The 72,089-nt window shown below is 47.3% G+C and overlaps 2 protein-coding genes across 2 annotated transcripts; both read left to right on the forward strand.

The window, feature by feature from the left end:
- Positions 1–10,126: 10,126 nt before the first annotated feature.
- On the forward strand, positions 10,127–30,238 carry LOC144118449 (uncharacterized). The gene is made up of 6 exons (XM_077651391.1): positions 10,127–10,147; positions 12,729–12,876; positions 17,709–17,925; positions 18,391–18,445; positions 20,734–20,828; positions 29,941–30,238. Exons 1-6 carry the CDS (start codon positions 10,127–10,129, stop codon positions 30,236–30,238), a joined length of 834 nt encoding a protein of 277 aa, XP_077507517.1.
- Positions 30,239–30,320: 82 nt separating this feature from the next.
- LOC144118459 (uncharacterized) lies at positions 30,321–33,071 on the forward strand. Its single transcript, XM_077651399.1, has 3 exons — positions 30,321–30,380; positions 30,986–31,244; positions 32,721–33,071. The coding sequence occupies exons 1-3, from the start codon at positions 30,321–30,323 to the stop codon at positions 32,735–32,737; spliced, it is 336 nt and encodes a 111-aa protein (XP_077507525.1). The 3' UTR covers positions 32,738–33,071.
- Positions 33,072–72,089: the final 39,018 nt, after the last annotated feature.

Raw genomic sequence — 72,089 nt, forward strand, 5'->3', positions numbered from 1 at the left:
TCTTTAACTTGAAATTCACGGCCTCTAACAAACTAACAATTTTATGCTATTTGCTATCAAAAATTGATGGCCTTGCTCTGTTAGGCCGCGATATACGTAGCGAAAGCGCGCAGACTTCTGCATCGAAAGAGTGCATTAACTGGATGCGCCTTTATTCATGGTTAAAGCTTGAGCCGTCGTCGTGGAGTGGTAGCGTCTCCGCATAAAACTCCAAAGGCCCTGGTTCGATTCCAAGCCTCGGCACAAGTTTTTTTTTTTATTCAATGAGTGCGCGGGGGGTTTCAGTGGCTCCCATAGATGCCGCCACCGAATACGTTGGTTAGCGGTTAAGCGCAGGCTCTGTTAAGGCGCGTTTATACGAGGGCGTAACGGGCGCGCGCGCGCTGCACGGCGACGTCACGTCGGCCAATGCGAGAGCCTCTATAATCCAACTGCGCTTGGCCGCCGACGCGTTCGGCGGCTTCCGCGCTTTCTGACCGCACTGCGGAGACTTGGAGCACGAGACTATTTCGCGCCGAGTGCGGCCAGACCGCTTCGGCTCCGCGGCGATGCGCGCGTTGTGACGTGATGTGACTTATCGGAGCGTCGCCAGGGCGAAATCGAAAGTTCGCAGCCAGTAAAGCTTTCGCATTAAAACCTGGAAACCTGCATTGGCAGATTGAACACAAATCTGAGCACACAATGTTTAAGCGCATCATTTCCACGCATTTTCTGTTTTCGAATAGGACAACCAGGATGGGAGAAGGAAAATTGAAAATTGGTTTTTAGGAAAAGGAAATGGCACAGTATCTGTCTCACACCTCGGCGGACACCTGAACCGTGCCGTAAGGGAAGGAATAAAGGAGGGAATTAAAGAACAAAGGAAGCAAGAGGTGCCATAGTGGAGGGCTCCGGAATAATTTCGACCACCTGGGTATCTCTAACGGGCACTGACATCGCACAGCACACGGGAGCCTAAGCGTTTCGCACCCATCGAAACGCAGCCGCCGCGGTTCTATTCGAACCCGGGAAACCAATTTTCAATGTTTTTTCGTCGACTGGCCCAGGGAGCCAGTTATGATCCCCTTCCTTTGCTGAAAATCATAGTCTAGAACGTGGTCAACGCTAACGCCAATGAACACAATAAATGCCGACGGCCTATAGCTTTACTGCTGCGATTCTGCCACAACGTTGTTAATGCCAACGCATGCGGCGCACATTTGACGCTACTACTACGTAGCGCGACTGGGGTGTCTTATGCGTCTTTTCTGTGCTTTCGAAGCTTCCGCTCTTTATCGGTTTAAGCACAGCTGCGGCTCAGAGACGTCCCATGGTCCTCCTCGGTCGAAGCCCATCTGAAAAACAAGCCGAACAAGCTACGGAAGAGAGTAGTAAATCTTTCACTTTAGAAAGTTACCTGCGGTGTAACTACTCCTGAACCTTGTTAGAGAGCGAAAGCTGTGGTGCATCGGGCAAGTAGAAGCGGCTTGACGACTGCGTTGTTGAAAGCATTCCACACACTGGATAGGCAGCGCACCCACCCTGCCGCCCTGACGACTGGCACTTGAAAATTGAATTCTTTTTTTTTTGGTGGGGGCTATAAATGGTGCAGTGGTCTTTCTCAAAACTCGGCGGACACCTGAACCGCGTTGTAAGGAAGGGTATAGAGGAGGGAGTGAAAGAGCAAAGGAAGAAAGAGGTGCCGTAGTGGAGGGCTCCGGAATAATTTCGATCACCTGGGGACCTTAATGGGCACTGACATCGCACAGCACACGGGCGCCTTAGCATTTCGCCTGCATCGAAACGCAGACACCGCGGTCGGGTTCGAACCCGGAAAACCAATTTAGATTTTTTTCCTCCATTGAACCAGGGAGCCAGTTATGATCCACTCTATTTCCTGAAAATCATCGGTCTAGAACGTTCTCAACGCCAAAGAACACAATGAACGCCCATGACCTGTAGTTTCCGTGCCCCGTTTCTGCCACAGCGCTTTCGGTGGTGCCAACGCATGCGGCGCTCATTTTACACTACCGCCACGTAGCGCGACAAGTGTCTTATGCGTCTTTCCTATGCTTTCGAAGTTGCCGCTGTTTATCGGTTTCAGCACAGCTCCGGCTCGCCGACGTGGCGTGGTTCTCCTCGGTTCAAGGTCATATAAAACACACGCCGAGCAAGCTACGGAAGAGAAGTAAAGCTTTCAATTTAAACAGCTGGCAAGGCTTGTGGTGAGGCCAGAATTGTGACCAGCGCAACGCCGCCTTCGGCGACATCCATCGCCTGCATAGGATGTGGCGTGGCGGACGCCGCGTCGGCGGTAGGCTTGCCGCGGCGGCTGCCGCTTGGTATTTTCAAAGGATCGCTCCGAGCGGGAAAACGCTCCGATTATCGAAATATGGGCGTTGGTTGAAAGCTGAGAACTTGTCGGGAACGATTTTGAAGATATTTTGGGGCGATGGGCAAAATTTCCAGCCTGTTGGGGCAGATTAGACGGAGCTCTATGAGAGGCGGTCTTGCCGAGGTCATGGAACGCCGGAGAGATTTGTGGGCGCATTAAATTTTGCAAGGGATAGTGACTGCGGATGGCACAGCACAGGGTTAATTTCAGACAGTTGTTCTAGTACTAATAAAAGCGCCTTTCAGCCAATGGCCTTCAGGGTCATAAGGGAGAGGCCTTTGTCCTACATTGGGCATAGACAGGCTGCTGCTGCTGCTTCTAATGGTTTACCCGACCGCGGCGGCTGCGTTTCGATGGAGGCGAAACGCTTAAGCTCCTGTGTGCTGTGCGATGTCAGTGCTCGTTAAAGATCCCCAGGTGGTCGAAATATTCCGGAGCCCTCCACTAGGGTACCTTCTTTCACTGCTTTATCCATTTCCTTACGGCGCGGTTCAGGCGTCCAACGATATATGTGACAGATACTACGCCAATTACTTTCCACAAAAACCAATTTTCATTTTTTTTTGCTGATGGTTCCTTTCTTCTTTCTTTGCTTGAACAGAGAGAGAGCGGGGCAGAAACGCGCAGCGCAGTGTCGTCTGATAGGATCAGTCGGTGTCGTGTGGTCACGTGCATCGTTCGTGTGTGCGCCGTATTGGCTGTTCGCTCGTAGCTTCCGGCACGCGAGAGATGCTTGGGAGAGAGCGAAAGCTGGAAAAACCAATATAACAAGGCCACATTGGTTTTTTTTTCTTTCTGCAGTCTGTATTGCAGTACGCGTTGCAGTAGCTGTCTACAAAGAAGAGAGGCCACACCGTCGCAGAAGACATTGCAGTAACCGTGCGTCAAGGAGCGTCTGTGGAGGACGTGGTTCGTTGCGTTGCTCGCTGGTAAGTGGCGGCTTTTGATTCGTACGTGTTCGGTGCTTTGGTCCTGCTTTTAGGAACGCGCTGCACCATGTACGCACAGAGTGTGGCGCGTTTCTGCCTGGGAAGGCATGCAAGCGCGGGAGGGAGTCGATCCATCCATCCAGCATAGTAAATTCTTTGCCTTCGCGTGAGCAGCGCGTCATAGTCAAAAGACCTTGCTAGGCAGCGTCACGGGAACCTAGCAGACCATTCGTTTTTTTTTGAGAAATGCGTTTTTGAGGCGCACATCGCTCTGTCGGTGTACGCGTCGTGACAGAGCTGTAGAGGTTGCTGAAGGACCTCCCTAATCGGCTGTACCCTACTCAGGTCTAGGGTGCCTCGATGCAAGCGGTGCGCTACACCGAGGCACCTTACTTATCTAAAGCTGCTCAATAAACTAGTTTATAAGCTAGTTTATTGAGGGGCTTTAACTTACTGGGGCCTGTAGGGCAGCGCCCTTTGGGTATCGTGTGATCGTCCGAGTGTACAAGTAAAGGCACTTGTCCGATTTCAGTGCATATTAAAGATCCCCACGTGGTCGAAATTTTTCCGGAGACCTCCACTACGGGACCTCTTTCTTCTTTTCAATTCTTTCACTCCTATTCAGAAATGTGTGCGTACTTTTATTCAGGAATGTGTGCGTACTTTGCCGTGTTTCGTTGCCACGTATACACAGCGGGCAGTGTCACTACCAGCCTCTATGCACTGGTTGCGCTACTCTATTAGTATGCACTCGCGATGCAGCAGCGGTGGCCTATGACGCCTGCGTCGCTTCAACTGAAGTCCTCTCCGTCTTGGCGCCTGCATTTATTTTCATGTTCGTTTTCTCCGTCTTGGCGCCTGCATTTATTTTCATGTTCGTTTTCTATTCGGTCGTGTCAAGCACACCAGGTGAGGCCTGTCACAGCCACCAGGTGAGGCCTGTCACAAGCACAGCCATTTAATGCATGTGACGAACTGTGAGATCATGATGATGATGATGATATTAGCGCAAACTATACTTGCACCGCCGCGCGGTTGCTTTTGACGGTGGATATCCAGAACGACTGACCACGCCGGAAGCGTTTCGTTAGCGTTCCGAAGTGTTTCCTGGCGCCTGACGGCTGTGGTGGCTAGGGCGCTCGGCTACTGAGCCGGAGTTCCGAGTTTCGACTCGGGCGTGGCGGCCGCTTTTCGATGCAGGCGGAACGCAGAAATAAATTAATGTGGATTAGCTCAGCTAATCCAGGATATACAGAACGAAAGATGTCGGCGCTCACTGTGTTCATTGGCGTCGGCGTTGACAATGTTCCAGACGGCGATGTCTTTGAGCAAAGGAAGGGCGCATAAGTGGGTCCCTGGATATCCGGACACCTCATTTGTGCTTTTATACATGTCGAGGCGGTGAGAGAGAGATGTGGCCTGAATGCATTAGCGCTTACAGCGTTGAGGCTGACATGCGGAACTCCATCAATAGCTAGGCCGTAGCGTTGATATGGTGGTCAATCTCTCGCGATCAACAATTAACTGCATGCAACCTCCCAGGGTGGCAGGGAGGGCGCGCTGCCTATCCAGTGTGCGGAATGCAACCAAAGCATGCTTTTGCAGTTGGACACCAACGCCACGTACTACATGAAAGCGAAATTGAGGTCTCCACTGTCCCACGGAGCCGGTTGTGCACCTTTCCTTTCGTGAAAATGAACGGCCTTTGCAAAGTTGTCAACGCCAAAGAACTCTATGAACGCTGTCGGCTCACTTGTTTTGTTCGGTTTTTGAGGAAAGGAAATGGCACAGTAACCGTCTCACATATCTCGGTGGACACCCGAACCACGCCGTAAAGGAAGGGATAAATGAGGGAGTGAAAGAAAGACATACGCCGGCTCTCTCGAAGCGCGGTGTTGACTAGCGTACTGAAGCTTTCCGCTTCAAAAGTTACCTGCGGTTTAGTTACTCCTGAACCCGGTTGGAGAGCGAAAACTGTAGTGCATCGGGCAAGTAGACGCGGCTTGGCGTCTGTGTTGTTGAGTACATTCCACACACTGGATAGGCAGCGCGCCCAACCTTGCCGCCCTGGCCGGTGGCAGTTGAAGTGAGTGAAAAACTTTATTGAGCTCTAGATTCGCTGGTCTTCTACGGTCTTCAGATGGCTTCGTCCATCTCCTTGTAGAACGGTCGGTTGTCTTTAGTCCAAGGCTCCACTGGATGCTGCTGCCATTTGTGCTCGCCGAATCAGACCCTCTTGGTCGACCGGGCGATCCCTGGAGAGCACTCCTTCCCATTGCTCTGCACTCGGATTTGATATAACGGGTACCACGTCTATTTACTGGCACGCCCACGCTATGTGATACAGCGCGGGTGTTACGTGGCACCAGGGGCATTTGTAATTGTATTGTGTGGGATACATTTTGCTGAGTACGTTTAGGTTCGGGTACGAGCCCGTTTGTAGCTACCTCCACGCGACAGACTCCTCTCTGCTAAGGGAGTTGTGCGGTGGTGGATAGCGCTTTCTGCAGCCCTTGTAGTCATTTAGTATCGCCGAATAGTCTTGGGGAACAGGTTCGGCCCCCTCGAGGTCGCCTATGTTAGATGCTCAGTAATAAGTGTACCCTCGAGCTATCCTGTCCGCCTCTTGGTTCCCTGCTACTCCCGTGTCTCCCGGCGTCCATACTATCGTATGCCTAATTTGTTCTTCGTTTGGTTGTCGTGTTACGTTGTCTCCGAGGCGGAGTATGCGGAGCGCTCCGTGCCCTATTCTGCCGCGTAGGTAGTTGCGGCACGTCGTTTGTGAGTCTGTAAGGATTGTTAGAGACCGTTTAGACCACTAGCCCTCCGCTGCCGCTAGAGCGACGGCGTCTTCTTCAGCCTCGACTATCGTACAGTCTTGTAGTGATGCGCCGGTGATCTCGCGTAGGTTGGAATCAATCACTGTTGCTACCGCGTTGCTGTTTCTCTGTCCCGCTGCTCTGGCGTATGTGGCTGTGTCCACGTATACCGTCGTTTCTTGGGGTGCTAGTGTCTTTTGCAGGTATTCAGCCCTCGCCTCTCTGCGTGCTTTGTTTAGGTTGGGATCCATGTTCCTGATTATGGGTGCTACTTTTAGTGTGTTGCGATACTCGTCCGGAATTGTTTCGGTCCTCTGTATCTCGTGAAGTTGATCGGCGCAGCCTAGTTTCTTCAGGAGCTCCCTGCCAGATAAGGTCTGCTGTAGTCTGCGCAGTTGGGAGACTAGTTGCGCCTCTCTCAATTACTCGAAGGTGTTGTGTAGTCCTAAGGCTAGGAGCTTTTCGGTTCAGGTGTTGGGGGGTGGTCTATGCTTTGAAAATTGCAGTTGAAAATTCTAAGCAGTTGAATATTGTTTTTATCTGGGATGAGGGAGGGAGAGGAAATGGCGCAATATCTGTCTCGCATCTCGGCGGACACCTGAACCGCGTTGTAAGGGAAGGGATAAATGAGGAAATTAAAGAAGAAAGGAAGAAAGAGGTGCCGTAGTGGAGGGCTCCAGAATAATTTGGACCCCCTGGGGATCCTTAAGGTGCACTGACATCACACAGCACACGGGCGCCTTAGCGTTTCGCCTCCATCGAAAGAAACGCTTCCGCCTTGGTAGTGTTTGACCCTGGGTACTTGTGATCAGTAGCCGAGCGCCCTGCCCACAGGACCACTGCGGCGGGTACCAGTTAATGGTTGCTCGCGACAGATTGGCCACTCAATGAACGCTGCAGCCTGTTGCTGAAGTTCTGCGTGTCCACCACAACGTTGACAGCGCTAATGCATGAAGCCCTCATCTCTCTCTCTCATCGCCATGTACCTCAAAGCGCGATTCGTCCACTGACCCAGGGAGCCAATTATGAGTCCTTCCTTTTAAAATCATTGGCGTCTTCCCCTATCCTCTCTTATTTCCGCTTCTGCAGCTCAGAACTTCAGTATCGATGGCAGATGCCGGGGCTAGCAAAAATTTTATCCTTCCTTTTTATTATTATTTCAATAAACCACTACTACTTGGAGTCTAGAACATTGTGAATGGCAATGAGCACAATTAACACCGACGTCTTATAGCTTAATTGTCGCATTTCTGCCACAGCGTTGTCAACGTCAACGCGTGCAGCGCACCTCTGTCACTACCGCTACGTAGTTTTAAGCGCGATGAGGTGTCCACCGTCTGAACGGGGCCAGGTACCCAGTCTCCTTCTTCCGCGCAGATCTCGGAGAAGACGGCCCGACTTCATTCTCACTCATGGCCAAGCTCGCACTGACTAGAACAGCGCTGCGTTCCTGTTAGCCAGGCACACGGTGAGTCACGTGGTCAGGCGGTGAACAGCTGCGGAGAGCGCATGCGCCAAGCCAGCAGCGGTGCTAGCGTACGCGGCGGCGTCGTTGCGAAGGCTACGGCGCAGCTGCGGTAAAACGAATGCCAAACTGCAGCCCATGGTGAAACTCGGCTGAACTATCAGCATTGCAAAAGGCAGCATAGCGGTACAAGGAGACACCCTACATCCTGTGCACTATCTCTGAGTCACATTAAGGAACTCGCATGGGACTGCAGAAGAGGTTGGCAATTTCTATCTGTGCAGTTTTCAAGCATTCGTAACAGCGTCAGTAAGCATTTTTCCTGACAATCTGTTAATGAAAGCACACTAAATTGTTATCCAATGGCGCCTCATAGCATCACATAAGGCTTCTATAATTATGAAAATTGTTTTTTTGAGGAAAGGAAACGGCATGGTATCTGTCACATCTCGGTGGACACCTGAACGGCGTCGTAAAAAAGAATAAAGGAGGGACTGAGAGAAGAAAGGAAGAAAGATGTCGTAGTTGGGGCTCCAGAATGAAAATGAAAATAGTTTTTTGGGGAAAGGAAATGGCGCAGTATCTGTCTCAGATATTGGCGGAGACCTGAACCGCGCCGTAAGGGAAGGGATAAAGGAGGGGGTGAAAGAAGAAAGGAAGAAACAGGTGCCGTAGTGGAGGGCTCCGGAATAATTTCGACCACCTGGAGATTTTTAACGTGCACTGATATCGCACAGCACACGGCCGCCTTGACGTTTCGCCTCGAACGAAACCCAGCCGCCGAGGTCGAGTTCCAAACGGGGAACTCCGCACCACCTGGAGATCTCTAGCGTGGACTAAGATCGACTGAGATCGCACAGCACACGGGTACTTTTATGCGTTTTGCCTCCATCGAAACGCAAACGAAATGTTGGTTGTATACTGGACTCTATGAACATTTTCTTGGCAAACAGAGCTTGCATACACGAAGTACCTCCAGTACCCAAGAACATGTCCACCCACTCCCATTATTGCCGAAGGACATCCCAGAGTGAATTACATGAAGAAACGACAGGGAGGAGCGTTAGGGCAGTCGACGTAGACGGAGACCTATTTCCCTCTCCACATGAGAACACAGCGGTAGCTACCGTAGTAAAATCCAACTACCAACAACAACTCGTCACCCTTTTCATACAGAACTGTACCATACTAGAGGCATAAGTGACTGCGATAGCCCTGGCCATACAGCACGGTAATGCTACCGGCCGATCGTACCACATCGTGGCCGACTCACAAGCGGCTTGTCAGTTCCTCTTTGCAGGCAGAATACATTGCTCCCGCTATTCAAGTACAACTCCGAGTCAAATACATCCATCAAATATCAAATAACTTGGACCCCCGCATACTCAGGCTTGGAAGGAAATGAGGTCGTGGATGGCCTAGGTCGAGATTACACAAACTGAGCGGGCCTTAATCCGATCTCTCCCAACCATTCGCGAATCCAACCAATGTTCACAGCCTACAACACTAGACTCCACCATCAACGCCTGATGCGTCCATTTCTACCACCGCCTCAAAAACAACTGACTGCTGGAAGGGGGTCCTTTGAAAGGGAAAAGCCACTTCTCTCTTGAGTTGTATCCGACTGAGCTGTGTGACTAAAAAAGTCATTGAAGGTAAGAACCCGTAGCGGTCCTTCTATTCAAGCAGTAACAGATTGCTCATGCCCGCTTTTACCGGCCTCCGCCCCACCTTCAGCTCATTGTCAGCATATACCTGCCTATGTACGGGCATATAAATGGTCAGTGCACGCTCTGTCATGAAATGTGTGAGCAAGCAGCACGCGCCTGTTCGCCTCGCACGCGGGAGGCAGAGATAGAGCAAACTTTATCGCAACAGACTTTTGCCTTTGAATAGCATGACAGGTGACCAGTGGCGTAGGTTAGACGAGACGCATCAGCCTTTGAGGGTGAACTTCTTAATTCCGAAGCACAGCGCTAGCTGCTATCTCCCGCGCAGGGCGGATCAGAAGAAACTGGTGGCCGGGAGGGAAACGAACAGGGTTACCACGTTTTTCTCGCGGGGGGGGGGGAGGAAATGAATGATGCATGGGTAAGGGAAGTGAGGGCGAAGAGTTCCCGAGCATCGATTTGCCGTGTACTAAACGGTCGCCGGACCTGCGCACACTGATGCGACTAGCTTTGAACACCAAGAAAAGATCAAGTATTCGTTTTTAAGAAGCATTCGCCAAGCTCACCTGCCCTAAGACTCCACAAAACTGGAGTTTTCCTTGTGTTATAGAACAAGAACGGTACACTTTGGAGTCTGACTCTTACAGTTCCTGCTCCAAACACAGCGGATGCCTGTCGCGAGAAAACTTTTTTGTGAAAACACAAGCCGTCACATTTGCTCTGGCGCAGACCGAAAACGGAAAGCCAGCGGGGGTGGACGCATTGAAAAACAACAATCCCGGACGTGTGAATTCGAAATGCAAGATCCAGAGATGGCCGACTCGGATACCGTAACTACGGCTATGCATCACGAATCGGGGGCGGCGGATATGGAACCGCTTTCCGCCGAGGTGAGTACGACAGCGATTCCACCACGCGTCCGGGGACACTGCAATCCGTATGGGGAGCGCACCACTCCGCCGAGCCCTCACTGCTTCCCCGATGTTATTAGGCGCGGAGGCGGTCGAGGGTAAAGAACGGCAAACTTTCAGAAGTGGTGGCACTAAATGTATCGCTTCCAGCTAAAAATTACCAGGGCACTTGTCTCCTTACACGGAGGAATGCGAAAGCATGGAACTTAATAGAACGGGGATTTTTTCCACGAGGCCAGTGCCCGATCTATTTATATTTGTTATGTTTGATTTTATTACTTTCTGTTTCATTTTTATTTTTCCTGTATTTGTATTGTTTGTTTATTTTACTTATCACGTCCAAGTGCTATGTCGACGTCCATGGCTATTGTGTTGTCGAAGTTTAATTAATTAGGTAATTGCAATCCATCAACCAAATATTTTCTATACCAAGATCTCATCACGCACTATCTAACGCAGTCAAAGTTGTGCACATACATCTCCACAGAACGACGTAATCCTGCGGAGAATGTTTTCCTGACACGAAACACGCACGAAAACACGGGCTTTGTAAGGTAGAAGTGTAATTTTCATGTCTAATTAACTAATTAAAGTTAATCTACCGAATTTTCCGCATAGCCTGACCTCATAACGCACTATATAACACAATTAAGCTTTTGCACATGTATCTTTTTAGAACCACACAATCGTTCGGAGAAGCTATGTCGACGTCTGTGGCGATTGTAACGTCGAAGTGTAATTTTGGCGTTTAACTAATCTTGCTACATCCACCAAACCTTTGCCACAGCGAAATCTCATCACATACTATCTAACACAACTAAACGTTTGCACATTTATCGTCACAGAACGACGTAATCATGCGGAGAATGTTTTGCTCACACGAAACTCGGGACATAGCCATCTAATGCTAACGCCTTAAAAACAGCCAGTTTAACATGACACCTCGCTATGCAACTCACAGGTGGCACGTTTTAGAGTGAGAGTATTTCTCCTGGATATTATTCCATTGGAGCATCTGTAGCAGCTGAAGGATTTAGTTTTCATTGGCGGCATACCACGGACCCGACAGACGCGGATTCGATCCTGGCCGCAGCGGTCGCATTTCGATGGAGGCGAAATTCTAGGGGCCTCCTCCTCCTCCTCTAGGGAACGCCTCGCTTGCTTCTAGACTCCGCCATTTAAACGACTTGGTCATATTTTTGTCATATTTCGCAGAGGTGTTCTAAATGATTGCTGTTTTCGTCGTCTATGATGGCTTGCAAGCATCCTGAGAGCTTCATGTTAGAGCGCCAGATTGTAGTCTTGCACCACGCGCGTCCTTCCTTCTTGTTCCATCCTCCACGCTCCTCTCTTTTTTTAATGCAGTAGCATTAAAGTTATCATCACGCCATAACCCCGCTGACGACTAGCGTGACGAAGTTTTCTTATTGTTCGCTACGGTGATAACGGCACCTGATGTCGTGCGTCCACAAAGGACCATTCAAAGAGTGCCACCCACTGGAAGAAGATTCAAACCACTAAATGTTAAGTAGACTGTGGAGGATTGTGCGACAGCATTAGTGGGCTTGATTCTTGTGAAGAGCAGTTGGCCGTCCTGGTCGTGAAAAACTGGCATAAGTCTAGAGTAAGGTGATATTGAAAGAATGCGAAAGCATCCTTTGACCTTATGACATTTACCATAAAGACCCTTCACATAAAGGCCTTCAACCTAAAGTCTTTTACCCAGAAGGCCTTTACCCAGAATGCCTTCACCTTAAGTCTTTGACCTAAAGGACTTTACCAGAGGCCTATGACGTCACTATCACTGTGAACATGTTTCAGTGCATATACTCATCGACTAATTGCTTTTTTCTTGTTTCGTACGACTTGATGTCGAAGGAACTCCAAAGCTATAGCCTTGCATACAGGGAGAAAAAATTAGGATACCTGTGCAGTACACCTTAAAGCGCCCCTGCCTCCAGGAGTTCACGTTTACTCCAGACGGGCCAAGCAAAATGACATGACGACAAGGCTACGTGTGGCCATACGCTCACGTGATCTCATGTGAGTCGTCCTGGTGGGCCTGGTTGCACCTTAAGAGATGCACAGGCCGGGGAGTGAGCCCTCTAGGCGACGTCATTATGTCACGTGATGTGTGGTAAGATAATTACATTGCCGAAATTAACGTGACATGCTCACGCTATCTACAGCGTCCGTCCACGTCTCTTGCAGCCTTGGCCCACATATGCAGCGTGCTTTCTGGCAGTAGAAGAGCGTTTTTTTCGGTTGCGACATATTACAATTTCCAGGCCATTCCGCTCTGAGACCGACCTCCGTGCAGTTGCGACAGCAGTAAGTTATTCTCGAGCCGATCTCCGTTTTTTTTCAGTTTTAAAAGGAGTCTATTACAGAGAAGTACTCGTGCTGAGGAGAGTTCGCGAATACTTCGCTCATTTTCGGCTGCTCGGTGAGGCTTCATTAGTAGGCTTAATTTATAGCTCCGTTAGTAGAGTTTCTCTTTGCGGCTGATGTTTTGCCGAGGCTAGCGCATTGTGACCTGTCTTCGTCGTCCCTGGCACAGGTCGAACAGGAGACCGAGGCGCTCTCCGTTGCCTACGTGTCCAGCATCATGCCGGACATGAGCACTGTAGTCCAAGCAGCGAACGACGTTCCGTCTTCTACTGGCCGCCAACACCGCTGCGACAAACCAAGCACGAAGAGACGCTGTGGTGAGTGAGAGCAGTGCGCCACTTGCGCTGTCCGGTGCACTCCTGTCGGCCGTTTAAAATCCCATTTAGGCAGTGTTACCGACCATACACATATCCGCATCAAGTCTCCAAATTGAGCAATATGTAGTCTCTGGACCAATGTAGGTAAGGGACGTCGGCAGAACGAATTCGTTACCATGAAAACAGGATGGTAAAACCCCTCACCTTAGGTCCTCTTATGAAAACGATGTGTGTCTCGAACAGTGCCCGTAGCGGTCCCTTTATGTAGACGCGGAAAGCTTCCAAGCTCTGCCGGTAGTAACGGCTAACGGCTGCTAAAATTAGAGAAATTTAGAATAGCGCAGACGTATTAGCGGGGGCGTACATCGGAATATCAAATGTCTACTGTGCACTTGCACCCGCAGATGCTCTCCCCACCTAACCACATAGCTACCACTTCACGTGCATAGCATGCAGCTTGTAATCCGGTTTACCGAATTGCCTTTACCTTGGTAAGGACTGTACTCCCCCGGTAACACATGTACACGCAATCCTAAAACTATAGTGACGATTCTCACTCTGATGCTCGTCAAAATGCGCGCATGGGTGTGTGTGTTTGCATTTGAGCAGTTCGTGCTCGACCCCTAGCGAAATTGGTTGCTGTGCAGAGCAAACTTGGCCCACAGATACGGGATGCCGCAATGTCTTTGTCCTTCAATTAGAATCAGCGAAAAGAGCGAATGCTTACGGTTGTGAGGTTGTATATGTACTGACGCAGAGTCCTGTATGAGTGCGGACATGTATGCTTAGCTCATGCACACGCCAGAGTGGCCGCCATGCAAGTGCACAGTGTCATGGCGCTGATAAATGAATGCCCAGTTGACAAAAAACTTACCGAATCGTGCCCAAAATACGACAGTATGTTCTGTAGGTTTGTAGCAATAACAGATGATTTTTCTGTAGTATTGTACCATTATCCTGCAGCACTCCGGTAGTTATATCTGATACTATTCTGAAGTTCTTTCAAACAATGAACACGGTAAAAACACAGTACAGTGTACTGATGGGCGACTTCTATGCGAAAGTGGGCAAGAAGCAGGCTGGCGACGAGCCGGTAGGCGACTATGGGATAGGTTGTAGCAATGGCTGGGGACAGCTATTAGTAGAGTTCGCAGATAAAAATAATTTACGCATCATGAATACCTCTTTGCGCGAACGAGAGAACAGGAAGTGGATCTGGAAGAGCCCTAATGATGAGGCTAAAAACGAAATTGACTTCATACTATGCGCTCAACCTGATATCGTGCAGGATGTGGAAATCCTAGGAAAGGTGCGTTGTAGTGACCACAGAATGGTAAGGTCTCGAATTAGCTTAGACTTGAAGAAGGAACGAAATAAGCTAGTAAAGAGGAAGTCCATTAACGAGCTAGCGGTAAGAGCGAAAATAGAGGAATTCAGGATATCGCTGCAGAACAGATATTCAGCTTTAACTGAGGAAGACGATCTGAAGTTGATACAGTGAACGATAATCTCACAGATATCATTACGGAGTGCGCAGTAGAAGTAGGCGGTAGGACGGCTCGACGGGATACCGGCAAGCTATCTCAGGAGACGAAAGATCTGATTAAGAAACGTCAAAGCATGAGGGCGTCTAGCCCTACAGACCGAATAGAACTAGCAGAGCTATCGAAGTGAATAAATAAGTGTAAGGTAGCCGACATAAGGAAGTTTAATATGAAGAAAATCGAGCATGCTCTAAGGAACGGAGGTAGCCTAAAAGCGGTGAAGGGGAAACTAGGCACAGGTAAATAGGGATGTATGCGTTAAAAGATAAGGAGGTCAATGTAATTAGCAATATGGATAATATAGTTAAAGCAACCGAGGAGTTCTACACAAATCTATACAGTAGCCAATGCATTCAGGACGTTAATGATGGAGACAGTAGCGCACAGCAATGCGTCATCCCGCCAGTAAGGAAAGAAGAAATAAAGAAAGCCTTAGGAGCAATGCAAAGGGGAAAAGCAGCTGGTGAGAATCAGGCATCAACAGATCTGTTGAAAGACAGCGGGGAGACTTTTCAAGAAAAACTATCCATCCTGTATGCGCAATGCCTTATGACCTCGACCGTGCCAGAATTTTGGAAGAATGCAAATATAACCTTAATTCCTAAGAAAGGAGACGCCAAAGACTTGAAAAATTACAGACCGATCAGCTTACTGTCCGTTGCCTACAAGGTATTTAATAAGGTAACTGCTAATAGAGTAAGGGCAACCTTAGACTTTAATCAACAAAATGATCAGGCAGGCTTTCGTAAAGGATATTCCACAATGGATCACATGCACACTATCAATCAGATTATAGATAAATGCGCAGACTATAACCAACCCCTATATATAGCCTTCATTGATTATGAGAAAGCATTTGACTCGGTGGAAACCTCGGCAGTCATACTGGCATTGCGGAATCAGGGTGTAGGTGAGCCTTATGTCAAAATACTGGAAGATATATATAGGAACTGTACAGTTACCGTAGTCCTCCATAAAGTCAGCAATGAAATTCCAATAAGGAAAGGCGTCAGGCAAAGAGACTCGATCTCGCCGATGCTATTCACAGCCTGTTTACAGGAGGTATTCCAAGGCTTGAATTGGGAACAGCTCAGGATAAGAGTTAATGGAGAATACCTCAATAATCTGCGATTTGCTAATGAAATTGTCTTGCTGAGTCACTCAGGAGATGAACTGCAAATCATGATCAATGAGTTAGACAGGGAGAGTAGAGTGCTCGGTCTAAAAATTACCACGCAGGAAACCAAAGTAACGTTCAACAGTCTAGCAAGAGAACAGCAGTTCACATTTGGCAGCGAAGGGCTGGAAGTGGTACAGGCTTCTACTTAGGGCAGGTAGGGACCACTGATCTGGATCATCTGATCTGCAGGGAAATAACTAGAAGGATAAGAATGGGGTGGAGTGCATATGGCAGAGGAAAGCGTACAACAGCTGTACCTTACCGGTACTCACCTAACGTAGAGGCTAACGGAAAAGATTCAGATTAAGTTACGGACAACATAGCGAGCCATGGAAAGGAAAATAGGTGTAACGTTAAGAGACCGGAAGTGGGCAGAGTTGATGAGGGAACAAACGCGTGTTAATGACATCCTAGTCGTAATCAAGAGGAAGAAATGGGCTAGGGTAGGGCATGTACTGCGAAGGCAAGATAACCGCTGGTCCTTAAGAGTAACGGAGTGGATTCCAAGAGAAGGCAAGCGTAGCAGGCGGTGGCAGAAGGCTAGGTGGGCGGATGGGATTAGGAATTTTGCAGGCATATGGTGGGCGCAGCTGGCAAAGGACAGGGTTAATTGGAGAGACATGGGGGAGGCCTTTGACCTGCAGTGGGTGTAGTCAGGCTGATGATGATGATGATGGTTATGATGATGATGATGATGATGATGAAGTTCTTTCCGGTACGACAAAGGACAGCACAATACTACTGAAAATTTCATTGTCACTAAAAAAACATTTCTGTTGCTAAAGTTCACGGCCAAAATACTGCAGAAATCTGCTTTGATGGCAGACATTTTTCGGCTGTGTTTTTATACTGGTTGCGTCTTTTATCCGACCCACTTAACAAGCGCAGCGCAAAGCGTGCGCAGGTACAGTCTCCGCGACTTCACGCGGCATTGGAGTGAGGGTGCAGTCGTTCTTGCGTATTATTTACTTAATAATAATTAACAAATTGCCCTACTACCCTGTACTTTTCGTTGTTAGCACTGTGGTGGCTTCGGCCGGCCACTTTTAATGCACTAACGAATTTAGCCCTGCAGTCTGGGTATCGGGTTGTGTCTTCTAATAAGTGATAAGATTGTGGTCGTCTTTCTCGCTCTAACAGGAACCACTCTCCCTATATTCTGAGCATCTGACGCATGAGTCATTTGCCAAGTCGTCCCCTATGCTGACAAGGCGAATTTAAGGCCACTGGACAACCCTCCACGTGCACCTCCATATCCTGTACTAAATCCGATACATGTCCGCGGGAAACGTTACGACCACCGAGAGGTTTTGATAGAAGCAGCACATCATGTTTTCCTGCTTTTTAAAACATCGGGATCTCATCCACGCGTGACTGCGGATGGGCAGGAAAAATAGTTATAAATCATTATAAGTAATAAATCATTTATAAATCGTGTGAGGTCGAGCCGCTAGCAATATGTTTCCCACGTTGTGAGTACTTGAGCTGAGATAAAAAGGGTAATAAACGCTTTTCGATCACCGTTAAGAAGTTTAGCATCGTAACTTTTGCCACGAAGCAGCACAGATTAAAAAAAAGGTTTGCGTTGCCAAAACCAACACTGCTATTAATACAGGAGGGGGCGGAGGGGGGTGGGAGAAACACATACAGAACGCAAAGGCATGTGCTATAGTGCTACGCCACAGCGCTGGCTTTTGTCTTTATATCTGGACTGGAAAGATCAACAAAAAAAATGACATCCAACACGAAGCCTCTAGATTAGCAAGTGATTGGAGGCGGATTTTAAAAACTATTTCATATTCACAGCCTTTTCCATCAAACTGAACTCTGAATTACTCCCTTTGTCACATTGGGCTTGGTCAATACTTGGCAGGAAGACGGGAGAGCGCGTATTGCTGGATGTCGCCTTGAGTTCTTTGAGCGCGGTTCTGTCATTGCCGGTGCTAAAAAAGTGATACTCGGGGGAAATGGCGCAGCTCAAAGGAATGGTAAAGGAGAAAACGGGCGCAATTTAGAAGAACTGTGCAGGAGACAAATGGCGTAGCTAAAAATAATGGTACTGCTGGGTGGCGCCACCATCATTCGTTGCGGTTGGCCGTCCGTCGCAGGAGCTGCCTTACAGTCGACCGTCAGGCGGCGGAAGCTACCGAGTATTGAGGACACATGCACGGTGGACATGGCGCCACCTGGTCATCTGGGAGAACTTCTGCCCATGGGCACCTGCCTTCGGAGGCCGTCAGGCTTCTTGGTGCAGCATATCGCTAACGCTATCCACAAGAGTCCGAGGCGAATGTTGCGCGTGTCACACATCTACGAGGCACTGAGGTGAGCCCCTCTTCGCACGCATGATCTAGAACGTATCTTGCCTGATCGCGAAGACCTTAGGTTGCACCACCCTCTCCTAAGTTTTTCAATGCTATTAACTAGCCAAAAATGACGAATCAAGACCTTTCCTGTCCCCCACTTCCGCACTTTCCCTTGCTAAATTTTGGTCTCTCCCGGCTCAGTATGGTCACGTGGGGTCCTGACGGACTGCGCCGCGTCACGGAGACTGTAGGAGGCAGCAGTGCGGGAGGACCCCACATGACGTGCACTTCAGGTTACATCGCATTTTGTCTCGCGTGTCAGCGGCTCTCTTCAAGATGTGCCCAGCTTTAAACGTCCTAAACTACCTGCGCTTCTCAAAACGAGTGATATGAGCAACACATCATGCAGCTCGATAACTGAAGTTACTCTGCATTGTCGCTCGTCATTTCGGTGTTCTCTCTTATTTTTCTCCCGAATGCGCAGGAACAAGTTCCCTTTCTTCCGCTTCGTGGATGTGGACGCCCAGGCCACTTGGAAGGTGAGCGCGACTGGGAAAGAGATAAAGAAGAAGAGTGAATGAGATGGGCGTCTTCTTGACAAGACTACTTTTTGAGAATGTATTTAAAACCACCGACATACTGGTCTGCGTAGGACTTGAAGGGGAAAAAAGTACAGAAAAATATTGCACAAAAGATAGTTACAGGAAAGTATTCTGCTAACGGGAACTGCTATTCTAGCAGCCTCTATATTCTATCAGAAATACCTTCTTGTTATTCCTCTTATCTTTCTATCCTTTTGAACTCATTGAGGTCACATAATCTCTTAATTACGTGGTGGTCTACGTAGCTATGAGCTAAAGATGGTCATGTACCCAATGTGCGCTTACAAAGAAACCCAAGCAATTTATCATTATCTAGCTGAGGTTACCACTTTTGTTGTTCAACTGGTGATCTGCAGTGCTGACGAAAAACTGCTGCCGGGGAAGCCGGGCCTGCAAACCCTAGGATGCATTACTGCATACACAAAGCATTTTCTACTCTTGTCCTGGATGCGGGATGTAAGCATTGACTACAGTTCAGTTAACAGTCCACCTTTCTTAGTTTAAAACGACAGCAGCGAGAGGCTCGTTCCCTAGGTTTAGCGCCGTCGTAGTAGTAGTACTAGTACTGTCAGTAGTAGTTGCAGCCGACGCAACAGGAGGGTGGCAACTGACTCCACTGGGCGGTCCTAACCCATTGACGTGACGTGTGACAGCGTAGTTCCTCTCCCTCGTAACTCCTCTAACTGCTGTGACGACCTCCCGAAATGCATCATAAATTTCGTCTCGCATAACTATACATTGGTCCGACACCTCGAACATATCTGGCCATTTCTCAGATCGCGACGCTTCCTTTGTGACTATCAAGGACTGAGAGAGAAGCGCCACGAGAGCGAGTATGCCTGAAAAATGAAAAGAGTGGTCTATAACTCTACAGATATGCTTGGTCTTCTCAATTTCGTTTCTTCAGTACATTACGAAAACAGAATATCTCAACATATCACCCCGAATCTCGCTTTATACAGTGGTAACACTCTTGACAGTTTTCGTGTATTATCATTAGAACTGCCATCAAATATTTACCGCCGTTGCAAGTTTAAAGCTTCGAGTCGGCAGAGGAGAGGGAGAAAGCGTTGAGTATATTTGGTTTTTGAGGAAATGGAAGGCACAGTAACTGTCTCACTCCTCGGTGGACAACTCAACTCCGCCATTAGGGAAGGCATGAAGGTGCTAGCAAATGAAGAAAGATATAGATACAGGTGCCCTGTTGGAGGGCCTCGGAATAATTTCGACCATCTGAAGACCTTTAACGCGCACTTACATCGCACAGTACACGGAGGCCTTTTGCAATCCCCCTCTAACGAAACGCGACCGCCGCAGCCAGGTTCGAAACCGGGTACCCCGGCTCAGCGGCGCAGCGTGCAAATCACAGCGCCCGATCACGGCGTCCAATCAGAGCCGGTGGGGAAATGATGAGCTCGCGGGTGAGGGGTATTGGGGGATCTTTTGGCTCGCCTTCGACGCCACGTCATTGGAACATGGTCCGTACAGTGCCAGCTCTTTACAATGACCGTTCGATGAAACGCTTTCGCGTATTCCACCAACGCCGTCGCTCGTTCGGAGCGGCGTTGTTAGCGATTTAAAGCGGGTACACCAGGGCGACTCCCGCAGACCCGATCACAACAGCCTTGAGTGAATTCAGCTAACACAAATCGGAGTATCCGGGTTCCAACCCAACCGCGGCGCCCGGGTTTCGGTGGAGGCGAAACGCAAAAGGCGCCCGTGGGCTGTGCGATGTCAGCGCATGTTAAAGATCCTCAGGTGGCCGAAATTATTCCGAACTCGTCCACAACGGCACCTCTTTCTTCCTTTCTTCTCTCACTCCTTCCTTCATTCCTTCCCTTACGGCGCGGTTACGGTGTCCAACGATATATGAGACAAATATTGTGCCGTTTTCTTTCACCAAAAACCAATTTTCATTTGCCGGCGATGTGGGACACCTATGAATGTATAGAAAGGCTTTCTGCATATATGGGAATTAATCCACTTTGCCATCGCATCATGTCCTTGCTGCCCAGAGAGAAGTCTAGGAGGCAGGTGGGACGCCTATGAATGTATAGAATGACTTTGTGCACATATGGGAATTAATCCAATTTGCTATCGCGTCATACCCTTAAGGCAGAGCTTAAGTGTGCCCTCCCGTTTTTTTTTGCACTTTTGTAAATCTGTCGCGAGCAGCCAAGATTTTTTCTTTTAAATGTCCTTCACATTGCGGTGAACTATCGCAGAGTTCGGTGCGCCATGCCCTCTACCAGAACTGGTTTATCAAGGTGCCCTGCAGCAGAGCCAATAACAGCTTCTGGTCTCTCAACTACAGTGAAAGGTACGCATACATGTCTCTGTCGCGCGCTGTGTGTGAAGGAACTCCCTCACAAGTTTATTTCCTTCTAACTGAAATCATGAAGCGGAAATGGGCATGCGCAGGACGCCCACTGCTGAGGACAGATAAGCAAGGGTTGCTTGGGGGAGTGCAGTGGCTTCTAATTAAAGGCAAACAAAGAAGTGCACAGCCTACGGTCCGGTGTACGGATGAAGTTAGGAATTCCGCGCTGACAGGCTAACAGCCGCTCGCGCTGGATATCGTTAAATGGAGATATTGAGAGAGTAAACGAAGACAAATTTCTTGTATTAGTAACAAGTACTTGACCGAGAATTTCAATACTACCTTATTCGAAATTTTAGCGCAGCTTTATTTTGCGACATATTCGGGCAAAATACTTGGATGGCAGTTACTATGACTAGCATGCCGTTGCTCGCACAAGGCCTCTTATCTACCGCATTGAACGAAACATCCTCAGTGGTAAATAGCGGCACGGTGCAGCCCTTGCCTTACGGCGTCCTCTCCCGCGTCTGCTGCTCCCTGCTAGGACGCGCTGCAACCTCATACCCGCCCAGACGAAGACTGGTGCTCTTGTCGAAACGTTGGCAAGCACCCTGAGGCTTTCGCCTCTCTTGTACACTTTGTGATTAATTCTGGACAAAGGCATTTGTGAACGGGACTCTATGAGCGCACTTTTTTAATACATTGTATTGCCGCGAATATTTGCAGTGTTTGTTCGTTTTCAAATCTTCCGCCACATCACTTCATCGCTTTGTTTGCGACGCAAGACTCGACTAGATTTATCTCGATTGATCGCAGCCAGGCAGAGCTGATTCTACGTTGTTCCGGAATATTCTAGTAACTTTGCGCTCTTTATCTCGAAAGTTCGCTATCAGCTTTAAATTGAGCACGGCCGACAGCGGCCGGCATTCTGTTCGACGACCGCCGAGCACGCTTGTCGCTTCGCCGCCGCCGAGTGATTCAGTCCATTTTGGATGCAAGCCAGCCCAATAAAGTTCATTTAGAAGACCCTTTCGTCCGTCTTCATCGCTGCTTCGACTGCCGTCACCACTAAGTGACATCTGGTGGAGGTGCTGGGTAGCCTTCCATGTTCCGGACGCCGCCTTCAAGTCGTGAAGCCAGCCCTGAGCGCTTCGCATCCGAGGACGAGCCAGCCGACGTCTCCAGGGAGAGGACCCTGAGTTCTGGAAACTGCCGGATCACACCAGACAGCGAAAAGACGCGACTACGAGCACCGCAACCTCGCCGAAGATGTCGACACCGATCATACTGCAGCAGCCGCGGGTGCCGCCAACTTTCAATGGATCCCTAGGCGAAGACCCTGAAGAATGGTTGGATCAATTTTAGCGCGTGGCGTCATTCAACAAGTGGGATGATGCGGCAAAAATTGTACACCTGTTCTTCTCACTGGATGGCTCCGCACGCACGTGGTACGAAAACTACGAGTCATCCCTTACGACATGGAAGCTATTCAAGAGAAAACTATTGAAGGTATTCACAAGTGTCTTGAGGAAAGAAAGTGCCGAACGACTCCTCGAGTCCAGGATCCAGCTTCCGAATGAGCCCGTCCGCGTTTACGTCGAGGAGATGAAGCGCCTATTTCGCCGCGCCGACCCCGGGATGGCCGAGGAAAAGAAAGTTGTTTTTAATGCGCGGCGTAAAGAACAACTCTTTGGCAGCCTCGTCCACCAGCCGCCAAAAACGGTCGAGGAATTCATGCAAGAAGCCTGGACGATTGAGAAGACCCTCGACGTCCGAGATCGGCAGTACAACCGCCCTTCCTCTCCCTATGCAATCCTTTCAAACTCGCCGGCCACCACCGCCGACAGCTTGCGGGAAGTTACCCGCGAAATCGTCCGAGAGGAGCTACGCCGATTACTGCCATCCTCCCCACAGCCAAAAGCAGCAACTCTGATGGACGTGGTATGGGAAGAAGTGCAACAGGCACTTGGCACCGCGACGGACACAGAACCCCAGGCCATGACCTACGCCGCTGCAGTAAGGACTGCCCAGCCCCAACGACAACCCCCACGTCCTCCCCGAGATGAGCCACTTGTCCCACAACGCCGCCTCCTAGTCCCCGCCCGCCCAGCCTATGACCGACGCTCAAGCCCCAGGAAATGCGACGCCTGGAGGACTTCCGACAACCGGCCATTGTGCTTCCATTGCGGTGAGGCAGGCCATATTCTTCGTCACTGCCCGTACCGACGTATCGGTCTTCGAGGATTTGCCATTAACGCCCCACGACCACGCTTCGGGCAACGTCCGCAGGAAATAGACGAGTACCTGCGTCGAGAAGAGTACACGGCGAACCGCTTTTCGCGCTCACCATCGCCGTCAACCTCGCGCTTTGCGCCGCCACGCCGCAGCTACGCAGCCGCGGTACGAGGAAGGTCTCCCAGCCCCCGTAGGGGAAACTAAAGGCAGCAACCTCTGGAGGTGAGGTTGCTCAAGAGTGAAACGCCGAAGATCCTCCACCGACCACGCCCCATGAAGACGCTGCACCCGCGACGCCGCATGAAGAACCGGCACTCGCTGCACCGACGCCGCACACAATGAGAACCCCGACCCCGACGCAGGCTGTCTTGAAAACGAAGCCGCCACCCAGAAGAGCTTCGACCACACGCTCCACCCGCGACTCGCATACGCAACGAAGCCGTGACCCGACGCCGAGAGCGACGTGCAATGCAAGAGCCAGGACCTCTGACTGAGAAGTGACTATCGACGGCCGGAAATTTACCGCTCTAGTCGACACAGGAGCCGATTACTCGGTGATGAATGGAACATTCGCTGCGCAGCTGAGAAAAGTCACAACGGCTTGGGACGGCCCAAAAATTCGCACCGCAGGGGGCCACCTCATTACGCCATTAGGACGATGCACAGCGCGAGTGACTTTCAAAGGACATACCTATCCTGCGACCTTTGTTGTTATACCGCAATGCTCCCGCGAAGTGATCTTGGGTATAGATTTCCTTAATGAGCATCAGGCGATCATCGACCTGCGATCCAAGCTGATCACGCTTTCGACGGACGAAGCCATCGCTTCGATGAAAACTCGGGAAAATCACGTTGCCCTGAGTGTCCTGGAGGAAGAAGTGAGCGTCCCACCCCGATCAAGCGTTATCGTGACCGTAGGCGCCACGAAAGCCATTAACGCTGAAGCCATCATCGAGGGCAACATGCAGTTTCTCCTAGACCGAGGAATCAGCATCGCAAGAGGCATCGCACATTTGCGCAATGGCCAGGCCGAAGTACTGCTGACTAACTTCAGGGAAGAATACGGGCACATTAACAGAGGAACGACGATTGCTTTCTTCGACGAAATTATCGGCGTACGAGACTCCTTCGCCCTCTCCGACCGCTCCGCAGAAGATTCGCCTGAGAACTCGCCCACTTTCGACATCAACCCGGCCCTGCACTGGAACAAACAAGACCAGATCCGCAATCTGCTTCAAAGCTACAGTGAGTGTTTTTCGACATCGCCGAAGGTGCGACAGACGCCAATTGCCAAGCATCGCATTATAACGGATAAACACGTCCGACCTCTCCGTCAAAGCCCCTACCGTGTGTCACCGCGAGAACGACAAGTCATCCGGGACCAAGTCGAAGAAATGCTTCGCGACGACGTCATCCAGCCTTCAAACAGCCCATGGGCGGCACCGGTTGTTCTAGTTAGAAAGAAAGACGGCGCACTTCGATTCTGCGTGGATTACCGCCGCTTGAACAACATAACAAAGAAGGACGTCTACCCCCTACCCCGCATCGACGACACACTGGACCGCCTCTGCAACGCCAAATATTTCTCATCGATGGACCTCAAGAGCGGCTACTGGCAAATTGAGGTCGACGAAAGAGATCGCGAGAAGACAGCATTCATCACTCCGGATGGGCTGTTTGAGTTCAAGGTGATGCCATTTGGTCTCTGTTCCGCACCAGCGACGTTTCAGCGAGTAATGGATACAGTGCTGGCAGGCCTGAAGTGGCAGATTTGTCTGGTATATTTAGATGACGTCGTTGTCTTCGCCTCGAACTTTGAAGAGCACCTCAAAAGACTTCGAACAGTACTAGACGCAATCAAGTCGTCTGGCCTAACCTTGAAAGCAGAGAAATGCCACTTTGCTTACGAAGAGCTGCTGTTTCTAGGCCACATCGTGAGCAAGGAAGGAGTACGCCCAGACCCGCAGAAAACAGCTGCTATTGAACAGTTTCCACCGCCGGCCGATAAGAAAGCAATGCGCAGATTTCTCGGACTGTGCGCATACTACCGACGATTTGTGAAAAACTTATCGCGCATCGCCGAGCCCCTGACCCACCTGACGAAGGCAGACGTGCCGTTTAAATGGGAAGCGCCGCAAGCAGAAGCCTTCAAGGAACTTCAGCGTCGATTACAGTCCCCACCGATCCTTGCGCATTTTGATGAAAACGCCGATACTGAAGTTCATACCGACGCAAGTAGCGTGGGACTAGGCACCGTCCTCGTTCAAAAAGCGACAGCCTGGAGAAAGTCATCGCATACGCTAGCCGTTCCCTTTCCAAGGCCGAGGCTAATTATTCGACAACTGAGAAGGAGTGCCTTGCCATCATCTGGGCTACGTCAAGATTCCGCCCGTACCTCTACGGACGGCCGTTCAAGGTGGTCAGCGACCACCACGCGCTCTGCTGGCTTGCCAATTTGAAGGACCCCTCTGGCCGACTCGCTCGATGGAGTCTACGTCTCTAGGAGTTTGACGTCACCATCGTTTACAAGTCCGAACGCAAGCACTCTGACGCCGATTGCCTCTCACGAGCCCCTGTAGATGCACCGCCGCCGGACGATGATGAGGACGCCTTCCTGGGACCCATCAGCCCCAGCTCTTTTGCTCAGCAGCAACGCTCGGACCCCGACCTAAAAGGCCTCATCGAGTACCTGGAAGGCAAGGTTTCTTCACCCCCCGCTTCATTCAAGCGAGGACTGTCTTCCTTCTGTGTGCAGAATGAGGTCCTTGTGAAGAACTTTACAGCGAACAAAACAGCCTACCTCCTTGTTGTACCTACTTGTCTACACGAAGAAGTTCTACAGGCTTCACACGACGAGCTGATAGCTGGACGTCTCGGGTTTACTCGCACCCTCCGCCGCATTCAAGACAAGTATTACTGGCCCCGACTGCCTGCCGATGTCGCACACTATGTGAAAACCTGCCGAGATTGTCAGCGACGAAAGACTCCTCCCACACGACCAGCAGGGTGTTTTCTGAGCCCCATTGAACCTCCCTCAAGGCCATTTCAGCAGATTGGCATGGACTTGCTTGGGCCTTTTCCAGCGTTAACATCTGGAAATAAGTGGATCATCATAGCGACTGACTACCTGACCCGCTACGCCGAAGCGAAAGCCCTACCTAACGGAACAGCAACAGAAGTCGCCAAATTTTTCGTGGAGTGCATTCTTCTTCGACACGGCGCCCCCGATGTGCTCATCACGGACAGAGGAACAGCATTCACGGCGGAACTAACGCAAGCCATCCAGCGCTACAGCCAAACCAGCCACCGGAGGACAACTGCATACCATCCGCAGACCAACGGACTGACCGAGCGCCTGAACAAAACCATCGCCGATATGCTCGCTATGTATGTCGATGTCAAACACAAAACCTGGGATGTCATCCTGCCTTACGTCGTCTTCGCCTACAACACCGCAGTGCAGGAGACCACCCAGATGACGTCTTTTAGGCTCATCCATGGCAGGAAGGCAACGACCACGCTAGACGCATTGCTGCCCAACGTTACAGAAGAAGAGAACGTCGACGTTGCCGCCTACCTTCAACGCGCAGAAGCAGCTCGAAGGCTTGCCCGATTACGGATCAAAGATCAGCAGCGGTCCGACGCCAGACGCTACAACCTACGAAGACGCAACGCGGAATGCAAGCCAGGAGACCAAGTCTGGGTGTGGACGCCCATTCGCCGCCGTGGATTGAGTGAAAAGCTTTTGCGCCGCTATTTCGGCCCGTACAAGGTTCTTCGTCGGCTGGGTGAACTGGATTATGAAATCATCCCTGACGCAATGACTGCATCCCCGCGACGCCGCGTACGACCTGAAGTTGTCCATGTAGTCCGTCTGAAGCCGTATTATGCGCGCTAAAGGCCGCTGCATTTCCATGCTCTTATTTTCGCAAGATCCGTTTTTTTTCCTCACTAGTCGCATTATTTGTTTTAATGCATCGGGTCGATGCTTCTTTGAGAGGGGAGTAATGCCGCGAATATTTGCAATGTTTGTTCGTTTTTCAAATCTGCCGCCACATCACTTTATCGCTTTGTTTGCGACGCAAGACGCGACTAGATTTATCTCGATTGATCACAGCCAGGCAGAGCTAATTCTACGTTGTTCCGGAATGTTCTAGTAACTTTGCGCTCTTTATTTCGAAAGTTCGCTATCAGCTTTGAATTGAGCACGGCCGACAGCGGCCCGCATTCTGCTCGACGACCGCCGAGCACGCTTGTCGCTTCGCCGCCGCCGAGTGATTCAGTCCATTTTGGGTGCAAGTCTGCCCCATGAACAATTCTTTTAGAAGACCCTTTCGTCCGTTTTCATCGTTGCTTCGACTGCCGTCACCACTACGTGACAGTATGATTGCACTATAACAATCAATATAACTGGAGATCTCCTGTCATCAGGCTTGATTTGCAGGCACAGGAACTCAAAAGAGTTCCTCGTTGGTTCTTTGCATCAATTTTAACTGCTTACTGTAATCAATGGAAACTCTGTAAAAAGAAGATTTTGCTACATATCTGAACAATTGGCCAGTTACCTTCAATATGTCTATAGCAGTGCCTTACAGCTCTCCAACAGTAAAAAAAAAATTCCAAGAATGTTGGACATGGATTCTGTCATTGCTTCAAGTAAGAACGCTGAAGGCACAAAGAACGAGTCTTCGTCTGGAGCGGGCCACTAGGCGAGTGGCCTGAACATTCAGAGTAACGCGCGCCCGTTTCCACGGGAAACAGCGTGTCTGCCATTAAAGGCCCCCATCGACAACCCCATAGACGCCCCTGTATTTGCTGGTTGACCGTTCGACAGAAGATTCAAGGTTGACCCAAGTTGAAAGTAGCAGTTTAGTGGTAGATCTTACATTGATTTGAGTTTAATCAGCCACGCTCGTGAGCGAAAATCAAGAAGCCCGCAGTCCTAATTGCGCTAGGAACCGCCTCACTTGGGCAAATCAGTGCAACGTTTTCAATGGACCTTCCAATTTAGGCCGGCGGTAACGGAGCGGTTCCTGACATATCTGCTTGATACCGCATCCCCCACAGTTGCTTTTGCTGCTGCGTTAGTGTGTTTCCCATGGCTTTATTTGTGATATGCTTCTTGTCTGTTGTTCTGTGTGTTCCCCGTTGGAACTCCGCGTTTTCTTGTTAATGTTAAATAAACTTCTTGTAACCAGTTGCTGTTGAGCAGGCTGTTTCAGCCAGGTGGTAAGTATGACGGCTATCTGTAAACTCAATTAGGAAGCCACTGCGCAAAATTAGCGCGACCTCTTTCAGCCTCCGCCGTATCCTTCATCTTCACTTTCCATCTTAAGCTTCTACCTTTCTCTCTTCCGCTGCTACCTTTCCGCATTCTTCGCTGAGCTCATCGCTTTACTGTAGCTGCCGGTTACGCCGACGACAACGACGACGAGGCGCAAGCCAGAAGCGGGCCCCTAAACGCTACTCTCTAAAAATATATATTTCAGGAACCTCATGCACACTTCATCGCCACACAAACCCGCGTGGTCGTAGCATACTCTTTATAGGCTGTCTTCTCTCCATCTGTGCAAATAAATATGCATGACTGCCTAGCCAGGCTAAGCGGGCAGCTTTTGTTCCTAGCCCATTCGTTTCTAGCACATAGGAAGCCGGAAATCCTTGAGAGGAGAGGAAAATATTCAATATGCCCTTGGATAATCCTTGTCTGCCTTTGCAAGATTCTTAAAAGTACCTCGCTGTTTATGGCGCTTTCATTCCACCCCGATGAGTGTGGCTCCCTTCAGGAGGCAAAGCCAGCCTTTGGTCGTTCCATGATCAGTGACGTGTGTAATTGAGTCATTTTTTGACGAAGCTAACGAGGCAACGGGGTTTGTTTGCAAGCCATGTTGCGGAGTACTTATGTCATCCCTTTAGCCATAAATCTATGTAATGTAAGGAGAACCCTTTTCCTGACCTCCTTAGAACGTTTCGTCTTTAAGGGCACCGTAAGAGCTCGGCGGTATGCCCGAGAAGCAAACCCCGTTTGCATGTTACTTTTGCCAAATACAGTATAATGGCGGGATGCTCTAGTTCGCTCACGGTAACCGCGGCCAGGAGACTGTGCTTGACTGTGATACAAGCACACAACAAACAAGAACATTTACACGTTCTTTCCAAGCCTGTTATTCGAGTTACATGAACGACCGCTTCAGCTCATGCATGCCCGAAACCAAAATCCGCCGTGGTACGTGGTGTCCTTCAAGGGTGGCTACCAGTGAGGCTAGACATTTTATTGCTATGGTTAGCAGGTGTGAGTGAGGCATCTGTGGTGTCCACTAACGGACATTGTCGCCGTAGAGAAGCTTCGAGGGGGAGCGCGATGACGCCTGCAGGCGGCGACCACGTAGGTATAGGCTTGTACACAATCTTGGTTAACGTACGTCAAGCGGACAAACGGATGTCATTGTAGCCACCGAGGTACCCGGCGAAACACAACTTGTCTCCAATGTAAACGTCCGCGCTTTCGTTTCTATCCAGAATGACATCCGCAAATGAGAGCATTTCCTGAATGGTAGCAGACCGCAGCGCGTTTACGGGTTCCGTCCAAGAAAGCCTCAGAGACCGCTTAGCGCTGCAGCGACATTTCCCTGGCCTTTTAACGTCGCTCGTTTCAAGTGCTCCCCTCGGTCTTCGCAAGTGCATTTCTGCCTGCTATATAGCTTCAGCAGGAGAGTCTGTCAGATGCGAGAAGGGCACCTTAGATTAACGGCGCCTCGAATCTTTGTTGAGGCGCGGTGGCTAAAGTACGACAGGACCTGTCATCTCGTCCCCGGGCTTCTTTGGGTCCGAACTCCTCACAACCTTTTTTTTTCTCCTGCTGGTTCCCTAAATACAGACCTCGCGATTGGATCATGCCCGAGAAAGAAGAGCAGGGCCAACCACTTGAGACAACAGAGGCATTGACTTTGGCTAGCGACCTGGGGCTGGTGCCGTCCGCAGCGAGGACACCGCCGAACTTGGAATCACCAAGGGACATCAGAATGTCGTCGGTGCCCACGGCGGGGGTGTCGCAGCTGCCAGTGGTCTCATCGCTGAGCCAGGAAGAATCGAGTACTTCAAACTCGCCTCAGACGGTAGGTACTGCTGCCGCGGTCGACGCAGGCAAAGCCGAAGTCGTCTCCCTCGAGTTTTAATCCACTCTCACCGACGCCACAGCACAGAGACACCGGTGCCTCGAGCTCGGCTCCAGCTCGTACAGAGCCGACACCGGTGGGCATGTGCACTGACCTCAAAGACACTACGACGGTCAAATATCCAGGTCCGTTACCGGTGCAGGTACGTACTATCGGCACCCTGAAAACCGCTTCACTCTTCCACTGTGCGCAAGCCAGAATCACGCGACTCGTTTGCAGAAGCAGACGCACGCGGCAGCCTCGTGGCTTCAGTTCGCTCATTTGCATATCATTCGGTACCACATGGTCGAACGTGATGCCTGACTCTCCTTGAAAAACGTGTGCACGTTTCCTCATTCAGCATGCCCATCATAATTCGGTTGTGGTCATAAATTGCTGGTTTCGCACTTGAAGCGCTGCAAGAGGGTGGTTTAAGCTCGAAAAACGTGCTTTTATTCTCGGAGTGCTTAAGGCAGCCTTGGTCATAGGGCTGAATTTGGTATATAATATTCACTCATAATGGTGGTTCTCGGCTGAACAGCCAGGAAAACTCTCGTGTTTCATCCAAGTGAGAACCTGTCCTTCATTAAAATAGGCTTCAGAGTTACCTCCTGGATTTCCATCGACAAGGCACTTCGCACGGCGTCTGTTCACATCTTTCCGGGATGGTTGACCCCCGTTTGAAAGGGGGTCAACCATGCGTGCATCCATTTCGGCCACCTTTTGTAACTTCCCCACCGAGTGCCATCGTCTGTTCACTGCGTGCAGGAACCAGCGCCAAGGCCCAGCAGCGCCCCACCGCGGCTCGGCACGGCCACGTCTCAACAGACGGCGCTTGCGTTGGGTGTCGGTCGTTCAAGAGAACAGCACCAGCTGCAGGCAGGCGCGCAGCCACAGCCGCAGCTGCAACCGCAGTGGCAGTTCGTGGCATGGCCGCATCGCAACGCGGAAAGTTTCTACCTACTGCACGTACCATCGTTGCAGGACTGTGCTCAGCAAGATATGCAGCCATCACACGGACGCCAATGTAAGCACCCGTACAATGCCCCCTTTCTGTGTGGACGTATCTGTGGCAAAACTACGCCACGAATTTTAATTATTCGGCTTGAAGGCTGTGGAAAGCATGTGATGAGGTGTCATATCGTCGTGCCCTATAATGTGGCGCACCAAAATTGTTACAATATATGACCTATGGGTATACAATAAAAATAACACTAAGGAGTACATATGTGAGATGAACGCCAGCGCGCGCGAAGTGAAAACGATGAGAAACTCAGTGTGTGCGTGCTTCCGAGCATGCCAGTCACCTTAGTGTCACATCGTTATTGAGGCAGTCCAGTCTTACGTAGATGTCAGGAAAGAAAATGTATTCAAAGGAGCCCTTTATGTTGACACTGTTACTGTCCAAAAACAAAGCTTACCTCATGGCGCAAGCTATTGAGAGGGAATACGCAGTATGTTGCTCTGTACGTCATTAATGCTAAAGCATATTTTGGCTGTATCGGCGAGGTCATGTCATCAAAACGCTTCCGCATACGTTGTGGCGGTCTCAGAATAGGTAGGATCAAATGAATGGTTGTAATCGAAAGAGCACGATGTGAGGATGATGAGAAAAAAATATGTCGATAGGATTAATAGTTGGAGCCACAAATGTCGAAAAACCGTCGAATTACCGCGGACGTAGATATAGTGGACGGGAGTGAGTGAGTGAGTGGACGGGAAAACTACAGTGGATGGCAAAATGATGGGAAAATAGGCGAAGGAGTTGAATTAAAGTTACAAACGAACTGAAATGTGTTCCATGAGTGATAATTAAGCAAAAACGTTTGAGTGATATAGAGTAATTAGTTAAGTGTTAGGAGCAAATTGCGTTAGGCTGGACGGTGATATAGTAGGCGGACGGGAAAGCAGATCTGGCACCAAATTTGAAAACGAATGTGTGATTGGAGTAAAAAAAGATGTAAATACAGTAAATGTGATTAATTAACAAGAGTAAAAAGGAAGAAAATTGGTAATATAATTGCATGCAATAATCGTAGCCAATGAGGACGTTTAATTGATAGCGATAAACTGAAAATAATCTCTTAACTAATAAGTTCCTTAATGCTAATATGGATGTGTCGACTCGGGATTTGTACCTTGCTCTAAACTTGCTGCGAGAAACAGCTGTATCGTTCGTGTTTCGCAACATGTCCTTGAATCTGCGTAATCGTCCGATTGTTGTAGTAGATGATTAAATTTAGAGTGCCGAGGAGGCGTCAATGCTTTCGCGTTCTCCCGCTGCGGGTCGCCGCACTATCTCAAAAGTCTAGTAGAAAACTAGTATGCAATTTTTACTACGCTAGTAAAATATAAAGCATCTTGAGCCTCTAAACTTGGCTTGTTATCGCAACCTTTTTCGCATTGAAAAAATTTTGTGGTTGTTTTTGCTTTTGATTTGTATACATTGCATTGACCCCACAATGTCTCGATCTTGACTATGCCTCGCTCTTCCGCACCGCAGGGCCAGGTGACAACTAAAGCCTCAGCTGGGACCTACACGCCAGAGTCATGAATGTACTTTCTGAAGACAACTTTTATTCGTGTCGTCCCTACGGCACTCAACCTCCGCCAAGACCGCAAACCATAATTCACTCGGCACGGCATATGCCAGAATTGCGATGGACACCGACGGACGCCAGCTTCGTACAGCTGTTGCCTCAAAGAGGACCGCCGCTGAGTCGGCAGGAACCTCTGTCACAACGGGAGAGACCGGCTCACAACAGGCCCTTACAAAAAATTTAGTAACATTCTTTAGAAAGTCTTTAGACAAATGTTAAAACGGCCTATCGACTTTGATTAGAAAGTCTTTTAAATGTGTTTATAATTTGTATTAATCCCCTATTAACCTTCTTGCGACGATTGGCCACCGCTATCCAAATGAGTCAAGTACATAGAAAGTCTTTATACTTCCTATCATCCCCTTATCGACAGTTTCTACATACTTTCTATCGACCACTTACCGACAAAGTCTACCAGCACCCTATCAACGGTCTTCCGACAATTGGCCACCGTTATTCAAAAGACTCAAGTACGAAGAAAGTATAATTGCCACCCATCAACTTATCAATGTCTGGAAATGTGTGTGTTACTTACACTGTATGCCATTTTGATAAACATTGTTTTATCACTTCAAAATCCTTTTGTGAACTCCGTATCCTAGACTGTTAAGGAATAACAGAAGCAAAACACAAATTATTACATTAATTTCTTGCACACAAGCACTAACATACATAAGCACTGCAAGATATGCATCATACATCAAAATATTTTACAGAGAACAATAGGGGAACTGAATACTCCCTTTGACACAGCAGTTCTAGTCCCCTCAGTTCCCTCTTGCTAACAATGATTGATACACAGAAACTGTCTAGCGATTTTATATCCTTTATGCAAAGCCCGCATCCACCACTAATAAATGTTATTGTCTATAGGCCTTAGAGGTATAAATGGCTTCATCTTAAGAATATGAAATCTCACCATATATATATATATATATATATATATATATATATATATATATATATATATATATATATATATATATATATATATATATATAAAGGCAGCCAACAGTCACCGAAACCAAGGTGCATAGGAGAATGTTTTATATTTTTTAATTTCTAATGCCAATCAATTGTTTCTTTTTTAAAGAAAATTATTTATAAACCAGCAGAAAAAACAACCATGCCGCCGGTGGGATCCGAACCCACGACCTCCGAATATCGCGTCCGGTGCGCTAACCAACTGTGCTACGGCGACGGCTGTCCAATCTGCTGCTTTCGTGGGTATTTATGTTTTGCGTGTAAGCGAACCTTGAGAGTGTTCACCAGAACATAAATACCCACTGTTGGCTTAATAATAATAACAATAATAATAATAATAATAATAATAATAATAATAATTGGTTTTTGGGGAAAGGAAATGGCGCAGTATCTGTCTCATATATCGTTGGACACCTGAACCGCGCCGTACTGGAAGGGATAAAGCAGGAAGTGAAAGAAGAAAGGAAGAAAGAGGTGCCGTAGTGGAGGGCTCCGGAATAATTTCGACCACCTGGGGATCTTTAACGTGCACTGACATCGCACACTGTTGGCTTCCTTAATATGTTTGTCAAACGAGCCCCTCATTTCATTTGCCATATATATATATATATATATATATATATATATATATATATATATATATATATATATATATATATATATATATATATATATATATATATATCGAAGGTGATTTCTTGGCAACTGATTGATCAATGCAAGAAAATGTCAGCAAGCATAACAGGATTTAAATCACGACATTTTCGTAGAATCAGCCTTTTTCGAGTGTATACAGCATTTCAAACAAAAGCTGTGTGCTACGAATGCTGTAATACACTTGAAAAAGGCTGGTCCTCCAGTTGAGATGTCATGGATTAAATCCTGTTATTTTTCTTAAATACGAGATGTTTCAGGGAAGACTAAGCAATTCTCAAAACAATAGGTTTTTTGAGGTAAAAATATGGCTTTTGAACACAGTATTACCAGTGTTGGGGGGAACCAGAAAACTGGCGCAGCGTCTTTAGTAGTTAGCTGGTTAACTAATTTTTAAGAGTGATTCCACGAGAGATCAAACTATTCGAATTTTTGTATATTCTTGATTGTGTTATGCACTGTACACACATTATTCAGCAGGCCAAGAGTGAATTTAGTTTCACGAAAAATGCAAATATATCAGGAGAAAAAACTATAAATGACGTCATGGCTGAGGCAGCGTTTTTACAGAGCTCAATTTCGCGAATTTGCTTGATGTCGGAATAAAAAATATGAAAGCCAGGATGGATATATTTTGCTTGCTAAAAGTACGGTAAAGAAGAGTATGTCAGGCTTATTTCTACCATTGTGAAGAAGTTGTCGCTTAGTAGAAAAAATTTTGAAAAGACAAGTCTCAAATGAGCCAATTTTCAAGATTTTTTTTCCTCTGCAAATATAAAGCAGATCTTCAAATTTGCATATAAGCATCAGGTGCAAAACAGTGTACTGACTTTCATTTTTGTATAATACAGAGAAGTGGAAGAAGTATCAATTGCCCTAATTCCGGCATTTTTGAATAAAATAGTGGTTTCAAAACCATCTCCAATTTTTCTTATAACTGCTGAAACCAATCTCTCGAAGGAGGCGAAAAAAAATATTAAAGAACATATTCCTATAATTTGTTTCTAACACTGACATCCAAGCTAAAACTTGTAGCTTTTTGAGCAGCAGCAGGAGCGCCTAACTCCAAGTTGTTACCTGCACTCGACGATAGCATTGCTACCAAATCCTGGTTACGTCACAGATCAGTGTTTGTCTACAAAATGTAATTAGGCATGCTCTATCTAGATGGAAAATGTTTCGGCCTTGGGATTTGGGGAAATTTACAGCAGCGGGGGGCGCGTTTGCTGCTTCCCCACCCTCAATTAGGCACTCCTGCGGATGCTCAAAATGCTACAAGTTTGAGCTTGGATATCATTGTTAGAAACAAAATAATGCAAAAAGTTCTTTCGTATTCTTTTTCGCCTCCTCCTAGAGACTTGTTTCAGGAGTTTTCAAAAAAATTGAAGAAAGTTTTTTTTCTTTGATTTGTAAAACCACTACTAGAGTCAAAAATGTCAGTTAAGGCAATACTTCATGCACTTCGCGGTACTATATAAAAATGAAAGTCGATACGCTTTCTTAGCCCCACGATGTTTATCCAATTTGCAAATTTGAAGATGCGCTTTATATCTGCAGAAAAAAATTCTTGAAAATAGCCACGCTTAAGACATGTTTTCAATTTTTTTTCCAGTAAGCGACAACTTCCTCAACATGGCGGAAATAAGCCCAACATATTTCTTCTCATCTGTACATTTAGCATGAAAAATACATCATGGCTTTCTTATCTAGATGCTTACGTCATTGCAACTTTGCAAAATTGAGCTGTGCTTGAAAACGCTGCCTTCGCCACGTCCTTTATTTTATTTTACACATTTTCTCCTGAAATATTAGCATTTTCAAAAAACGTAATTCACTGTGGGGCTATGTAAAAATGTGTGCATAAAATATAAAATACTAAAAAAAATTAAAATAATGAAATATTTATAGAGTTTGATCTCTCATAGAATCACCCAAAAACAAACTTTTTAACTATTAAAGTTAGATGTCTAGCTGCAATAAAGAAATTTGCAGCCAATCATTAGTAATAGCCATATCAGTTTTTAGAATTTTGAAAACGCAATTGCCTTTGTGCTGTGGCTCGACATATTTTGGCTTTTTTGTCTAGTATAATGCAATGGAGCAGTTGCTTTGCCTGCATGCTTTCAAAACCGCATGTATTTTTGCATGATGCAGTCAAAATTTGATGAGCCCAGTGGTGAGGGTAATCGCGTTTTGTAAATTCTAAACACTGATATGGCTACTACTAACGACAGGCTACAAATTCTAATTGCAACCAGTTACTTACCTGTGATAGTTAAAAGTTCATTATCAGAAATTTGTTAACCAGCTTATTAAATACAATTCACTAGTTTTCCACCGTCTGCCAACACTGGTAATACTAAGCTGCAAAAGCCATATTTGAACCCAAAAAGCATATTTTTAAAAATTGCTTCGTGCTCTCTGAAACACGTTGTGTGTATACTATTACTGCTCACTTTCCTGTACAACAGAGAGGTGAAATAATTTCTTCTGGAGCATGAACGTTCCATTAGCCACATAACAAACCTTTGGAAAAACTCTGTGCATGCACACACATACATACACTGCGAAGCACTGTTGCTTAAACAGTAAGAAATCAAGGTTGTTTTCCTTCTAGCTTCCTGACGTGCCAGTCAATCCAGAACAGTCGAGGCAGCCAAATAAACTCGTGAAAAAATGAAAGATGTGAAGCACCCTGTAGCGAGCTTGAAGTGCAGCAACTTAGGCCTGCAGACATGCGATTAGCTCCATGTAACTAGATGTGGAGTTTTTACCTTTGACAAGCATCAAACCTACATGCTTTTTCAACAATTGACAGCACTACAATATGCACATTTAGACTCATATTTCTAAGGATGTTATTGTTTACCTCTCTAAATAGCTAAAAAATCTCTCACAATGAAACAGTACTTACACTGTCTTAAGACTTACATTCAAGGCTGCAAACACTAACGAATAAAAGTCCTGCTAAATAATATGCTAGATGTCCACAACGATGTAGATATCAAGCTTTGAGGCGATTTTAAAAACCATACATTAGCACAAGGATACTGAAGTGACCTGGTTAGTCAGCTATTTGGTGCGCCATCCTGTCACTTGTCCGCAATATCAGCCCTCCCCCTTGTCGTTACTGGTCTGCATTACCAGAAGGAAGAGGTAGAGTCCTAGCCATGAGATGTGCGCATCAACAGCGCCTGTAGGTAGCTTCCTCCATGGCGGAATGCAGCGGCAAAAGAACTGCATAAGAAACAGATTCGAGGTATACAGTTATATTGAATTCTTTCATAATCAAACCTTGGAAAGGCAACAATCAGCTAAATGTGCACTCAAACGTAGCACTCAGAGCGGGTTTGATAAAGTTGCTGAGTAAGAGCACAAGCAGCAGACACAACAATAGAAATAAATGCAATGCTTCCTTGAACAAGAAAAAGCCATAACATGCTGTTGTGCTCAACTCTACCCCCACATTTGAAGACTGATATACACAGGAACCGACATTAGCATGTTGTGCCTAATTTGGCTACTATAAAGAGATATTTAATCATACCAGTCATTTGAAGATAACTTGCACACCATCAAATGTGAAAATTATTTCATGTTTCTTGGCTGGTATATACCAAACTTCAGGCCGCTTTTGCTCTCAAAAGCGGTACCTGAAAAACACTGCAATATAACTTGCATACCTTTGTGTCTCTTTGAGTAGCTAGGAGAAAGTAACTCAACTTTACATGCTGCTCAGTTTATTTACCTGTCTATAGATAATCCATCACCATTTGGTGCTATAGCAGGTGTGGGGGGTAAAATGGATGACCAAAATAGAACAAATAGTACGCAGATGAGCAAGGTTGTCGGAGTGCCAGCGTGGCCCTTTAAAACAAAACATAAAGGCACACACTGTGTGAAGCACAATGCTTGTAAGTAACGCCACACAGACCTACGAGTGCGAAAAGCCTCAGCAAAGTGCCCCTAAGGGAGCAGCTGGACTGACATTTCTTTACTTGTCCCGCAGCACATCACTCCAGTGCTGGGCATGCTCAATACAAGGGAAACAAGTAAACAAAAAATGTGTTCCAAAGAAGATAAAAGTGAGCACCCAGGTAATTAGGCAATTACATGCCACTAATTGCAGCAATGCCTCTTGAAAGGAATGAAATAATTTGCACAGCTTATAGCAAAACTTGATGGCTCAGGAGGGGGACAACGACAAATGCGTCGGTTCAAGTAAAACAAGGGGCATGGTTAAGGTCATGGAAATAGTTGTTGATGTAAGTTCAGCTAGTCTAGTACAACCAGTAATTGAATGTTGGTATGAATAAAGACAACAATGAACAAATATTCAAGATTACAAATGCATTTGAACTGTACAGTGCAGTCAGTTGTGACAAAGGGAGTGTGAAAGAACAATAACCTTAGCAACACTCATTACATATTGAACAAATGCCTTTCTTCTGTACAGCTTCAATATAATCTTCACAGGGTTTCACGTAATGCAAGGATAATCTCGTATCGTACGAATTATTCATGCTAGCCACACCTGTGCTTCTAAGGCACAGCGTTCCACTTGAACGCTAATATTCAGTAATGTATTGCCCCTTTTGCTATGTCTTCCAGTTATCACACTACTGCTTCGCTTCAAACCTGCCGTGCCTTGAAGCAGGTAGGTACTGGTGAAGTAAAGCTACGATGAAATTGAATTGCTGCTTTTAGGCTACTGTAGAAAGGTCATGAAGCACATATATTTTATTTTATTTGTTCTATACAATGGTCAAGATTCCCAAGCAGAAGAATGAGCACAAAAACTGTAAACAAAGCATTACACACTACAACACAATGCGTTTGATTAGCGAAATGCTCTCATGGTGCCCGCAATACCGTTTTCCTTTCTTCTTAATGCTCTTTCAAAAGATAAAAAGAAACAAATGAAAGACAGAGAGATATCCCGGACCAAAAGACTTTCATCAGGCTACAAGCAAAGACAAGAAAAAAACAACGGTCTGTGATACCCATACATACCTATTCTTTTACAGGTGACATGCTTGATATCCGGTATAAATGGCTGATAGGCTGCACCAGCAGGTCGATGATGCCATTAACCTCAGGTTGAGGTAGTGTTGGCTCAATGATGGATGAAAGGAGGTGCAATAGCAGCGTGATGATACCAGTGGGATAGCTGTACAGTCCTCCACTGCGGACGCATTTGAAGAAAGGTTGAATTAGAGAGATGCTTTTGTAAATGTAATCAAAGAAGCAACATTCTATTACAGCATCTAGCGGTTCAGTCCAATGTGTTAAGGAGTGGAGGCTAATGATTAATTACATATGCATCCATTAGCCTGCATAAAAATGGTTTACAAAGGCAGTCGTATTTTCCTTAGAGCTATTATTCGCGAATCACGTTATACTGTTATCGCTTCAGGCTGAAAATGGGGAATGACATTCAGTATATTGAAAGCAATTCAAATAAAACGACAACATACCTTCCAGTGTGCCATTACCTTATGTGCACTGCAATGAAATGGTTCTGCTATTTTTAAACGTAGTTTTGTTGACCAAAGGTATTAAGAAACGCAGCACTTCATGCGACTGCGACAAGTGTTCCTTCATACTAACAAAAATTTTTCAGCAGTCACTTGACCAGGGTTCGCTACCTGCCGCATGGAAGGTGGGGAAGGTGATTCCACTCCACAAATCAGGTAACAACCATTCTCCACTAAACTATCGGCCAATTTCTCTCACCAGCATTCCTTGTAAACTTCTCGAACACATCTTGTTTTCTCACCTGGCTAACTTTCTAGAATCGAACTCTTTCTTCTCGCGATTTCAACACGGATTCCGAAAATCATATTCATGCGAAACCCAACTTGTATCCTTTACTAATAAGTTGCATGTTATCCTTGATCGTAACTCACTAACTGACTGCGTGTTCACAGATTTCGCGAAAGCGTTTGATAAAGTGTGTCATAACTTACTACTATACAAATTGCAGCAACTTAACCTGGACCCAAAGATTCTAACCTGGCTTGAAGCTTTTCTTACAAACCGTCAACAGTTTGTTTCTGTTAATGATCTCACCTTAGATCCGAGTGTGGTTCACTCCGGTGTTCCGCAAGGTTCTGTGCTCGGTCCGCTTCTTTTCCTTATTTACATTAACGACCTACCCTCCTGCATTTCATCTCACATTCACCTATTCGCCGATGACTGCGTAATATTCAGGGAATTAACATGCGATAGCGACATACTAATGCTACAATCCGACCTCAACTCTATCTCAACCTGGTGTAAATCTTGGCTAATGGACCTTAATGTTAAGAAGTGCAAATTCATGCGTGTGTCTCGAGTGACTAATAACTTGCCCTCTTATCACCTTAACGGGTTTTCTCTAGACTCCGTACACTCTTATAAATACCTCGGTGTTCACATAACTAATGACCTTACCTGGACTGTTCATGTCACACAAGTCGTTAACAACGCCAACAAAACACTTGGATACCTTCGTCGTAACTTTGCTAAAGCACCATCACCGCTGAAGCTTTTACTGTACAAAACACTAGTTTAACCTAAACTCAAACACTAGTTTAACCTAAACTCGAATACACTGCATCGCTATGGGATCCTTATCACCAGAACTTAACGCACTCACTTGAGATGGTCCAAAATACAGCTGCTCGATTCATTCTCTCTAAATACAACAGAACTGCAAGCATAACCAGCATGAAATCTAGTCTTGGTCTCCCATCCCTTGCGTCCCGTCGTCGAGCACTTCGTCTTCGCCTTTTTCATAAACTTTTTCACCATTCTTATCTACGCGAAGAACTTATTTCACCCCCACAGTACGTGTCATCACACATAGATCCCGCCCACAAGGTTGGAATACCATTCTGCAGAACGAAAACCAACTTTCATTCCTTTTTACCCCGGACATCCGACGAGTGGAATCACCTTCCCGCGCCACTGGCACTAATCGATGACCACCGTTTATTTCAAGATGCCTTAGGTAACACTGTATAACTAGCAACCTTCTGTGATATTGTGCTCATATTTCTATGTTTTACTACATTGTATAACCACTCCCCTCTATAATGCCGTATGGCCCTGAGGGTATTTCAAATAAAAAAAAGTTCCGCCAACCATTGGACTTTGCCGCCGCCGCGCGACCTCCTCTCCTCCTTCTCGCCGCTTCCCTGAGGGTCGGCTCTTCGCCCGATTTCCTGCCCGACGATTGGTCTCCCTGCCGTTGCCCTTGGAAACGCTGGGCTCCGGGGTTTTGCTTGTTTTTCTTTTTCCGTCGCGCCATTTTTCTCCTAGGCTCGGCGTGCGAATATTACGCTCTGTGCTTTTGTTGCAACGTGGAAGCGCTATACCGTGCTGTTGCGCGTACAGCTGCGGCAAGCGGCCTGAAGATGGTTATGCGGTATTCATGATACGATATATATATCCACGTTACGGGATTAACCACGACGTCATAAAAAATGGTTGACGCCGCTGGTTGGAAGGCATCCTTCGAGGGTTGTTTGCTGCCCCGTTTTTAGGTTATTTTGCATGCGAGGCCAGAACGGAACGAATCTCCAAAGCATCCGCGCATTGCATCTTCTCTGCAAATAGCGACTGGGCTCAAAACCTGCTAGTTGTTGAACCTGCAGCGCCGTCTTTATAACAACAAATCTGCAATTTTTAACAGAGTAGCTTTCAGCGTAAGATCCCATTGTCCGTCAGCGTTCGGTTCCATGAAACTGCTGTATACATGTACAAAGAGACGTTGATTTGAGCTATATCATACACCACTGTTGTATTTCCTTGAGCATGTTTTTTCTCAACTGTCATCAATACTGCATAGTACATTTCTGCGCTAGCGTAGATGCTTAATATCATGTGATTGTCCCGCATGTTACGTGTATCTTGTCAATCAACGTTCTTGTGCGTGCGCGAAAATAAATCATCCTGCTGACCATGCTCTCATTTTTTTTAATGATACATTTTTTGTGATGCCTAATCAACATACTAGCTTCATATCCTCAGCTACTTAGTGAAACGAAATTTCGGTGTCAAGTATAAAATTACGTTATCGAGAGGCGTGTATCTTTCCTAGAGATATAGAATGCCTTCTCTCATAGTTATACCGAGTATATTCTTAAGCTTCCTTGAAACCAGTGCCTAATATTTTTCCATGAAATGCGGTCGATGACTGGTTGTCCGCGCTCCATGATCGCATTGAAAGTGCGCAACTGTTTTATTCAGTGAACAGACTAGAATGCAGACTAGAACAGACTAGAAAGCCACTTTCACACTGAAGAGACAAACCTATGGACGGAATATGCACTCATGACTAACGTATTCTAAGCAGGTGCATGCTAAATAAGACTTACTGAACGCTAGTATGCCCAAGCAAAGAAAAACATTTCGAAGCAGTTCGTGTTAAGCCTAGTTAGAGTGTTATCTCTGTTGTTGTGAGGTTTTTCTTTTAGTTTGGCTAGCATAATGCGTTTACACTTGCATTTAGTTTTCCATCTATGGTGCAAAGCTTGGATTTAACTGCAGTTAAATAATTAGCACTGATTAATTCGTGTCGTTAACTAGCACAGCTCATTTGCACTGTACCTAAGCTCTCGAAAGTATATGACTCGATGCTGTAATGCAAATGATGGTTTTGATTGCATTTAGCTCATTATTGCTAATTAATAGGGATCGCTATCTAATTCAGAGCATTTGCATTCATCCTAAGGTTTTCAACGGTATAGGACTTATTCGTCTACCTCAAAGTTTGGTTTCATACAAAATTAATTATTAACGCAAATTAATGCGGATCGCTAACTAGCACCGCGTCATTACATTGGCCTAAGCTTTCCAACGGTATATGACGATGCTGCAGCACGAATTTCGGTTTTAATTGCAATTTACTAAATATCAATTAATTTGGCCCAGTAACTGGTGAAAATAAGTGTATAAGTAACCAATGATCCAAACTCACGGTTTATCACGTGATATATACTATTCTTAGACAGATAGCTTGACAGTAGCGTAATAGACTAAGTCCCGCTTCGACCTTCTCTGATCTTGAAGTTCAAAGCACTTCCCTGGGTCGTTTTCCGAAGTTTTACCGCGGTGACAGAGTTCACACCCTAAAAAAAACACAAAGTCAGACGCAGTACTAGATCAGGTGCACAATGTCAAACACCTTGTCATGTGACTTAAAAAGCGTCTGCAGTACCGAACTCGCCTGAAAGCTTTGTTTACATCGGTATTCCCCATTCAAAGAGTTCTAAGAAGAAACCAATCTCTTCATGAAAGTACTTTGGGCATTCTCAATGCTTTTCTCGCAATTTTTCAAATATTTTGCGCACTCCTGGAGAGCAGACCTGGCCCACAAACACGCGCTTCACTCACTGCTGCGGCCGGCCGGCGGGCGCGAAGGAGAAAAAGCGTGTCGTGCGAAGAGCTTGCAGCGGCCGCGCGAGGAGAATCGAGGAGGAAAGCGCGGCGCGGAGGAGTGTGTCACTACTTTCAAATTATCAAAGGGTTTTAGTTGCGCCAACGTTTGGCTTGCGGCGTGTGCGTCGGTGGCTGTTTTTTTTCCTGTTGCCACGGTTTTTTTTTGCGTGTTTGTGTCGTTTTAGTTTTCATTTAATTTGGTTTCGTGTTTGTGAACGTGCGACTGCTTCGTGAATTTCGTTAAAAGTCAGCCGTTTGCCGTAACGGAGTGAGAAGCGAGTGATTTGGACGCTGCAAGAATTCGTCGATTTCCACGTCCTGCTGCTGCCGTCCAGCCGTTTTTTGCCACCAAGAGCTGCACTCATCGACCTGTTTTCCCTTTTAACTTCAACTGCGTTGAAATTCAGCCAGTATGCCTACCTGCTGCTTCGTGCCTGGTTGTACGAGCGGCTACCGAAGCAACACAGAAAAGAGGAACTTTTTTGCTCCACCATCGGACCCGCTGCTTCGTGAGAGCTGGGGCAGAGCGATCCCCCGCGCTGACAAGCTACTCAGCAAAACATGCAAAGCGTGCGACGTTCATTTCCAGCCGTCAGACATCGTAAAAACATTCGAGCACAACATCAACGGTGAGGTTGTGCTCGAATGGTGCCATTCCCACGCTGTTTCCCAATATGCCCAGTTACCTGTATTCTGCAGCCAAAAGGCGGCGATCACTGAAAAAGAGAGGCGAAACTGCTTGATAGGAGTGCACAGCTGGCTTGTCAGGTCACTCACAAAGAATCACAAGAGCTGCCGGGTGATTTCGATAGCACTGACATTGCAAACATCATCGAGAATGGTGCGTCGCTGCAACTGCCTCGAAACTGGCAATTTTCAGTTGTGGTGGAGGAACCTGGTGATCGTCAGCAAGCAGTTTTCTACGAAGCAGGAATGAAAACAGGTGTGTTCTCCATCGTCAAAAGCGTTGTGGTAAGGTAGAACCTTACATACATTATTTCAGGGAATGGAAAACTACTACAAAGATCGCTTGTCGATGTGCAGATGCGCTCGCTTATAGACAGACGTGGAAGCGATAGTGCAAATTGTGAAAATTGTGAGGAATTTACTGCTGAAGTGATCCATTCTTATTTAGTCACTCGTATGCACTTCTTTGCAAGAGCAAAGTGCCAAGAGAATGACTCTGCAGTGAAGGCACAAAGAGAGAGGAAAAAGGCAAAGCTTTTCTAAGAATCCTCAAAGCCTGTTCTTTTCAGCAAATGTGTTAATTAAGCGTTTTTGTTTTTGAATATCATTCACCCAGTTCTTGTTGTCGTGTTTTTGGTACATTGCGTACATTATGTACAATGGTGTTGTAAAGTCTGGATAAGGCTGCACAGTAAAGACTACAGAACGAAGGTGGGCTGCGGAGGTCGTCAGCTGCAAAACATTCCATTTCGCCGACTTGCACCTCTCCTTGAGCGCCTTGAAGTTGCGCGGGCTTGCGGTCAGTGCAAAGGGAAGGCGAATGGTGCACGGTATCAGTATGAAATTTTCGTTGCGCATTTCTTCATGTAGGCGGGAATGGATGCATCAAGCGCTGCATTTGGAAGTAACATAGTTTGAGGCGCACTACTAGCCACAAGAGCGTGACTTTAATGACTGTAGGAAAGAAAACGGACGCAGTCAAGTCCGCCATCCTACGCAGGCGCGACGCGCTTAATGAGCGGCACGGCTTTTAGCGACGATAAAACGCTAACCTACCGCGGCTTTGAAGTCGCAGGAGAGTTGTTCTGCAATAGGCGACTATTCGTATCGTCGCATGTTCGTACATAACCGCTCCTTCAATATGCACCGTGCTGGCGAACGCACCGAGCGCACTCCACTACGGCGAAGGCTGGAACGCGTGAATGTGGACGACAGAAAAGCTCGAACTTTTCGCCGCATGATAAAATTTCCGCAAATCGAAATGGTTAGCGAACAAAAGTCAGTTGTACAAGCGATCTAGCAGCGCCCTGCACGGGCAAAACATTGGGTACTAGCAGACGACGCTTGCTTCCATAGCGCAACCTTCGACCGCAGCGCCGCGGTGGCAGGAACCGCGGCGGACCGGCTCCTGCCAATGGGCGCGGCGGAGAGTTTCGAAACTCAAGTATATCTATAAACGTTGACGAAGACTGCGTTACAGCGTACTCAAAGAAGTAGTGCAGCACACGGCCGATAGTGCGCATGGGGCGCTCAACCCCGCAACCGGGGAATCAAAAGGCGACACTAAAGTCGCGTAACGTTAAACGCTTTAAAAGAAAACTGGTAACGTTATTTTTGCCACATGCGTGATGCAATAAACGACGCAAAATTTTGTTTGAATTACGAAAGCAGTTGATGGTTAGGGATGTAGGAAAAAAATGCGACTACTCGCAACCAGCTGTTCCTGGCGGCGCTGCGAACGAAAGCTTTCGAAAGCGGTGCGCGAGGTAGCTGCAGGCGACGCAGCTGGGCTCAGGCGGAGAGCCGCGGTCGCTGCACGGCGGCACTATCTGATTCTAAGGCTTCAGCTATTTCGCCGTAACTTCGTCGCAAAATCAGGAATGATGATGTTGGCCAGCTACACTGGTTTCGGTTTTTAATTTTCGCATATTGTGTGGCTTGCTGTACTCTGCACAGCTTGAAAATGAACATTCGTTTTGAGGAAAGCAAATGGCTCAGTGACAGTCTCACTTATCTCGCTGGTCACCCGAACCGCGCCATAAGGAAGGGATAAAGAAGGGCGTGAAAAAAGAAAGGAAGAAAGAAATGCCGTAGCTCAGGGCTCTGCAATAGCACACGGGAGCCTTTTTCGTTTCGCCTCCATCGAAACGCGACCGCCAGGGTCATGCCTCATGCCATTTAGTGTACGTGTGTGTACCCTGAGAACGCGAGCGTCCGCGCGCTGCCCTAGAGCGACATGCAAAACAGTGCAAGCCCGCGCTGCCGCATCGCCTCTGTTTGGAGCGCGCGTGCATCGTCATTGAGCGCCTTGCACGCTTTTTGCTCGAGCGAGGCCCCCTGGCAGTCTCGCTACCGTAGTCTTTAGTGCGCTACCTTAATTACTTCCTCCGCCTTTCGTGGTCTCCGGCTCTGCATCACGTCCGCCCCACAATATGCAGTATTTTTGCTATTCGAAGGAGTGCGTATAATCATGAATCAAGGGAAAGGAAGGCAGTATTTAAGTAACGCTGCTTACCACGTTGGAAGTGCGAGCAGGGAAACAAAGTAAACCAAAACGCGCACACGCACGCGCTTACACACACACACACACATACACACACACACACACACACACACATACACACACACACACACACACACACACACACGCACACACGCACACACACACACACACACACACGCACGCACGCACGCGCACACACACACACACACACACACACACACATACACACATATATATATATATATATATATATATATATATATATATATATATATATATATATATATATATATATATATATATATATTCTTAGTGTGAAGCCTTGGAGTGACTCGAGTAAGCTCAATCAGCTTAGTTCGTAGGAGCGTCGAGCCATGTATAGCCGATGGGAAGAGGACGTCACGCCCGCTGCTGCCGAGCAGAGAGTGTGAAGGTGAAGAGCGATCGAGAACCGCGTTTGTGTGCATATGCAGATGCCAGTAAGGAGAGGCGAAGAATGAACACATGTTTCGCACGTCTGCTTGGTTTAAACTTTAAAACTCCACAGTTATTTCTCGGGCTCCTTAGAGTCATTGCAGTACGGGAAAATAGAAAATACAATTCTCACCGCATTTTCCCTGCCACATATCTTCGTACCGTGTCTGCGTTGAAGGAGATGCTACTGGAACTGCAGAAGACGCACTGCGACGGTGCTTTATCTGTGCTCAAAGCGGTTCCTGCTCACATTCTAGATTATGGGACCGAAGCTCTTACAGCTTTTTCGATAATAGGAGCTCCTCTGTCGCTTTGAAACGCAAAAAGCGTCCGTGTGCTGTTTTATTTCAGTGCACATTAAAGACGCCCAGGCGGTCGAAATTACTCCGGAAACCTCCACTACGGCACCTCTTTCTTCCTTTCCTCTTTCACTTCCTCCTTTACCCCTCCCCGTACGGCGGGTTCGGGTGTACACCGAGATATATGTGCCAGTTACTGCGTCATCCCCTTTCCTGAAAAGCAATTTTTTCTAGTATATTTCTATTGACAGCAGTGCGTAGAAAGCAGTAAGAAAATTGTATCAACTTCATATCAACAAATATTAATAGAATACGCTCGGCTAAGAAACTGTGACTGCTAATATTTCTTTCGTGTCCAAGGTTGCTTTAGTTGCTTTGTCCTGTTAAGCTGCAGTACTTAATTTAGGCATTTCTTCGCATGATAAAAACTCTCTCGGTTTCTAGTCTATTTTTACTGACAACAGTACATAGAAAGCAGTAAGAAAAGTGTACCAACTTCCTATCAACAAAGGCTAATAGAATATGCTAAGCTAACAGAATGTGATTGCTAATCTTAATTTCGTGTTAAGGTTGCTTTAATAGCTTTGAAGTGATCGGCTATAGTACATGATTATTTTAGGTTTTTATTCGCATGACTAAACGTGTTTTTTCGGTTTCTAGTATATTTTTCCTCACAACCGGGCATTGAAAGCAATAAGAAAAAATTATTAAAATAGAATATCTTCAGTTTTGAAAACACATTTCTGTATCCTGACTTGATTCCGAATGAATTTGCTGCGACAAACGCTGGACGCTCTTCGATATAGGGAAATTGTTGACTAGCTGCAACAGATTTCACTGGCACGGCCGCTCGATGGAGGCGCGCTGGGTGCGCCTCCATCGAGAGGCCGTGTCACTGGGCACTCAAGTGAGATGTCACGGTTATGCGAACAAGAGTTTTAATCACATTGAGCCCCATGCAGTTTGTCCCTCATTTGTCTCGATGTGTCGAACTGCACCAGTATTTTATAGTAACTTTCTATTGACAGCATTATATACAGGGAAGTAACGTTCTACTACCTTTTATTAACAAAGGTGCATAGAATGTAAAAATTATTTTCTAGTAGCTTTCTACTGACAGGAGTACATACAAAGAAGTAACTTTCTACCAACTTTCTATCAACAATTGTTGACACAATGTAAATGTAACTACAAGGTTACCAATGCACATAGACAGTTCATACAAATTCTACAGAAAGTTCATAGCTATTTTTGTAAGGGGGAACTGTCGTCACAACAGGATCGACAGTCACTACTGCAGGAGGAACTGCTGCACGAACAGCCACTGCTGCGCTTGTCGGCCCCAACAGCAGGGAGTGCCACGGGTAGTGTTGAAAGTGATTCGCCTGAATGGCAGGCCGTATGTAGTGCGGAATGCGAGGCGCTCCGCGGACGACCCTCGCGCGGTCATCATCGAGTGCTATGCAGCGCTGGAGCGGCCGACTAATACTCTAGTTACACGGCCTACTTAACCGCGATTAAGTTTGATTCAGTTAATATTAACCACAGTTGTGCGCTGTTAGACGGAGAGCCTAACCGCAGTTATGCCACTAACCATGGTTATCGGTAACTGAGGTTGGCTACCTCAATCAAGCGGCTAACTGACAAAATGGCTGCCACCATGTCGGCTGAGCTCGCGATGCCCGCTGCCACATCAAGTGAACAGAAGCGTGTGAAATGGTCTGTTGCCACAAGAGAAGCACTGATACGCATCTGGGAGGACAATCTCTCGGCTCTGTGGTCAAATACGCGCAATGCGAAAATATACAGCGCCATGGCGGACTCCCTGAACGCAGGCCTGCCGGCAGGCGAAGGGCCGTAATCAGCAAAACAGATTCGGCAGAAGCTGGAAAATCTCAATAAGCACTACCGGTAAGTACGAAAGCCATTTCATATAATGGTGTAGTTTACAAGTTATTTTAGTGTTTTTTAATGCTGGTATCCGGTGCGCTGCACGTGCGCACTAACATTTGCCGTGCTGCACTGTGCTTCGTCCGGCATGACAGCTACTTTGCTGCAGAATACATTAGTCTTTTTTTCTGGCTGACCTGTGATATGCGCGAATCGTTACTGCGCTGTACTCGGCTCGTTTGAACTGACAACTTGCATGTCTACTAATGGTAACCGCGTCAAGCGCAGTGTTTTTCGGCAGCGTCTCCTGAATTGACTCCTATATCGTCCAAAGTGATGTGCGCCAGCAGCACGCAGGTCTGTTTCGTTCTTAATGCTCTTTGGAGCACATAGCATCGCATGCATCCACCTGGCAGTGCGAACGTCGCTGACGTAGTTTGCACGCACCGATAACCGATGACGATAACCGAGGTTAATGGTGAGAGTTCGCGCAACAGTAGAAGGTCCTGCCTCGAGCTAGCTTAGCTTGCTACGTTTTTCGCAGCCTGTCGGCGTTCGCGCGGTATTAGTAAATACTCGGAGGCTGTATAGAACTGGCATTCACTTTATCTTTTCCGTCCAAAATTAACGGTAGAAACGGCAAGGTAATCTCGATGTGAAATCAGGTACCTGCGCTAGCACGGTTGACACTTGAGATGTACTACTTTATCTGCTGAATGTGCTGACCAGCATGCTCTTCCTCCGATTCTGCACCGTTTCAGTCTAAACAAAAACAGGCGGGATATGTACTTCTTCCATGTGGGTAGCCGGTTCTCTCTTGTTTGTTTATTTGTCTTTAAACGAAACTCTACCCGCCTATAAATTTTCTGATGCAAAGTTTCATGGAATAAATCTACCTTTGTTTCTAGGAAGCTGAGGAGATCTGGCTCAAGCACTGGATCAAAAGGCATTGAATGGCCATTTTACTGGCTGAATCACTCTCTTCTTGGAGCGCTGCCAGTGAATGACAGTAGCCTGGTGCAGGAAAGTGTGGAGGTAATCTAGTTTCACTGGTTCAGAAAAACTAAATATTACAGTGCCTGCAAGCATGTATATTTTCTTCACAAGTATTGTAATCCACCATGACTAGCAACGCTGCAAGAAGGAAATGGTTTTTTTGCCTCGGCAAGATGACGTGTTATAGCCATCACAGCTAGGTAGTTCGAAAACACTACACAACACAAAGCAAGTGACTAAAACTTCGAAAAGACATGTCTCATTCACTTTGTTTTATTACAGACAATAGAATAAACTCATCTTAATATATATGCACTTTGCTCCAAAGCAGGCAGTGAGAAGAGAACATGAAAGAATTTGAACATGTTCAAGAGCCAACAAGCAAAGAAAACCTGTGTAAAACGACAAGGTGAACAAGATGAGGTGATGCATAGGTTTGTGAAGTGTTTCCAATAAGGTGCACATGATTTGATCGTGTTTGTCATCACACATAACACAATTACAACACACTTCACTATGCGCTATGAGAAATATTTGCTGTCAGACTGTACTGATACTCTCCAGGACAAACAAATTGCGGTACAAGAAATGTCTTGCATAATGGGACTGCACAACACTATCTGCACCCCGGTTAATCCAAAATCTTCCCTTGTGTCCATTGTTTGCAGCAGCTGGCCGCAGTTGAAGGAATAGGGTGAGAGTATTTGTAATTTTCCAAAACATGTGGCAACCGTATTATATTACTGCATAGGTTTTAAGTATAATGTCAAATATTTCACAAAAGGAAGAATCCACACTGCATTTCCCATCATAAAATGGCTTCTGAGTTGGAAGTCGTCTTTTCTACCTTTTTATCCTCGTCATTTCTCTGAGCTTTCTTGATAAGTTATCAAAAATCTGTATTTTGGGCCTTGCCTAGCAGCTAGGTTTCATATCCTGCAGCTATGTGGCATACATCTTTATAGTTTTTAAATTTTGCTTGGTATTCGCTGGTGCCAGAGGGTCCTGAAGATGGAGCTGGAAAGGTTCTCGCAACCTTTACACTTGATGCTGACCATGATACAGCTGAAGACACCATGGCCCAGAGAATCATGGCCCAGCCCAGAGAAAGCAGCGACAGCACCACAAGGCGCCGAAAAAGACCTCCGAGCTCGCCTTTGCAGGAGCTACTGACAATGCAGCAGCAAGCCGACGACCGGACAGCCGAGACCGCCAGATAAAGTACCGAGCTGAGAAAGCAGCTCTTGGAACTGCAGAAGGAAAGCAACGACATTCAAAGAGGAATGCTTGATGTCATGAAATCGTACTTCACACCAAATAAAAATCCGGAATGAAATAATCTGTCCCCTCTGAAATAAGTGATGTTTTACCAACTGCGACAGACAGTGCAGCATGGTCAAATGCTTAAGCCGAATCTTTTTTAACTACCGTCTAATTTGTCCACATCAATAATGATCAAATCAAATCAAATGAAAGTTTATTTCCCATCTAGCACTACAGATGGAGGAATCGTAGAAAAAAGCTGCCTTTGGGCAGCTTGACGAGACTACAATCCTAATTATTGACAGGGAAGGCAACACAAGAGTTTATACAATTTTTAAAAAAAGACAAGCACACCAAGGAAGCACCGGAGAATACACGAAACAGCAATATGTATACATAATGAAACTTAAACAATGTTATTCAAAAACAAATTATGTAGTTCACGACGTGAAAAAGAAAACAAATCGAGGTTAATGTGGATATACCTATTTAGAAGAGATGGAAGTGTGTACTGAAGGCATTCCCTACCAAGGTTTAGCCGAGGTGTTGGCACTGTCCATTCTTCGCCACGTCTTGTTGGATAGACTGGTTCTTTTTTCCTTAGTTCTGCTAAATTTTTAAGATTTGTTACATTCTTCTTGATTTCTGTTTTAAAAGTAACACTGAGGCGATATTTATAAAGATTATGTGCTTTAATAACTCTGGAATGACAAAAGAAATCGGCACTTGGATGTCGGAACGGTAAATTATATGCATTTCGGAGATATCTTTTTTGCAATAAATGAATACGTTCAAGGTTAGTGAATGTTGTAGTGCCCCACACCAACTGGCAATAGTTTAAATGCGAGTTGAATATTGAATTGTATACCAGCATCTTAGTTTTTGTGGGAAGTATGTATTTTGGACGGCCTATAACACCAGTGATTTGAGCTATTTTTTTCAAGATATAATTGACATGATAATCCCATGACATACTGGCAGAAAATATGACCCCAAGGCATTTAAACTGCTCAACAATTTCTACAGCCCGCGAGTTTATTATAATATTATCGTGCGGTGGGATAACTTTTTTTTTCAGCCTAAATATGACAGCTTTGGTCTTGCTCTCGTTTATTTGCATCAGGTTAACTGCAGACCAGACCTTAAGGGCATTCATTGTGGCATTACATTGTTTGATAAGTTAGTTAGTTATATTGATTTTAATGGCGCAAAAGCAACTATGGCTATGATGCGCCAAACACAAGGTTAGGTTCTTGTTAAATGTTACACTTTTTATACCTAGAGTTTGTTTAAAACATTGGCTTCATTAAGAAACTTAAAAATACTTGAAAGATCAACCAGTGCTTGATCACCTAAAAGTAACTTGGGGTGCAATGGGATGTATTCATTGTAGAGTGTTGTAAAATATTTTTTCTTAGTTGTTCCAGTTTTCTGCATGACATTAAAATGTGGTTGACAGTGAGTACATCGCCGCACATTTCGCAGAGAGGTTTGTCTTGTTTTGTCAGTAAAAAGTTGTGTGTAAGGTGTGTGTGCCCAATGCGTAGCCGACATAAAATAACTTCAGTAAAACGTTCTTGATGTCTACATGATTTCCATTCTCCTAAAACGGGTTTTATAGAATGCAGTTTGTTGTTTGCCTGTTCTTCCCATGCAGCCTGCCACTTAATTCTGAGTTTACTGTGCACTAATTTCAAAAAATCCCTGTGTGGTATGTTATCTCGTTTTATTTGATCAATTCGAGCTTGTGCTGCGCATGCATCTGCTCTCTCATTACCTACAATTCCAACATGGCTGGGCACCCAGCAGAATATAATGTTATGATTTTGTTTTTTTATTTTAATTATGTTATGTATGATGTTTCCTATAATGGGTTCAGCGGCGTTTCTACAGTGCAGCGCTTTGAGCATACTCAGTGAATCGGTGTAAATGACGCTATTTTTAATGTTTTCTTTTACTATTTGGTCTACGGCTACAAAGACTGCATAACTCTCGGCAGTAAAAACCGATGCATACTGTGGCAGTCGTATCATTTTTTCATTTTTGTCTTGAAACTGCACTTCCAACATGATTTTCTGTTTTTGACCCATCAGTGTAAAATTCAGTGAAGGTGTCATATTTTTCTTGTAGTTCAAAGAATTCTTGTAGTATGAGCTGATGTGGCATTTCCTTTTTATGTAAGTGTGTGCGCACTGAAGGCAGGCTGTACCATGGTGGTAAATTTTCATATTTTTGTGCAATATTCGGCAGGGCATCCAGTACTCCTAACTCTTCACATTTATCTTCAAAGCGCATTATTAGTGGCCGGATGGATTGTGGTTTACTGTTAAATAATCTTTTGGATGGGCACTTGGTAACAATGGGATGGCAGAGATGTTTAGGAAGAGTACGGGTTTTTAGGATGTATGCGCATGTCAGTGTGACTCTTCTATCCTCTAGTGCAGGCTCATTAGCTTCAATGTAAAGACTGTTTACCGGGGATGTTCTATATGCTCCAGTTGCTAGTCGCAGACCAAGATTATGAACGGGGTCCAGTCTTTTCAAGTAGGATGCTCTTGCTGAACCGTATACTATGCACCCATAGTCCAGCTTGGAGCGTACCAGAGAGCGATAGATGTGTAATAGGCATGTTCTATCGGACCCCCACCGTTTTCGCGAGAGCACCTTTAATACATTGAGGGCTTGGGATGCTTTCTTTTTAAGGTTGTTAATGTGTGTTAGAAATGTGAGTTTCTTGTCAAAAGTGAGTCCTAAAAATTTATGTTCTGGTTTAATTGGTAGTGTGGCTTGATTCAAGTATAGGTTGGGATTGAATTGTAGGCCTCGTCGCAATGAGCACAGAACAGCTACTGTTTTTTGAGGAGAGAACTTGAACCCATTTATCTCTGCCCAAGCAGCTAGTTTATTTAGTGTGATTTGTATTTGTCTCTCGCAGGACGATATGCTGGAGGAAGTGCATGCTATCTGTAGGTCATCTACATAAACCGAATACATTATGGACTTGGGTATTACTTTGGCTAACGAATTCATTTTTACTACGAAGAGTGTCGTGCTTAGAATGCAACCTTGGGGTACGCCATTCTCTTGGGTGAAAGTCATGGAGAGAGTTGTTCCTAGGCGGACCCTAAATGTGCGGTTAGCCAGGAAGTCGTTCAAGCAGTTCAGCATCCTGCCTCGGATACCTAGCTCTGCTAGGTCGCGGAGGATGCCGAACTTCCACGTGGTATCGTATGCCTTCTCCATGTCGAAGAAGACCCCGATACACTGCTGCTTGTGGATGAACGCCTCCCGTATGGTGTTCTCTAGGCGGACAACGTGATCGGTGGTTGAGCATGATTTTCTGAATCCACATTGATGAACATCTAATAGTTGCCGAGATTCGAGTACAAAGGTGAGTCTAATGTTTATTCCACTTTCAAAAGATTTAGCAATGCAGCTGGTGAGGGCTATTGGTCTGTAATTGTCAGGACTTGTTGGTGATTTTCCGGGTTTCAGAAAAGGTACTATTACTGCTTTCTTCCACTCCTCAGGTATTCTGCCAGTCATCCATATTTTATTGAAGAATTTTAACAGTGCCTGTACGGCTGTATCAGAGAGATGGGCAAGCATATTGTAATGCACATTGTCTGGGCCTGGTGCTGTCTTTTTACCGGAAGATAATACACTATTTAATTCCTGGAGCGTAATGGGCTGGTTGTAGTCTTCCTGCATGCCTGTTCCGAATGAAAGTTTTTGTTTTTCAGCTATAGCTTTGTGTTTCTGGAATGTGTTTGTGTAGTGGGATGACCTTGAGACTTCAGCAAAGTGCTCGCCTAAAAAATTGGCCTGTTCTTCCAACGATGTTTGTGTACCGGGTGTTGTCAAAAGTGGAAGTGTGAAGGAAGTACGGTCACCAGTGAATTTACGGACTTTGTCCCACATTTTCTTTGATGGTATTGAACTATTTATAGAGGACACATATTTCTGCCAGGAGGTTTTCTCAGCATTCTAGCGCACGTACCGCGCTCTCGCCTTGGCCCTCTTAAAAGTGAGTAAGTTCTCTGCAGTGGGGTACCGACGCAGGGTGCCCCATGCTTTATTTTGCTGTTTTTTTGCAAATGTACATTCTTGTGTCCACCATACTTTGTGTTTCTTCTGTACGAGTCCTGTTGTTTGTGGTATAGCGAGTGTTGCAGCAGATATTATGCATGTAGTAAACCTGTCATTAATTTCATCTATGCTGAGGTCTTCAGAAAATTCTTTATCTAGAGTGGCACTTTCTGTAAAAAGTGACCAGTCGGCGAGGTGAAGTTTCCAGCGCCGTGGTCTTGTGGGGATGACTGCAGTAGACGATGAGAGGCTGATGATAATAGGTAGGTAATCACTTCCCAGAGGGTCATTTAAAACATCCCATTTAAAATCGGTAAAAAGCGATGGTGATGCGAAAGCTAAATCGAGAAAGCTCATTTTTGCCGAGCTTGGGCAACAATAAGTTGATTTTCCTGTATTTAAAAGACAGATGTTATTTGAGAGGATAAAATCTTCGATTGTTTGCCCCCTAGAGTCGCAGCGCTCGCTTCCCCAAAAAGGGGAGTGAGCGTTAAAATCCCCAACTACCAGATATGGCTCTGGAAGTTCATCTATCAATTCTTCTAGATCATGGACTGTTAATCTAAAATGTGGAGGAATGTATACGGAACAGATTGTTAGTGTTTTATAGCTGACGATGCTGACTGCAACCGCCTCTAGTTTTGTATTGAGCTTTATTTCTCGAGCAGGGACGCCGCTTTGGACGACAATTGCGACGCCTCCCGAGAGTCGATTTGCCTGCTCGTGATCACGTCTAAAAGTTTGATAATGTTTCAGGATATGCACATGTTGTGCACCAAGATTGGTCTCCTGAAGACATAAAACTATGGGTAACATTAACCCTAAAATATGTGTAATGTCACTATAATTCCGCATAAGTCCTCTGCAATTCCATTGAATTAAAAAAGCCATGCTTGTGTTTTTAAAAGAAAATGAAAGGAGATTTACTTATGTGGTGGGCCCGTTATGAGGGGCCTGTCTTTTTTTCGCTCAACAGAGCTGTTCCGCCGCTGTAATGGAGGCGGAGTGGGTGTTGTATCCATCACCTCAACAGAGGTGCTGGAGGACCGCGCAGCCGCGGTTGTGTTAGTTTCAGGCCTCTCCCGACGGGGGGAGGTCCTGCGGGATGCCGACCCATGGACCGGCGGTCCCTGCTTTGGCAGTGACAGGGCAGCTTTCGCTGACCCTGCCTGGGGCGTGGATGGCCCTGCCATAGGCTTGGTGGGAGCGGCCTTGGCAGGTGCCGGAGTGCTGTGTGGTGCTACGCCCCTGCGCACCACATCAGCGAAGTTTTGTTTTGCTGTGAAGGAGAATGTGTTTGTAAGCGCAAAACGCCTTCTCGCTTCTTTCAAAGAAATGTTTTCTTTGGTCTTTATGGTGATAATTTCTTTTTCTTTCTTCCAGGCCGGACACGCCCTGGAGTATGCAGCATGTTATCCTTCACAGTTTGCACAGCACAGGGCTGCGTCACATACATCAGACTGGTGATCGTTAGAGGCACATTTTGCGCAAGTTTTACGACCGCGGCAGCTCTGTGAGCCGTGGCCGAAGCTTTGGCAGTTGAAACACCTGCGAGGGTTTGGTATGTATGGTCGTACATTGATTTTCAAATATCCCACGTCGATTGTGTCGGGCAGGGTGCTGGTGTTGAACGTCAGGATCATGTGTTTTGTGTCTATTTCCTTGTTGTCCTTCCGGATTTTGATTCGGTGGACATCTATGACGTCTTGGTCGATGAGCCCTTCGAGCATTTCTTTTTCAGTTATGTGAAGAAAATCATTTTCCGATATTACGCCTCGGGCAGTGTTTAGTGAGCGATGAGGAGTCACGGAGACCGGGATTTCCCCTATGGACGTTAGGTTGGAGAGCTTAGAATGTTGGACATTGTCACACAGTTCGAGCAATAAGTCGCCGCTGGCCATTTTTGACAGCTTATAGCCAATGCCTAGGGTTTCAGTCAAGCACTTTGACACAAGGAAGGGGGATATTATTCTTGCCTGTTTATCTTGTTGTTCACTGTGGATCACATGATATTTGGGGAAAGTTACTTTTCTTTTTTGAAAGAAGTTGTCTGCCTCGTTCCGCCCTCTTTTGAGAGAGCGATCAGGTTTTGAAAGTTGGGGAGCCATAAAAAACTTTGTTTTTCGGTCATGGTGCCAGCCACCCACCACGGAGTCCAACAAGGGGACGGGACAGGAACTTGATAGCAAGTCCTGCCCACGCCAGCTGTACACCTCAACTATAACCAAATATGACGCAACTCAGGGTAGTTGGTCACACAAGGTTAACCCTCGCCGCCAGGAAAAAAGGAAAAACCAAGAAGTGAGTAGGATATAGGAGAGTTGTGAGACAGAGATACGGAAGGTAAAGAAGAGGAGGATAGGAAAAGGCGACTGCCGATTCCCCCCGGTCGGGTCAGGCCGGAGGTGCCGTCTGCAGGAAGCTGGGGCCAAAGTGGTGTGTTGCTTCCGCCAAGGGGCCTTAAGGGTCCAAACGCTCGGCATCGGCTCAACCACCAGGATCCCCTTTTCCCCGAACACGGCGATGCCACGCACGGCGAGGCGCGGGTGCTCGGGTCCGTGGTGATGCACAGTTCACCATCATCCCCTTGCGGGGATGTCCCTGCGGATGCTCGGGAACCCGCGGTGTCGCCACTCACCGTCGCGACGCCTGCAAGCTGCAGGCGCCCCCCTGCGGGGAACATTGTTTGATAAGTTCATGAACATTTTCACCCGAAAAAAATACGCTCGTATCGTCAGCATAGATGAAAAACTTTGTATTATCGCTAATGTTGACAATATCGTTTAGGTAAATATTGAAGAGTAGAGGCCCTAGCGTACTGCCTTGGGGGACACCGCAGAAGAGCGGCTTCGGTTCAGACCGTATACCATTTATGTACACCACTTGCTGTCTAAACGACAAATAAGAACTTAACAATGAGAGTGCTTTTCCTCGGATACCATAGTAGTGTAATTTGTTTAGTAAGATTTTATGTTTTACCAGGTCAAAAGCCTTTGAGAAGTCCACAAATACACCAATGACAATAGCTTTGTTTTCAAGTTGCTTTATTATATATTCCTTTTGTTGGAGTAATGCAAGTTCAGTTGATTTGCTTTTGCAGAAGCCAAACTGAAATGGTGTTAGCAAGTTAAATTTATGGATGAAATTTGACATTCTTAGATGGAGCATTTTCTCAAATGCTTTTGAAAACACTGGCAAAATAGAGATTGGTCTGTAGTTGGCGAGGGCATTGCGATCTCCTTTTTTGTAAAGAACAACAACTTTTGCTAATTGCATTTTTTCCGGAAAAACTGCAGTTTAGAAACAGATGTTAAAGATCTGAGCAAGTATGGGAGCAATTATGTCAACTACATGCTTGACTGGCCGTATTTGGATATCATCAATATCCCAGCTACTGCTATTGTTAAGATTTGTTATCACCGACACTACTTCGTCTACTGTGACTGGATGCAGAAAAATTGTTTCATCATTCTGAATTCGAACATATTTGCAAGCGTCAGATCCGGCAGCACGTGTTACAGCACAGGTAGCCAAGCTCGTTAAAAAGTATTGAATACATTAGCCAGTTCAATGCCAGAAACTTCCTTTCCATCAATATTTAATTTTGTTAATGCAGTGCGGGAACTGTCCCGCTGCAGAAGTGTATTTAATCTCGACCATAGTACACCATTTCGAGCATTCTTAACATCTAGAAGTGACACGTGATAGGCTGTTCGTGCAGACCTCAGTTTTTTAGTCAATTTGTTCCTATATTTCTTAAATACCGCAAGGTCCTCAACCTTCCGGCTGCTCAAAAATTTTCTATACAGCTTGTCTTTCATTTTTATTTCTCTGCGAAGCTCTGGCGTTACCCATGGCTTGCGGATTCTGCGACTTTTCACACGTGTTACAAGAGGAAAGCAGTCGTGATATATCTGTTTAAAGCAATCGACAAATGTATTATAGGCAACATTTGCATCACGAAGTTCAGCTATCTTACTCCAATATACTTTCATGAGCGCATCCCTAAAGGATTTCAATGATGATTCTGTAAAAGCTTGGTATGTGATTGATGTGGACTTACTTCCTATTGTACTAGCGTTCTCAATGCAAGCAAACACAGGAAGATGGTCACTAACACAACAAGATAAAACACCAGAAAAAGCATTCAGCTGCATAGAGGTAGTAATAATTAAATCGAGAACAGAACGGCCTTCGCTTGTGACTCTGGTTAGTGTATTGATCAGGTTAACAAAGCCATTAGACATAATAGTCATATTAAAATCTCTAGCAGATGGGTTTGGATTACCCATGTCAATATTAAAGTCACCACAAGCTATTACGGTTTTCTTATTGTGATACTGAACAACAAAAGCCAGGAACATGTCATAAAACTGTAAAAATGATGCAATATTACCGTTAGGAGGGCGGTAACACACAGAAACCACAGCACTTTGTGTAGAAACTGAAACAATTTCATAATCTGGGGTAATTAAAGTGTATGCTTCAAGTAATTCGCCTTCAACGTCATCCTGAAGCAATAATGCAACACCACCGCCGCGAACATGTCTGTTTGCATAATATGTCGTATAATTCTTCAACCTGAAGACATCACAGTCACTTGTGCTCCACGTCTCGGTTAACATTATTGCAGAGAATTCAAAGGAAAAACTAGCGAAAAATTCTTCCAGGCGGAATACTTTGTTTTTCACAGACCTAGTATTCAGGTGAATACATTTGTAAGAGGTCGCCGGAAAATCTGACACCACTTGATCCACATCACTGGGAAAATAATGGCGAGTATCATCCATCACTTTTTTTTCAGCAAATTAGAGCGAACAATGCGTCAGTTACAGGCTGTCAAGGTCACCTTTGGTCTTAATAACGATGGCAACTGCACCGCTGGTCTTTCGAACCAGAACTTTTCCGTTCACATACCAGACAAAAGCATAGCCTTTTTCCTTTGCCTTATTCTTCGCGTCCCTAAGAAGTTCTCTGTGGTAGCGAGTTAGGTTTTCTTGAATGAAAACGTTTGGTTCACTGTCTTTCAGCGCGTTCCTTTTCTGAAGCCAAGTGTCCTTTGTCTGCTGCTTGGTAAACCGGATAATAATTCCGGGGATTTTATCTCTCCTGGCTGGCAGGCGGTGAGCTGATGCGACGTCAGCGTCAGTGAGCTGAGGGACTTGAAGCGTATCGGCAATCTGATCCAGAGATAACAGGTTTCCGCCCGCGACAACAGGGACACCATGTACTTCCAGATTAAGCCGCCTACTGCGAAATTCTAGGTCATTGATTTGTTGCTCAAGATCAACTTGTACTGTAGCACGAGCTAAGTCCTTCTCTTCCAATTCTGCCACCCGCTCTCTGAGTACCTTTATTTCTGCGTCCTGTCTTCTTATCTTCTGCTCAAATTCATCGAACTTTCCTGACATGAACTGAACAGATTTTTCCATGTCACTGTTTTTTTCAACAAGTGCAGGCAAGCTTTCGAGTTTTTGATTAATGGCCATGAGAACATCGGTTTCAACTTCGCTTTGAACGCGTGTCGCAGCGCTTCTGCATGTTAAGCATCTCCAATTAGCCTTGGCGGTTTCGGTTTTTCCCTTAAAGGATTTCTCGGTTACGCCAGCGCACTTGCCAAAGTGGTACTCGCTCGAGCATTCTGAGCATTGCACTGACCCCGATCCTTCATCCAAGTCAATGGGCAACTGACATGAGAGGCAATTATAAGACATAGCTGAAAATCACAGCAGCAACAACAACAAATCACGGAAAGTACAATTGCAGGGTGACACTATGGCAGCGGCAGCAGCAGCAACATTGTTGGCTAATTGTTGTTAAAATAATAGGAGTGCTTTGTACACCAACCTGTAAAAAGCAGGATTCCTCGATGAGCAGGTGTTCCCACGAGCTGCCGCCGCTGCCAAATGACCACCGAGCAGGAAGACGCCCAGTTATATCAGTTCCCGCAGTGTGCTAACTGCGCATGCGCTGGCAGAGTTCGTTGAAATGGCGATACGAGGTAATCAGGGCTTCGGGGCTTGCAGCGTGGCACTGCTGGCAGGGCTTTGTGCAGAGCCGGCACCACGTCCAAAGGTTCCTACGAGGGCTTGTGTCAGCAGAGAAACAGCACGTAACCTGTAAAAAGCAGGATTCCTCGATGAGCAGGTGTTCGCACGAGCTGCCGCCGCTGCCAAATGACCACCGAGTAGGAAGACGCCCAGTTATATCAGTTCCCGCAATGTGCTCTCCCTTCGGAGCTAATCCTTGCCCCATGCATGCATACCGCCACCCACCATCGGTCCGCGTCGCCCGTCAGCAACAGAGGAGGGGGCGAAAGGGCCCACGATGCTGCCGGGCTACCGACGGCGGGACACAGCTAATAAGCATGAAGGGGTTCGTCTGTCGCTCCGGGAAACCAGATTAAGGGTCGCCCCTGTCTTCCCACATTCTTGGCGAGTCTTGCCTGTCCGCCATGACAGGTGTCCGTCACGGCCCTCCTGGGAATGCGCTTTTGTTCACGAGGCACGGCGGGAAGCTGTGGGTGCCTTCCCGGCGATAGCCCACGTCGTAAGGGGGGGGGGGAGGGGGTCCGTGCGTCAAGCGACAATTTTCGTTCCCCGTATGTACTCGGGGGCTCTCGGTTTCCGCGTGTGCCGGCGTCCTGCTTTCTGCAAAGGTATGCAGCTGGAAAAGAGGGGCGGCCTTAAGCCCCAACTCGATGCACACACAAGGAATTTACCTCGTAGCACACAAGGAATGTCACACTCGCTCACCCTCCAGAAGAATGTTCTCCGAACATTTGAGTCCCTGCAGCTCCCCTTGTCTTTCTGAATCGCCTCGCACAGTGCGTCCGACAAAACACTTTTCGCTGCACTCAACACCACTGCACAACACCATATGCCTCCGCTGTCATAACTGGCGTCTCCAGGGGCAGCACTGATCTTCTTTTACAGATAAACATGAAACTCAGCACCCAAGCCTCTCCTTTCTAGTCCAAACTGGACGAAATAAATTTACCACAGTTATAAAGGAGCTCCCAATTCTAGCACGATCACGGCACAGACAAAAATATACATAACGAAAGGAAGTAGGGCAGGTTCTGCATGCGCTCCGCATGCTCTCCTGTGAAGGTGTTACTTAATGACAGAAAGGTTTAACTACCAACTCCGATAACTTAACACATAAGCACATAGCAATGTTATGAGCTGTGGCATTACACAATTCTAACCAGTTCAAAACTCCGCTCTGTTTACGCCATTAGTCCGACTTAGCTTTCCGATTTCGCAGCGGATATCGGCCTTCATGAGTCATACTAAGTAAGTCTGTGCCCCTTTGTCTGCTTTGGGACTCGCGAGGGCTCGTGGCAGGAGCCTCTCCTGGCGTTATCTGCGCGGCAACCTCGCGCGCTTCTTCTTCTAGCAATGCATGAAGTAAATCCGGTGGCATTCCGGCCGTCACCTCTGGCGCCTGCCGAACAAATGCAGGAGAGGGCGTTTCTTGCGAACTATCTGCGCGCTCCGCTTCACTTCTGTCCCCATCAAAATCCGCGCTTTCCCTTTCCTCATTTCGTGAATACTGAACCGTTGCCGACTTGAGGCGATTTGCGTGTATCCTTATCAAGCGCCGGTCCACGTCTCGGACTCTGAAGTTTACCGGAGAAAGCTTCTCGACAACCTCGCACGGTCCTCTCCACTTCGTCTGGAACTTACGAGCTAGCCCAATCTGCCTTTGGCAGTTTTCAATGTACACGCTGTCCCCCACATTAAACGGCGCGTCTCTAGCACTGCGATCGTGCACCTCCTTCCTGCGCTTCGCCGCTTTCTTTAAGGCCTCCTTTGCGATGTCCCTCGCCACTTGCAAGCGCGATTCTAGCTCCACCTTATAGTCGTCCAGTGAAGCGTATGGGACACGACGGGGGCCCTCTGGCACTTCACTAGGCTGGTCCGGGTCTCGGCCGTAGAGAAGAAAGAATGGCGATTCGCCCGTGCTCTCGTGTGCTGCGGAATTGTAGGCAAACATTGCATACGGGAGCCACAAGTCCCAGTCCCGCTGGTCGCGCGACACAAAATGCGACAGGAACCCGGCCACGGTTTGGTTCAGTCGCTCCACCGCGCCGTTGCAAGCCGGATGGTACGGTGTTGTCTGCTTCTTAGCGATCTTAAGCAGCTCGCAAACTCTCCTCATTAGCTGCGACACGAAGTTCGTTCCCCGATCTGTCAAGAGTTGCCTCGGGGGTCCATGTCGGAGCACGATCTGTTCGACAAATGCTCTTGCAACCGTGTCTGCCTTCTGATCTGGGAGTGCTACCGCTTCCGCGTATTTTGAAAGGTGATCGACAAATACTAAAATGTACTTGTTTCCGGAAGTGGTCGTGGGCAATGGGCCCATTATGTCCATACCTGTCCGCTCGAAGGGAGCCGAAACCTCAGAGAACGGCTGAATTGGAGCTGGTCTTCGTCCCTTGGGTGTTTTTCTTTCGAGACAGGAATGACACTTCGCACAGTAGTCTCTAACATCCTGTCGCATGCCACTCCAAAAGTACAAACGCTCCACACGCCTGCGTGTCTTCGCTACGCCAAAATGACTGGCGCATGGCGCATCGTGAAACGCGCGAAGAACCCTTTCTGTCCACGACCGAGGTATGACGACTCTCTCCCAAGCGGTTTTCTCTAATCTCCCTTTCCTGGTTGGCCTCGTGCGCCGACACAGGGTGCCGTCTTTGTCAATGAAATAACCTAGCTGTTCGGGGTGAGACGGTGCGCCCTCTAAGCTTTCGATTATTCGCTTCAGGTCAGGATCTTTGCACTGCTCTGTGCGTAATTCGGCGGGGTCGACTACGGGGACAAACTCATCTATAGCTGCCACGGCAGCTGTGCGGCTGAGTGCATCAGCATTCAGATGTGTCTTTCCTGACTTGTGCTCAACTTCAAAGCAGTATTCCTGCAGGTGTAGATTCCATCTAGCGAGTCGCGAGCTAGGGTCCCTGACACTCATCACCCATTTCAGAGGATGGCAGTCTGTGACTAGCTTGAATTTGCGGCCGTAAAGGTAGCATCTGAAGTGCTTTACTGCCCAGACAACGGCGAGGCACTCCCTTTCCGTAGCTCCGTACTTTTGCTCTGTGGGGCTCAGCTGTCGGCTAGCAAAAGCAACGGGATGTTCTTTGCCCTCGATAACCTGAGATAGCACGGCACCAACTGCGAAATTTGACGCATCTGTGGCCATAACGAAGGGCAAACTAAAATCCGGGTGGCGCAACAGCGGTGCACTCATTAGCTTCCTTTTCAGGGCCCCAAAAGCATTCTACGCGTTTTCGTCCCAGCGAAAGGCGACATTTTTGGCTGTTAAGGCGGTGAGCGGCTTAGCGAGCTTGGCGAACTCCTCTATGTGCCTTCGGTAGTAACCGATCAGGCCGAGAAACTGCCGGACCTGGCGGACGCTAGTCGGGGATGGAAAATCCGAGACACACTTAGTTTCTCAGGGTCCGGTCGCACGCCGTCAGCTGAAACAACGTGCCCGAGGTATTTCACCTCGTTTTTGAGGAATTGGCACTTAGAGGGCTTCAGCTTGACACCCGCTGCTCTTAGTCGCACCAAAACCTGCTCAATATCGCGCAAATGGTTATCAAAACTGTCACTGTATATGATAATGTCATCCATATACACGAAGCACAGCCTCCCCAGAAGACCTGCCAGGATAACATCAGCGGTTCTCTGCCAGACAGCAGGGCTGTTGGCCAGACCCATCGGCATTCTTTTCCATTCATATTGCCCTGAGGGCGTGTTGAATGCCGTTTTCTCGGCATCTGCCGGATCCATTGCTATCTGCCAGAATCCCGCCGCCATGTCCACTACCGTGAAGTACCTGGCAGAGCCCAGCTGAGAAAGCGTCTCCTGTATATTGGGGATGGGGTATGGATCGATGCGAGTTACGGCATTTAGTTTGCGGTAGTCCACTACCAATCGATACGAGCCATCTGGCTTTTCCACCAATAGTGCTGCTGCTCCCCAGGGTGACTTTGAGTGTTCGACAATGCCGCGATCAATCAGGTCCTGCACCTGCCGCTCCATCTCCTCACGTTGGGAGTAAGGAATCCTGTACGCACGCTGGTAAACGGGCGATGAAGTGCCGGTTTCTATCCTGTGCTTTATAATGCCACAGCAGCCCAAATCCAGGTTGGACGCGGCGAATACCTCCGAGTAGTCGTTCAGCAAACCAGCCAGAGCCTCCCTCTCCCTGGATTTTACGTTAGAAAGATCGAACGACACCTTTGGAGCAGCCGAAGGACTAGCATGCTCTACAGTTGCGAGTACCGTATCGGTGGGCTCACGTTGCTCTATCGCAGAGGTGAAGAAAGCCAATGTTTTGTTCTTGGGAAGGGTCAGTGGCTGCTGGCTACAGTTAACCACCCGTAGGGGCGCTCTGTGGGCGTCATTAACTGTCACGAGGCACGCGGCTGCCTTCAGGCCATTGCTGAGAGAGTCGACCGGCTCAAGCACTCCCACGGCGCCGCTCTCTACATCTGAAGGCACAAACGCGTACAAAATGTGCTCCGACCAAGGAAGGACGACCGCCTCCTCGACCAGCCGGACGGCAACCCGCGAATATACTTTCTCCAATGATCCCACTGTTTGACGGGTGTCAATATCGGTAATGCGAATCTCAGCCCCTCTCCTGTTCAAAAACGGAACTTTTGAGCCGCCCGCATTAACCTCTTCCTCAGAGAATGAGACTACTACCTTCCCTTGTCTCAAAAAATCCTGCCCTAATATACCTGACACTCCGTTTGGCAGAGACACCGTGTCCGGGCATACGTAGCAGGGGTGCTCCAATGCAATTCCGCCGAGAGAGAAGTGTAACCGGTAGAGTCCACTTATGCCTAGAGGATCCCCCGTTATGCCTACAAATTTGGTTGCTATACCACCCGACGCTTCCAACACCTCGCGGTCCCCCTTCCTTCGAAGCGTGTTAAAACTGCTCTCCTTAAGCAATGTCACCTTTGACCCCGTATCTATCAACAATTCCATACAACAACCATTTAACTTGCAACGCACAACAGGGCATGCCTCGTCGGCCACACAAACTACCACCACCTCATCATCTACTGCTCCCTCCCCACGCTCCTCAGGCTGGGGAGGACTAACTAGTTTTTTGTCTCGGTATCTGGAGCCCCGCTGTAGGCTTGCTTAGGGCGTGTCTCGCCTGCTTCTCTTTGTGGCTCCCCACGGCGCACGTTTTGGCAGAACCTGGCGATGTGTCCGCGACCCTGGCAAGCGAAGCATACGATTTCTTCAAAATCTCGCATACCGCGCTTGTAGCTTTGTGGCGGTCTCCGGTTTCCAGCGAATGGGCGCTGTTGAGCGCGCGCTTCAACCTGGCATTCTACCTGCTGAGATAGCAGCTGTTCTAAGCGATCTAACCGCTCTGTCAAGAGAGCAACCTCAGGGTTGAGCACCGCTCTCTCTATGACGCGTACTCTCGCTGCGGCTGTCGTTAACGCCTCATTTTGTTCCTCATCCAATGCGGCCTCCACGGCTTGGTCGAAATTGCTCGGCTTGCGCGAGAGCACGAACCGGCGCACGGGGTCTTGCAGACCAGCCACGAACAAAGCGGTCATTTCCTCTTTAAGTATATCCTCCGCGTATTTCTTCTTAAGCTGGTCTCCTTCCTCCTCCCTGCTTAACGTATCGCGCGCTAAGCGCTGAAGCCGCGACGCAAACGTTCGCACGTCCTCCCCTACCATCTGTCCGGCGTCACGGAACCTCTGTACTCGCACGTGACGTGGTTCAGTGTCAAAAATGCTCAAACGCGAGCTTCTTAAATTCCGCAAATGATTTTGTGGATTTTACTTTTTCGTCTCGCCATGCAAAATCATGAGCAGCTCCTGCCATCTTACACCTCGCCATTCCCAGCATTTGAGCATCGGACCATCCCCCCATTTTCCCAATCTCTTCTAGCATGGAAAAGAAATCGCAGATTGGAACCCCTGTCTTATCTCCCGTAAACGTCGGAATGACGCTTCCTAATGCCAGCATGCTTGCTCCGAGCGACGGCTGTGGAGTGGGAGCTCCCTCAGATAAAGACATTTTTTTTTTCAAGCCCTCCGGTGCCTCAAGCCTCTCAAATGGGGGTAAAAGTCCCACAATCAGTCCCGTGATACCCTTTTGATTACAATTTTGAAGTCATGAATGTCGCAGCATTCAGAGGACATTTGCTTTTGAGACCCCACTTCTGACACCAGTGTGATGACCCCCATAATGCGCAGGTCCACACGGGACGGAGAGGCAAAGAGACACCGTATGGCTCAGTTTAAACAAACAGGTATATTCAATAATTACACATGATTAAGATTACTCATCAGAGGCTGGGGCGTCCGAGCTTACGTGCCGACGACTTCATGGGGGCGATGGAGTGGCTCCGGAGTTGGGCTCGAGCGGTTGCTGGCAGAAGCTGCACGCCGTCGGGCTTCGGCGCTGAAGGCCCTCTTGGCGAACGATGTCGTCCTGAGCGTGTATGCAGTAGAATTTCAATAGTCGTCCGTTTCTTCGAGGATGGTTCACAAACCCTTCCTCTAGTGTCGTTCGGCTTGGAAGATGAACAGGAGGCGAGCCTGTAGATGATGACAGCAGAGCATAATTTTACAACATACATATACAGAGAGTTAAACTGGAAAAAGCAGAACTGAATTTACAAAAGAACAAACTTTGCACTACTTTACTCATCGACCGGGCAGGTTAGTGCCTAAGTAGCATCACATTACATGCTAAGCATGGAGCCCCAGCTCAGACTGGACTGCATCCGTTTACATGCGCTTTTAAGCACTTGATTAACAAAGGACTAAGGGCGGTCATTTTCAGTGGCCCGCCCAAAGCATCAATTCTCCAATCAAAAATAACATGCGAGATGGGGACAACCCCTTGGGTTGGGCTTAGCCTCGAACCCAGAGTCTTCTTAACAACACAAACTAAATAAACAAAAACGCCACAACTCTCTCTCAAGTGAGAGTATCCACAGGCTCTCCCTTCGGAGCTAATCCTTGCCCCATGCATGCATACCGCCACCCACCATCGGTTCGCGTCGCCCGTCAGCAACAGAGGAGGGGGCGAAAGGGCCCACGATGCTGCCGGGCTACCGACGGCGGGACACAGCTAATAAGCATGAAGGGGTTCGTCTGTCGCTCCGGGAAACCAGATTAAGGGTCGCCCCTGTCTTCCCACATTCTTGGCGAGTCTTGCCTGTCCGCCATGACAGGTGTCCGTCACGGCCCTCCTGGGAATGCGCTTTTGTTCACGAGGCACGGCGGGAAGCTGTGGGTGCCTTCCCGGCGATAGCCCACGTCGTAAGGGGGGGGGGGGAGGGGGTCCGTGCGTCAAGCGACAATTTTCGTTCCCCGTATGTACTCGGGGGCTCTCGGTTTCCGCGTGTGCCGGCGTCCTGCTTTCTGCAAAGGTATGCAGCTGGAAAAGAGGGGCGGCCTTAAGCCCCAACTCGATGCACACACAAGGAATTTACCTCGTAGCACACAAGGAATGTCACACTGCGCATGCGCTGGCAGAGTTCGTTGAAATGGCGATGCGAGGTAATCAGGGCTTCGGGGCTTGCACCGTGGCACTGCTGGCAGGGCTTTGTGCAGAGCCGGCACCACGTCCAAAGGTTCCTACGAGGGCTTGTGTCAGCAGAGAAACAGCACGTAACCTGTAAAAAGCAGGATTCCTCGATGAGCAGCTGTTCCCACGAGCTGCCGCCGCTGCTCACTTAAATATTTTAAACTTAAGAATGCTTATCACTGTCCTTTTATCCTGCAAACATTAAACAAGCCTTTGCCCAACATAGAACAAAATATTTTGTGGCCAACATTGTTAATAATATATACATGCTATACGACAAGCTATCAAAATTATAAAATGGGTAGGCAACTGAACAAGATCCAAGTCGTAAACCTTTACAACCCTACAATGCCATTTTGCACAACATGACACAATGGAAGCACTGAATAAAACATACACATACATGCTGCTAGCACTAGGCTGAGGCTACATCTCAGTACTTTATGCGGTGTAATGAATAGGTATACTATGAAGTGGGCAGGTGCTTTGATTGATGGGTGTACCGTCACAATGCCATGATAAACTCTGCTGCAAAAGACGCTACTTTTCATCATGCTATACAACTTGAGAAAGCACACATGAAGGTCCAGTGGGCGGGGCGTCCTCTGTGAAGGCTGGCTTCAAGCGGTCGATTGAAATGGTGTCAATGCGTCCATGAATGTCGACGATGAAGAACTTCGATGTTCTTTCGAGTACATAGAAGGGGCAGTCCTAGGGGCGCTGAAGCGGCTTGCGGACAGTCTCGGCGAACAAAGATGTGCGTGCAAGTGTCACGTAATCGGTAGGGTTGGAATCTGTCAACGAACCGGTATATTCGAAAAATTCACCAGGAAGACGCAGGGGTGAGCCGAAGACAAGTTCTGCCGTAGTGCAACGACGATCTTGTTTCAGCGTAGCACGGAGGCTGAGCAGAACCAGTGGTAAGGAGGCGGTGCAGTGGGTGGTGTCGAGTTGGGCTTTGAGGGATGTTTTTAGCGAACGATGGAAACGTTCGATCATGCCGATCATGCTGCTGCTACACATGCAAGACCGTTCACTGTGAAGCAAGGTGCTTTACCAGGGCATTTCTCACTGCCACCCGAAGGCTCCTCTTGCCTGCTTGTGCAGGAAGGCTGTGGTCATCGTCCATCCTCTAGACGGACTGCATCCAGCCAGTTGGCGTTGAATCTGTCAGTCATTTCCTCACAAATATTGTGTGGTACGCAGCAGCAGCGAATGACTTTGTTCACATTGCCAATGTCGCATTCAAGGCCCTTAAGCAGTATGCGAAAACGTGCCTTCACCCGCCCGAAGGCATTTTCTACCACACACCTGGAACTTGAAAGATGAACGTTAAATGGCTGCGTAGCAGAATCAGTAGTGCCAGAATGCGGGTATGGCTTCATGATGTTTTTTTGGAGTGGGAAGGCTTGATCAGCCAGCAGCCGAGGTGAAACGTGTACTCCTTCGATGGTTTTGGCTTCCATCTTAAACAATTCCCTGCTTAGAATATTTGGCAGTTTCGATTCCTCAAACACACTTGCATCATGGTTCCTCCCAGGAGATCCACTGTTTGTGTAAAGGAATTTGTACCTGTGGTCAGCAATAGCCAAAAGTATTACACTATACCACCCATTATAGTTATGTAGTCCACTGCATGCTCGGAAAGTGGACAGACCGATGTGGCAGCCGTCTAGTGCTCCAACAGCTTGAGGGAAGCCTGCAACTGCAGAAAACTGCTACAGGTGTTCGGCCAGTTCGTGCGTCCTCGGCATTCTCACGTACCGAGGTTCGAGAAGTCGCACAACAACATAGCAGAACTCCTTAACGATGATGTTAACTGAGGAGCGACTGACTCCAAAGACGTTTGGTACAGTTCTTTCTTCCGCGGAAGTCGCAAGACGATATAAGGCAATTGCCACACGTTTATGCAGCGGTATTGCTTTCCGTATATTTGTGTCCAGCCTCCTCATGCAGTCACACATATTTAAAATGTATTAAATGTGCCTCTTGTCATTCGAAAGTTCTCCCTAAACCGAGCCTCTGGCAAGTGCGGAAGCGTTGCTTCGTACCATGAACTTCGCGTGGATACGCCCACAGACTCCGCTCGCGAGAGCACAGCGTTGCAGCCAGAGCTTGGAGGTGCCGGCACGTATGTCCGCCTCGTTCTTGCTCGGCTTGCTTGTCTTCAAGTTCGCCAAGAATGGCGAGCTATCGCAGACGTAGCTGCTGCATTTCCATTTGATAAGCGGCGAACAAAACGAGGAACTTGCTCTCTCTCTCGCCGCCCAACATAGGCTTGCTCTGAGCCATTTCCCGCCGACGCACAGCACTGTCAACACGTTTCATGAACTAAAATACACTTCAAACACGAAGAAAAGGATGGAATAGAATTGAAAATATACTTAAAACAGCAAAGTGAACTTATTATGACACGAG

The sequence above is a fragment of the Amblyomma americanum genome, chromosome 1 (genome assembly GCF_052857255.1).
Source record: "Amblyomma americanum isolate KBUSLIRL-KWMA chromosome 1, ASM5285725v1, whole genome shotgun sequence".
NCBI lineage: Eukaryota > Metazoa > Arthropoda > Arachnida > Ixodida > Ixodidae > Amblyomma > Amblyomma americanum.

Coding starts and splice junctions, on each gene's coding strand:
- LOC144118449 (XM_077651391.1), top strand. CDS start 10,127: ATGGAACCGCTTTCCGCCGAG. Junction 10,148..12,728: donor TGGAACCGCTTTCCGCCGAG/GTGAGTACGACA, acceptor TCCCTGGCACAG/GTCGAACAGGAGACCGAGGC. Junction 12,877..17,708: donor AAGCACGAAGAGACGCTGTG/GTGAGTGAGAGC, acceptor CGTCCGTCGCAG/GAGCTGCCTTACAGTCGACC.
- LOC144118459 (XM_077651399.1), top strand. CDS start 30,321: ATGTGCACTGACCTCAAAGACACTACGACGGTCAAATATCCAGGTCCG. Junction 30,381..30,985: donor CAGGTCCGTTACCGGTGCAG/GTACGTACTATC, acceptor CACTGCGTGCAG/GAACCAGCGCCAAGGCCCAG.